This window comes from Oryctolagus cuniculus, chromosome 1 (assembly GCF_051225735.1).
Source record: "Oryctolagus cuniculus isolate XC-2025 breed Fujian yellow rabbit chromosome 1, ASM5122573v1, whole genome shotgun sequence".
Taxonomy (NCBI): Eukaryota; Metazoa; Chordata; class Mammalia; order Lagomorpha; family Leporidae; genus Oryctolagus; species Oryctolagus cuniculus.
In genome coordinates, this window is record NC_142867.1 from 8122124 (window position 1) to 8194212 (window position 72089).

General features: G+C 39.0%; 1 protein-coding gene across 1 annotated transcript; it reads left to right on the forward strand.

The window, feature by feature from the left end:
* The first annotated feature begins 6790 nt into the window (after positions 1 to 6790).
* LOC100345278 (steroid transmembrane transporter SLC22A24-like) lies at positions 6791 to 48358 on the forward strand. Its single transcript, XM_070069363.2, is given in 11 exon segments — positions 6791 to 7288; positions 9286 to 9389; positions 11884 to 12029; positions 12123 to 12276; positions 20014 to 20028; positions 23249 to 23372; positions 25804 to 25919; positions 45132 to 45346; positions 46932 to 47040; positions 47495 to 47698; positions 48298 to 48358. Coding segments are annotated over 11 exon segments (1650 nt in total). The 5' UTR covers positions 6791 to 6886.
* The last annotated feature ends 23731 nt before the right edge of the window (positions 48359 to 72089 follow it).

A 72089-nucleotide genomic window follows, 5' to 3' on the forward strand; every position in this document is an offset into this window, starting at 1 on the left:
TTACAAATTGACACTCCTGTTTATGGCATCAGTAATCTCCCTATGCTCCAGTCATGAATTTCCAAGGCTATGGAAGCCTTTTGAGTTCTCCAACTCTTATCTTGTTTAGACAAGGTCATATTCAAAGTGGAGGTTCTCTCCTCCCTTCAGAGAAAGGTACCTCCTTCTTTGAAGACCTGTTCTTTCCACTGGGATCTCACTCACAGAGATCTTTCATTTAGGTCTTTTTTTTGCCAGAGTGTCTTGGCTTTCCATGAAATACTCTCACTGGCTTTTCAGCCAGATCAAAATGCCTTTAGGGCTGATTCTGAGGCCAGAGTGCTGTTTAGGACATCTGCCATTCTATGAGTCTGCTGAGTATCTCACTTCCCATGTTGGATCACTCTCCCCTTTATTTATTCTATCGGTTAGTATTAGCAGGTACTTGACTTGTTTAAGTGCTCCCTTTGACTCTTAGTCCTTTCATTATGCTCAATTGTGAACTGAAATTGATCACTTGGACTAGTGAGATGGCATTGGTACATGCCACCTTGAAAGGATTGAATTGGAATCCCCTGGTATGTTTCTAACTCTACCATTTGGGGCAAGTCAGCTTGAGCATGTCCCAAATTGTACATCTCTTCCCTCTCTTATTCCTACTCTTATGTTTAAAAGGGATCACAATTCAGTTAAATTTCAACACTTAAGAATAACTGTGTATTAATTACAGAATTAAACCAGTCATATTAAGTAGAACAGACAAAAAAAATACTAGAGGGATAATGTATTAAGTTGTTCATTAACAGTCAGGGCTATGCTGATAAAGTCACCATTTCCCATAGTGTCCATTTCACTTCAATAGGTTTCCATTTTGGTGTTCAGTCAGTTGTCACCGATCAGGGAGAACATATGATATTTGTCCCTTTGGGACTGGCTTATTTCACTCAGCATGATGTTTTCCAGATTCCTCCATTTTGTTGCAAATTTCTCGATTTCGTTGTTTTTGACTGCTGTATAGTATTCTAAAGAGTACATATCCCATAATTTCTTTATCCAGTCTACCGTTGATAGGCATTTAGGTTGGTTCCAGGTCTTGGCTATTGTGAATTGAGCTGCAATAAACATTAAGGTGCAGACAGCTTTTTTGTTTGCCAATTTAAATTCCTTTGGGTAAATTCCAAGGAGTGGGATGGCTGTGTCGAACAGTAGGGTTATCTTGAGGTTTCTGATGAATCTCCAGACTGACTTCCATAGTGGCTTGACCAGTTTGCATTCCCACCAACAGTGGGTTAGTGTCCCTTTTTCCCCACATCCTCGCCAGCATCTGTTGTTGGTAGATTTCTGTATGTGAGCCATTCTAACCGGGGTGAGGTGAAACCTCATTGTGGTTTTGATTTGCATTTCCCTGATTGCTAGTGACCTTGAACATTTTTTCATGTGCCTGTTGTCCATTGGGATTTCCTCTTTTGTAAAATGTCTGTTAAGGTCCTTGGCCCATCTCTTAAGTGGGTTGTTTGTTTTGTTTTTGTGGAGTTTCTTGATCTCTTTGTAGATTCTGGTTATTAACCCTTTATCTGTTGCATAGTTTGCAAATATTTTTTCCCATTCTGTCGGTTGTCTCCTCACTCTCCTGACTGTTTCTTTTGCAGTACAGAAACTTCTGAATTTGATGCAATCCCAATAGTTGATTTTGGCTTTGACTGCCTGTGCCTCCCAGGTCTTTTCCAGACACTCTTTGCCTGTGCCAATATCTTGAAGGGTTTCTCCAATGTTCTCTAATAACTTCATTTCATTAATTTTTCTAATAAACCAACTCTTCATTTCACTGTAGTTTTGTATTTTTTATTTCATTTTTTTTATTTCATCTCTAATATAATTTTTTCTTCCCGTTAATCTATGGATGGGTTTGTTGTTGTTTTTCTATGTCCTTGAGATTCATTGATTGCTCATTTGTATGATGTCTTTCCAGTTTCCTGACATAGGTACTAAATGCTATGAGCTTCCCTTTTTACACTGCTTTTACTATATCCCCTGATTTTTGATGTGTTGAATTGCCAACTTTATTAATTTTCAAGATTTTTTTGACTTCTCTTTTGATTTCTTCTATGACCCATGTTCTTTCTGGAGCACGTTGTTCATTCGCCATGTGTTTGCATATATTCTAGAGATTGTTAGGTTTTTAATTTACAGCTTAATTGCATTGTGGTCAGATAAGACGCATGGTAAGATTTCAATATTTTTTAATTGTCTCTGACTATATTTATGGCCTAATATATAGAAAATCCTAGAGAAAGTTCTATGTACTGATTAAAAAAATGCATCCGGCTGGCGCCATGGCTCAATAAGATAATCCTCCAACTGCGGCGCAGGCACACCGGGTTGTAGTCCCAGCTGGGGTGTGGATTCTGTCCCAGTTGCACCTCTTCCTGTCCAGCTCTCTACTCTGGCCCAGGAGTGCAGTGGAGGATGGCCCAAGTCCTTGGGCCCTGCACCCCCATGGGAGACCAGGAGAAGCACCTGGCTCCGGGCTTTGGATCATTGCAGTGCGCCAGCTGCAGCATGCTAGTCACAGCAGCCATTGAGGGGTGAACCAACAGAAAAGGAAGACCTTTCTCTCTGTCTCTCTCCCTCTCTCACTGTCCACTCTGCCTGTCAAAAAAACGTATTCTACAAATGTGGGACGAAATGTTCTGTACATAGCAGTTAGGTTCATTTGGTCCATAGTTTAGATTAGCTCTGTTGTTTCTTTGTTGATTTTCTGTCTAGGTGATATGTCCATTGATGAAAGTGTGATGTTAAGGTCACTCAGTATTATTATACTGGTTCTATGTCTCCCTTTAGATTCATTAACAATTGTTTAAATAGTCAGGCACCCTGGCTTTGGTGCATATACATTTGTTATAGTCTCATCTTCCTGTTGAATTGATCCCATTAGTCATTCCATAATGCCCTATTTGTCTCTTTTAAAGATTTTTTTGTTAAAGTCTATTTTCTCTGATATTAGAATGCCTACACCTCCTCATGTTTTTCATTATCAATATTTATATTTCTGTATATTCCTTCATTCATAATTATTTTAGAGAGACATTCCTGTTTAATGTGGAGCACACATTTTATATTCATGTCTTCACCTGATTAGTATGATACTTCCTCCCTTCCTCTACTCTAACTCCCTGTGTTTCCTAGGAGAAATGGAGAATGAGGTACCACGATTTTTGCTTTTTCTCTCTCAGGCACCTTGACTCCCTTTACCTTCATTATTCTCAGCAAGAGAACATAAATAATAAAGATACAACATTTCAATTAAACTGTGTAAAGAATTGTGCTTGGAGTTAGAACCACCTTAGCCAATATTGTTTTCCATCAATTGCATACTGTATATCCATTCTGTGACAAGTTAAATAATCTCCCTGCAACAGTATTCTCACTGACAAAATGAAGAAGAAAAGGGTAAGATAAAAGAAAGAAAACGTTAAAAGTGATTATAACACAATTGATGCATAGTGAATAGTCAGTGAATTATCAACATTTCATTGTCATTTTTTATATAATTTACTCATAAATTCTAAATGATTTGCCTTGCTTGAGTTCATTCTCACTGCTTTTACATACTATTAGTCACTTTGGAAAAATAATAATCTGATTGTTTAGCTCCACTATGAGATGCAGTGTGTCTCCCAAAATTCACTTGATGAAATCCAATCCCCCAAAACCTAAAGATATGACAGTATTTGACGAAATGGTAAACTGAGATTGAAGGGAATGGATCCTAATCTATCTCTTATTAACTGAAAATAAGATCTTGTGACACTGACTACATACTATTTCCTTTTCTTTCCACGACACATTGTAATCAAACTCACCACAGTGAACCATAAAGAAAAGATTCTCCAATGTGCAAGAGAGAAACGTCAGATTATTCTCGGAGGTTCTCCAGTTAGACTCACAGCAGACTTCTCATCAGAAACCCTACAGGCTAGGAGGGAATGGTGAGATATCCCCCAAGTACTAAGAGAAAAAAAATGCCAGCCCAGAATATTATATCCTGCAAAGATCTCATTTGTGAATGAAGATGAAATAAAGACCTTTCATAACAATCAGAAATTGAAAGAATTTGTCACTACACTTCCAGCCCTGCAAAAGATGCTTAAAGATGTGTTACACACACAAACACAGAAACACAGCCATCAATACAAAGGAAGGTAAAGGAAGAAAATCTCCCAGTAAAAGACCAAAAAAGTTTAAAGCATATATTAGAAATATCTTGGGGAAAATGGCAGGGCAAAGTCAATACTAATCAGTAGTCATATTGAATGAAAATGGCCTCAGCTCTACAGTTAAAAGACACAGACTGGCTGAATGGATTAATAAATAAATAAATAAATAAATTGATAATTCAATAAGGAAAAGAGCCCATCTATTTGTTGCATACAAGAAACACATCTTTCCAACGAAGATGCATGCAGACTGAAAGTGGAAGGTTGGAAAACGAACAAACAAAAAAAAGCTGGCCAAACCGTCCTAATATCTGACAAAACAGATGTTAGCCAAAAAAGTGTTAAAAGAGAAAAAGAAGGATACTATGTAATGATTAAAAGATCAATTCAACAGGAAGATGTAACAATGATAAATGTATATGCACCTAATTACAGGGAACCTGGCTATTTAAAAGAAATGCGAAGGGATTTAAGGGGAGACTTAGACTCCAATACAATACTATTGGGGGACTTCAATACTCCACTTTCAGCAATGGACAGATCAACCAGACAGAAATTCAACAAGGAAACAGCAGATATAATTGATAGTATAGCCCAAATGGATATAACAGATATCCACAGAACTTTTCATTATACACTTGAAGAATACACAGTCTTCTCAGCAGTGCATGGAACTTTCTCTAGGATTGACAACATACTAGGCCATAAAGCAAGTCTCAGCAAATTAAAAAAAATCGAAATCATAACATGCATCTTCTCAGACCACAAGGAATGAAGCTGAAAATCAGAAACTCAGTAATCCCTAGAGCATATGCAAACACATGGAGACTGAACAACATGCTCCTGAATGAACAGTGGGTCATAGAAGAAATCAAAAGAGAAATCAAAACTTTCTGGAAGTAAATAAGGATAACAACACAACATATCAAAATTTATGGATTAGAGCAAAAGCAGTGTTAAGACAAACGGTTTTAGCAATAGGTGCCTACATCAAGAAATTGGAAAGGCACCAAATGAATAACCTATCAATGCATCTCAAGGATCTAGAAAAACTACAGAAAACCAAACCTAAAACTAATATGAGAAAATAAATAATTAAAATTAGAGAAGAAATCAACAAAATTGAATCCAAAAAATTACAGAATATCAGCAAAAAAAGAAGGCTGGTTTTTTGAAAAAATAAAATATTGACACACTATTGGCCCAACCAACCAACCAAAGGAGAGAGAAGACCCAAATCAGTAAAATTAGAGATGAAAAAGGGAATGTAACAGACAATACAGAAATAAAAGGGGCATCAGAAATTAATACATAGAGTGCATGCCAAGAAACTGGGAAATTTAGCAGAAATGGATAGATTCCTGGACACATACAACCTACCTAACTTGAACCATGAGGACATAGAAAACCTAAACAGACCCATAACCAAGACAGAAATTTAATTAGTAATAAAGGCCCTCCAACAAAGAAAACCCAGGACCGGATGGATTCACTGCTGAATTCTACCAGACATTTAAAGAAGAACTAACTCCCATTCTTCTCAAACTAATTCAGAACAATCGAAAAAGAGGGAATCCTCCCAAATTCTTTCTACAAAGTCAGCATCAGCTTAGTTCCTAACCTGAAAAAGATGAGGCATTGAAAGAGAATTACAGACCAATCTCCCTGATGAACATAGACACAAAAATCCTCAATAAAATTCTGGCCAATACAATGCAACAACCCATCAGATAGATCATCCACCCAGACCAACTGGGATTTGTCCCTGGTATGCAGGGATGGTTCAATGTTCGCAAATCAATCAATGTGATACACCACATTAACAAATTGCAGAACAAAAACCATAGGATTATCTCAATAAACGCAGAGAAAGCATTTGATAATATAGCACATTTTCATGATGAAATCTCTAAGCAAATTTGTGGGTGGGAGGGCAGGTATGAGGTGAGCAACTTCTAATCAAAAATTGTATTTTCAAAATTTATAATTAATGTATAAAAGCTTTCTATTAAAAAACAAAACAATGGCTTGATCATTCCTTGTCCTGACAATCAAGGAACAATTACTATTTTATCCTTTTTAGCAAAAATCTTAGACTCACTGTCACTGGTATGATTTAACTAAAGCAGAATTTCAATTACCAGCAGTTCACATTTCCAGTCAACATTCCACTTTGCTTTCTTTTAACTAAGAGTCTTTTCATTAACCTTGAGTCAGAATCCATTTCAACCAAGAAAAAGCCCTGCCCTGATGCTTGAGAGACACACCATCAGGCACTTCAGTTGTGAGTCCCAACAACCCTTCTCTGAAAATAAGTACAGACATTGATCATGTATACTTTATGTCATATGGAGATTCCATCCAGCTGAATGTCTGCTCCACTCTCACGAAGTTCAGGGGTCAGGATCATTCATGGAGAAGTGTTTTAGCAGGGTCAGGCATCAATAACTGAAGGTCTCTTGGCCAAATAATTACAACTGTGACATTTTTCAACCTGTTGGCTACCTAAAATCAAAGAACTGAGGAAACTCCTGCTCTGCTCTTCTGCAGTGCTGAGACTGGGCCTATTGAGAAAGTGGGGCCAAGATCAACACAGCACTAGAGGACGTGGTGAAAGGAAGCATTCTCTTCCTCTGAACCTATCTCCATAGTCACTGTGCTTCACCTTGGAGACAACCTGCTCAGCCTCAATGGGCTTCGATGTGCTCCTGGATCAAGCTGGAAGTCTGGGGAGATTTCAGATCCTTCAGATTGCCTTCTTATTTGTCACCAGTATGATAACATACCCTCAAGCTCTGTTGGAGAACTTCACTGCAGCCATCCCTGGGCATCGCTGCTGGGTCCCCCTCCTGGACAACCACACCACCTCTGGCAATGACTCTGACATCCTCAGCCAAGACGCCCTCCTGAGAGTCTCCATCCCGCTGGACTCAAACCTGAGGCCAGAGAAGTGCTGTCGCTTCACCCATCCCCAGTGGCAGCTCCTTCATCTGAACAGGACCTTCCCCAATGTAAGTGAGTCAGACACAGAGCCCTGTGTGGATGGCTGGGTGTACGATCAGAGCTCCTTCTCCTCCACCATTGTGACTAAGGTAAGAGTCCTCAGTTAACCTCTTTATAGAGAAGTGATGTGAACTGAAGGTGTTTGGAGTTAACACAAAGAATGGACTGAGAATTCTCTACCAACTTATTTTGTCAAATGAAGAAAGTCTTCATTCCTTCAGCAATTAGCAATTGCTTATCTGTACCACAATATCAAGGGTGCTACTATGGAGGTTAATGAATTGAACAAACTATACCTCAACCTACTACTATATCATTTTATATAGAGAGGATAAAAGTAATTGAAATGCTACTCGCAAAATGTTATGCTAGGTCAGTGCTTCTCAGTATTGATTGCAAAACTGATGCACAGTGCAAGTAAATCACAACCTATATACACAGGATCCAGGCATCATTCCTGTTGGGGCTCTTTAGCTGATTTGATGAGTGTCCAATACAAATGGCCAACAGATATGTGGGAAAAATGCTCAATATTACTAGTTCTTACAGATATGAAAATAAAATCGAAACCACAATGAGATATCACCTACTCCAATAAGAATGGATATTATCAAAAAGACAAAAAGTAACCATAGCTGCCCTGAATGTGGAACAAAGGGAACTCTTACACACTATTGCTGGAATGTAAATTAGTACAATCATTATGGACAACAGTATAAGACTTCCTCAAAACTAGAAAGAGAACTGCCACATGACCTAGCAAACACCACTGGGTATATATCCAAAAGATATGAAATAATTATTTCAATAAGTCATCTCTGTTCTACCACGGTCATTGCTCTTTACAGTAGCCAGGATTTGATATCAACCAGGTTTCCATCATCACATGAATCAATAAAGAAAATATGGGTGCCCACATTGTAGTTGAGTGGGTTAATATGCTACCTGCAAAGCTGGCATCCAATGTAAGCACTGAGTTGATGCCAAACTGCTCCACTTCTCGCTAGTGCTCCTGGGAAAACAAAAGAACTTGTGCCAGGTGCTTAGGCCCCTGAGATGGAGTTCCAGATCCTGGCTTTTGCCCCATCTCAGCCCTGGCTATTACAGTCATTTGTGGAGTGAACCAGTGGACGGGAGTTCTTTCTCTCCGTGTGTGTCTTTCTCTAACTCTCTGTAACTCTGACTTTCAAATATCTACTAAATTAATATTTTCCAAAGGAAATACAATTTATACATAATTGATTCTACTCAATTATTTAAAAAGAATGAAATCCTGTCATTTGCATCAAACTAGATAGAACTGAAAGACATCATGTTAATTGAAATAAGTTAGACACAGGAAGACGAATGTTACATTTTCTTCCTCATATATGGGAGATAAAATAAACCTCAATATAAGCATAGTTGTTAATTACTATAAGCTTTGTGAGATTGAAGGCTCAGAGGAACCTTGGATTTTAAAAACTACAGAAAAATTTGAGAGCGGCTTATGGATAGAGGCAAATATGTATGATGTTAAAATTACTGGAAGCTCTGAATGGGTTGTATGGGAACTCTTCACATAGCTAACATTTTAGGTTTCTTAATTTTAAAGAATATAAATGAAAAGCTTTGAAAGAAAAACCAAATATTTTATAATAATTAAGCATAAACTGTGAAGTAACATGTTGATCACATGATGAAGGAAAAAAACCTGGATTCTCCTATTTTTTAAATTTTGGTAACTTAAGATTCTTAAAATTACATTTTATGTGATTTTAATTTTTGTACCTCACAAATGTGTTGAACAATAATACAGTAAATGGATTTGGTGCTCTAGGAGAAAAATGACTAAAGTTGTGTACACACGTGGTAACAGATTATCAGAATGGTATGAGGTAAAAGAGGCAGTGGCATTTGAAAGGTTGCTATGAGTTTCAGTATTTCTAGAGTGTGGGCAACCAGAGGGAAGTGACTGTAGATGAAATTGGAGAAGGCAGAACCCCACAGCAGGAGCTCGTGTGTATCATATGGAGGAGTTTGTGGTCAGGCTCCACCAAAGGGCTGAAGCTCTCCTAACACTCTGCTGCGCTGCTTCCTCTTCCAGTGGGACCTCGTCTGTGAATCTCAGTCACAAAAATCAGTGGTTCAAACCCTGTTCCTGAGTGGGTCGCTGCTGGGAAGTCTGATATTTGACTATCTCTCAGACAGGTAAGTGTCACCTCACTTTATTTGGGGTTGTTGACCACATGATCCACACATTCATGTATTTTAGAAGACTGATAAGCTCACACTGGGCCCTTTATGCTGGGTTACATACTGACCTAATTGTCTGATTTCAGGGAGCTACAACAATAAGCATATTTGCTACATGACCTGGATATTATAATTTGTTATGACAAATCTATTCATTGTGTGCATAACAGGAGACATAAAGAGACATCTAAATAAGATTCAAGCAAGTTTCATGAGTGAATCTCAGAGCATATTGAAGGGTATGAAATTTATGAGTTGGAGTTAGTTCAATAAAAAGAGAGGTAGAGGATTTGAGCAAGTTAAAACCACCAAATTGTGAACGAATGTTATTGGCCTTGGCAATGATATGAAACACCTGGAACCTGTGAGATCAATGATGATGGACACTTGTAGACTGGCATCATTTTGTGTCTGCAGCATAGATGGACATGTACAGTGGGTCGTCATTGTTGTAAAATCTCTTGTTTTGAAACAACATGGAGCAGATATGGTGGTGAACCTTACAGCAATAACCTGAGAGTTGATCCTTGTGAAATAGGTACAATAGGTAATTTTTGCCACCATAAAATGTAAATAGTCTTAAGAAATTATTTTGTGGCCAGTGCCATGGCTCAATAGGCTAATCCTCCACCTGCGACGCCGGCACACTGGGTCCTAGTCCCAGTCTGGGGGCCGGATTCTGTCCCTGTTGCTCCTCTTCCAGTCCAGCTCTCTGCTGTGGCCCGGAGGTGCAGTGAAGGATGGCCCAGGTCCCTGTGCCCTGCACCCGCATGGGAGACCAGGAAGAGACACCTGGCTCCTGGCTTCGGATCAGCGCAGTGCGCCAGCCACTGCACGCCAGCCACGGCGGCCATTGCGGGGTGAATCAACGGAAAATGGAGGATCTTTCTCTCTGTCTCTCTCTCTCTCTCACTGTCCACTCTGCCTGTCAAAAAAATAAATAAATAAATTATGGTGGCATGGTTTGATATAAGAAATTAGAGATTTTTTTGTGTCTTGAACAGCTTCTCCTGAAGGAGGCAACCATGCCTGTCACTAAGGTGTCTCTTACTAGAACATCCAGTGAACTACAGACGCTCATTGCCATTCACTTGTCTTAGTTAAAACCTATGACTTTGAGCTTACACAGTTACATATTACATGTATAGACTTAACTTGCCCCTTGCTTTCCATTCTGTCTATTCCCTTATTCTGTTGACTTTCCACTACAAACTTTTCTCCAACTCTACCCTGGAATATGGTCCCTCCCCTATTCTTCTGGTATCTTCCTGTGGTCAAAGTCAGCATGTATTTCCCTGTTTAACCATCTGAGATCTCCACCCCTAGTTTTCAAACTCCAAACTCAGTAATACGATTGAAATTGTAGAATGAGTGGGTGACCAGATGCATGAAATGATTTAGATAATATCTGAATAACTTCTCTTCAAACGTATTTTATGTTACAATTTTAAGCAGTGATAATTTTAAAATATGACATATTCATCTGAGTTTATTTGTTAAGTGTGTTTGTTTTCATTACTAAAAGGTTGTTACCAAGTGAGAGAGATCTTCCACTGTTGATTCATACCCAAATACCCAAAACAGCCAAGGTTGTACCAGGGTGAAGTCAGGAGCCCAGAAATCTTTCTGGGTCTCCCGTATGTGCAGCAGTCACCCAAGAACTAGAGCTATCATTGGCTGCCCTCCAAGATGCATTATCAGAAAGCTGCATGAGAAACAGAATGCCTGGGACTCAAAGTAGCAGTCCTACTTGGAGGGCAGGCATCCCAGCTGACAGCTTAATCATTGCACCATAATGCCTGTCTCTCATGTACATTTAGAAAAACAAGCTATCATCACAGGCATCAATATACAGGAAACAATATATATAACAGGATCACATGTTATATTATTCCTATTTTTAAAATAGAAACCAAACATATTAATATATGGTATCTGAAGTTTCAAATTATATATTCTATTGGGAGTAGGGGCTAACAGAATGTGCAAATTGGGATTCATTTCTAGAACAATGTTCTATTTGACTAGGGAATGGTTAAATGGGTACCTTATTTTATAAAAGGCTTTGTGTTGATAGTTCAGAGACAAAGTACAAATCTCTTGATTTCATTCATCACTGGTCTAAACACAAGGCAAATACTCACTATATTCAATGCATACATTTGTTTAACAAACTTTTGGGATAACTTCTCATAATTCACTGTCTTACATATGGCTTCATATGGAAAAAGTCTTCCTGGTGATTGTTGACTGACAGAGAGTTGATAATGGTCTAATATGGACTAGGAGGATTACATCTGTGATTTCTGCTGTTGACAAATATAATTATTCCACTAGCCTCCAAAGCAGTGTTGCAAATGAGAAACATTTATCCTGACTTTGAAGATGTATCATCTTGTGTTAAGTTTTACACACATTATGTTTATTCCTAAATAATCTTATTTCTTAGGTATGGAAGGAAGGGGGTTTACACATGGTGTCTCCTCCAGACGGCCATTATGGACACCTTTGCTCCCACCTTCCTCATCTTCTGCATTCTACGCTTTTTAGCTGGATTTTCTATCATAATTGTTTTGTCAAACTCTTTCATTCTTGGTAAGTTAACAATTTAAGACTTTCATTGTATCTATGCCTTGAATTCACTTGAAATTGCCCTTTGACTGAAATAATTGTGTATATATTTTTCAGTATCAGAGTGGACAGTTCCCAAGTCACAACATATAGGAGTGACACTGATGTTATGTGCCTATGGCGTTGGGCAGATACTCTTGGGAGGATTAGCTTTTGCCATTCGAGACTGACACACACTGCATCTGACTGTGTCTCTACCCTTGTTTGTCCTGTCCTTGCTCTCCAGGTATGTACAACCGTGGGGGTGGGGGTGGGGGTGGGGGCTATTGTGGGAACACACAGGAAAACCTTGACATAACATGTTTGGTGCTGGCCTGACACTGAGCCATGGTCTCTATTCATAACCAGTGAACTACTTGAATGCAAAGGAGGCAAGAGAATGCGAGCTCACCATGTAGCCTGGGACTTGGTAGGCATAATTGCGGTAGAGTAGAGAATTATTATGAAATCATTTTAATAGAAAACAATATGTACGGAGTCATGAGGCAAAGACATTATTTATGTAACTTTGGGAGGCACTCTGTCATGGAGATTGCATGATGTCTCTTGTCCATGCAAGTGATATTACACTAAAGACAATGAGTTTCTCTCTGTAAGTGTTTGACATAAGAAGAGCATGCTTTCTCCAGCATTAAGAATTGGCATGGAGGCAACTTCTAGGAAAATTAAAGAAAAAGATCTACAAAAATTGGGCCCTTAATACAAACAAAGAAACTAAAAAAAAAAAAAAATAGTAAGAATCACCATTTCAGGTCGGCAGTGATTCAGTGAATCATTCAGGAAAAAATCTTGGCTGGCACCACAGCTCACTAGGCTAATCCTCCGCCTAGTGGCGCCAGCACACCGGGTTCTAGTCCCGGTCGGGGCGCCGGATTCTGTCCCGGTTGCCTCTCTTCCAGGCCAGCTCTCTGCTGTGGCCAGGGAGTGCAGTGGAGGATGGCCCAAGTGCTTGGGCCCTGCACCCCATGAGAGACCAGGATAAGTATCTGGCTCCTGCCATTGGATCAGCGCTGTGCGCCGGCTTTAGCGCGCCGGCCGCGCCGGCCATTGGGGGGTGAACCAACGGCAAAAGGAAGACCTTTCTCCCTGTCTCTCTCTCACTAACCACTCTACCTGTCAAAAAATATAATAATCGTATATATATTCTTGGTATTAGCAGAGGAACAGGGTTTGATCTATGTCATAGCCTCTTTCACAATAATATGTCGCTCTTTGACCTGTCTGGTGATTTACCTAAAAACTCATTGCAAAGACTATTTGAGGTGACTTTGACTTGCCCATGATGGAAAAAACCCAGCTAGTTCACTGGAGTGTCTGAGGCAGACTTCTGGAGAGGAGAAGGGAAGTGACAGTGATGTTGCAAGCATGGAGATACACAGGGACTTATAAAAAGGGAAACTAAGCCCACAGCATTCAGAATCCCAACACTCAGGAAACGCTATAGCAGAAGGGACACTGACAGGAAAATGATCAGCAGGACTCCTACTCATGCCACAGAAATCTGAAGCATTTGCCGCTGGAGATGTCTGGAGCCCTCACAGGCCCTGAGGACTTTTGGAGGAGCTTCTAGGTGTATACATGGCTACAGTGCCCCAGAGAAATAGCCCAGCTCATGTGATGCCTTCCTCCACTCTGGCCTTTCATGCACAGTGCCTTCTTGAGTGTCCATCCATTCAGGGTCCTTAAAACAGCCAACAACTGCCCCCAGAAGTTCATCACATCCAGTCCAAAAACCAGCTGAGTTATCACACCTTCATTCTGAGAGTCCCAGGTAGTAACCAAGCAGGTTGCCTGAATGCAAAGCCCACGGATGCCCCTGCAGAGCCATCAGGCAGCACTGTCTACCTTCTTTCAGAGCCAAGGAGCTGCCAAACCACCAGTTCTCCATCCTTGGCTTACTGATACCCCGGCCAGCAGCCACGGCTCACAGAGTGCATGAGCATAGCTCTGGGGCTGACTCCCCCAGTTGCAGGGTGCAGGGGATCTGTCCTTTGCTGTACGCATTGCCCTGACCCTGATTACAGTGTTGGTAGGAGCAGAATAGACGTGTGCTGTGTGGCTTTGCCCTGTTGCATTGGCACTTAGTGCTGGTTCAGGAGGGGCAGAAAGGACAGCAAAGCAGCTACCCTACTCCAACCCTGGCAGCTGCTCACACCACAGTCAGCTCTCCAGCCTGAACTAGGAGTCAGAGGTTGACTGTGGCAATCCCTTCAGTGAAAATTGTGAGTGCTGGGTGCATGCTGATATCTTCCTACCTCAAATTGATAAGATGGGGATTCACAAGCTGGCAACTTGCCACACTGTATGTATTTTTCTTTTTAACTTAGGGGATGAAATCCTACTTATGTTAATTTGAATTCTAGGATATGAGAGAGAGATTTTCCATTCCTTGGTTCATTCCACAAATGGCTGCAATAGTTTGCCCTTGTCCAGGCAGAAGCCAGGAGCCAGGAATTCCATCCAGGTCTCCTATGTGGATATCAGGGAACCAAGCACTTGGTCTATCTTCTGCTGCTTTCCCACACACATTACCAGGGAGGTGGATCTGAAGTTTAGTCCTCAGGCCTGGAACTGGTTCTCTGATGTGGGAAGTCATCATTGCAGGCAGCAGCTAACCCTCTGCTACATAATGCTGGCCTTGCTTTTTAATTTCTAATTCCCATATATTGATTGACAATGATTTCTTACCCTCAGTAACTATTTCTAGTGAAGACTCACAGAAAGAAATTTTGAATTTTAATAAATCAACAACTTATGAAAACATTTTTACTTAAAGTTCCAATGTACTTGATAGATCTTTGAAGCCAATAACACTTGTATTTGGAAACATTTACCAGTTTACTTTTAAAGATTTGTTTATTTATTTGAAAGGCAGAGTTACAGAGAGGCAGAGGCAGAGAGAGAGAGGGAGAGGTCTTCCATCTGCTGGTTCACTCTCCAGATGGCCACAACGGCCGGAGCTGTGCCGATCCAAAGTCAGGAGCTCCTTCTGCATCTCCCACGTGGGTGCAGGAGCCCAGGGACTTGAGACATCTTCTCCTGCTTTCCCAGGCCATAGCAGAGAGCTGGATCAGAAGTAGAGAAGCCGGGACATTGGCACTGCGGGCAGCAGCTTTTACCTGCTACACCATAACACCAACCCTTACCAGTTATACTTAGGTTGCTTGAGAAACTAAAATATTTGACAAACTTATTTATCACTCTTTCCAAAGAACAATCCTCAAAGCATCAATTGCATTAAATGTTTGCCATAATATTTGTTCTTAAGTCAATCGTATAACTTTATGATTTTAAATATCAAACAAACCTAAGTCTAACTTTTGATTGACCAGCAAACGAAAACACAAAATATGCCAATGACTGAAAACATCTTTAGTATCTTTTTATCTACAAATTTAAAATAATCTATCAGAGATTTATTTAAGTCATGTGGACCAAAAAATATTTGGAGGGCATGGCTTGGGACCATAGCCGCCAAGTATACGCACTAGCGCTAGAAAGGGAGGTGAGGCGAAACCTCAGTAGCCCGAGACACTGGCGGGAAAGTGGCAGGAAGAGTGTAGAGAGAATGATGCTTGAAGCTCCGTGGGAAAAAGTTCACCACGCTAACTAGAGGATAGAAGAAAAAATAAAAGGGACCAGTACAGACATGGTTCTCTCTATCCACTTACCTTACAAAGGCTAGCAAGGCAAAGAGCAGGCGCCATTTTGGACATACATAAAAGCTACACCACCCCAGGGCTGCACCCACCCTCAGCCAAGCAGAAAAACCTGAGTCTGGTGGGGAGAAATAACAAGAGGTTAAGGCCTAGTGAATGTGTGGAGCTTCTGAACTGAGACTGTGGAAAAAAAAAAAAAACTGAGGGTGTGTGAGAGAACTCACAAAGTGCCTGAGATGGGCCAGCACTCAGACACTGATTGGCTTCAAGGAGAATAGCTCCTTGAAGCTGTGTAGAATTACTTCCATTCTGAAGAGAGAGAGAGAGAGAGAATTTACCATACCAAACCTAGGTGTGTCATCTTTGGCACACCCTTAACCCTGAAGAATTGAACAGAGCTCTCTGGGCACACCCAGCCCAAGCCTCTGGAGAGCCACCAGAAGCAGACAGCCCACGTAATCTAGAGCCATAGTACAATGAGAAAAGACCACAGCAAGGAACAAAAAAAAAAGAGGAAAACAAAGAATATCTGCACAATCCCAAGCAACAAACACAGAAACAGAGGAAAAAGGAACAAGGAAGACATTACGACACCCACAAATGAACATGACACTCCAATTCAAGATTATGAAGATGATGAGATAGAAGAAATGCAAGATACAAATTTCAAAAAATTTAAGATAAGAACATTTAGAAGTTTTCAAAAAAAAATTCATGAACTACAGAAATCCAAACTGGACAGGACAGAAAATCTGTCTCGTGAAAATGAAATCTTAAGGAGGAATCAAAATGAAATGAAGAATCTAGTAGAACATGAAATTGTGATAGTGAAGAGAAATCATAAATAAATGAAGAATTCAATAAATCAAATGAAAAATACATTTAGAGCATTAAAAACAGAATCAGTGAAACAGAAGAGAGAATATCAGACTTAGAAGACAGAGAACAGGAAAGTATACAGTCAAACCAAAGAAAAGAAGAGGAAATTAGAAACCTAAAAAATATTGTTGGGATTCTACAGGATACTATTAAAAAACCCAACATTCGGGTTCTAGGAGTTCCTGAAGGCATGGAGAGAGAGAAAGGAATAAAAGGCCTTTTTAGTGAGATACTAGCAGAAAACTTCTGAGGTTTGGAGGACAGAGACATCTTAGTACAGGAAGCTCATAGAAGCCCCAATAAACATGACCAAAAGAGATCCTCACCATGACACGTTGTAATCAAACTCACCACAGTGAAACACAAAGAAAAGATTCTCAAATGTGCAAGAGAGAAACATCAGATTACTCTCAGAGGATCCCCAATTAGACTCACAGCTGACTTCTCATCAGAAATCCTACAGGCTCGGAGGGAAAGGCAAGATATAGCCCAGGTACTAAGAGAAGAAAACTGCCAGCCCAGAATATTATATCCTGCAAAGCTCTCATTTGTGAATGAAGGAGAAATAAAGACCTTTCATAGCAAACAGAAATCGAAAGAATTTCTCACCACTAGTCCAGCCCTGCAAAAGATGCTAAAAGATGTGTTACACAGAAACATAGCCATCAATATGAAAGAAGGTAAAGGTTCAATATTGGCAAATCAATAAATGTGATACACCACATTAACAAACTGTCAGGATGTCCCCCTTTGGGAACTGGCCAAGTTACCATGAAGGAAGAGTCGAGGAGACTGAGGAAGGTCAAGCTAAACACACTTTATTGATATTCTAGGCGACTAGGAGGAGAGATTGCTCAAGCCTACTCCTGCCAGCACTAGGCACTATGGACCAGGAGCTTCTCCCCGAGGGCACTAGGCACTAAGGACCGGGGAGAGAGGATGAGCAACCTCTGGTTTACAGCGTCTGAGGGTCCTCTTATATACAGTCTCTAGAGGCTAGCCCCGCCCACATTCCGACATCCCAGGGTCCCATAGTCATGGCAACGACAGTTTGTGGTTAGGCCTTCTAGTTAGGCCCTCAGTTTTCAAATCTTACCAGCTAGGGTGGTTACCTTTCTACTTTTCTTTCAAGCTGTGTTACTGTGCAGTTACTTTCTTTCAAAGGGTGCTACAGTTACTTTGTTTCAAACGGTGCTACAATGACTTTCTCTATGAATGGTTCCCTAACACAAACCCAGAAGAAAAACTATATGATTTTCTCAATAGATGCAGAGAAAGCATTTGATAAAATACAACACTCTTTCATGATGAAAACTCTAAGCAAATTGGGTATAGAAGGAACATTCCTCAATACAATCAAAGCAATTCGTGAATAACCCATAGCCAGCATCCTATTGAATGGGGGAAAAGTTGGAAGCATTTCTACTGAGATCTGGTACCAGACTGATGCCCACTCTCACAACCGCTATTCAATATAGTACTGAAAGTGTTAGCCAGAGCCATTAGGCAAGAAAAAGAAATTAAAGGGATATAAATTGGGAAGGAATAAGTCAAAATATACATCTTTGCTGAAAAAACTTTACGAAAGAAATAGAAGATGATACCAAAAAATGGAAAAATCTTCCATGCTCATGGATTGGAAGAATCAATATCATCAAAATGTCCATTCTCCCAAAAGCAATTTATAGATTCAATGCAATACCAATGAAGATACCGAAGACCTTCTTGTCAGATCTGGAAAAAATGATACTGAAATCCATATGGAGACACAGGAGACCTCAAATAGCTAAAGCAATCTCTTACAACAAAAACAATGCCGGAGGTATCACAATACCAGATTTCAGGACATACTACAGGGCAGTTGTTATCAAAACAGCATGGTACTGGTACAGAAACAGATGCATAGACCAATGGAACAGAATAGAAACACCAGAAATCAACCCAAACATCTACAGCCAACTTGTGTTTGAAAAAGGATCTAAAACCAATTCCTGGAGCAAGGACAGTCTGTTCAACAAATGGTGCTGAGAAGCAAGACCCCTACTTTTTACCTTACACAAAACTCCACTCAACATGGATTAAGAATCTAAATCTATGACCAGATACCATCAAATTATTAGAGAACTTGGAGAAACCCTGCAAGATATAGACACAGGAAAAGACTTCTTGGAAAAGACCTCAGAGGCACAGGCAGTCAGAGCCAAAATCAACTATTGGGATTGCATCAAATTGAGAAGTTTCTGTACCTCAAAAGAAACAGTCAAGAAAGTGAAGAGGCAAGCAACAGTATGGGAAAAAATATTTGCAAACTATGCAACTGATAAAGGGTTAATAACCAGAATCTACAAAGAGATGAAGAAACGCCACAACAACAAAACAAACAACCCACTTAAGAGATGGGCCAAGGACTTCAATAGACATTTTTCAAAAGAGGAAATCTAAATGGCCAACAAACACATGAAAAAATGTTCAAGATCACTAGCAATGAGGGAAATGCAAATCAAAACCACAATGAGGTTTCACCTCACCCTGGTTAGAATGGCTCACATTCAGAAATCTACCAACAACAGATTCTGGAGAGGATGTGGGGGAAAAGGGACACTAACCCACTGTTGGTGGGAATGAAAACTGGTTAAGCCACTAGGGAAGTCAGTTTGGAGATTCCTTGGAAACCTGAATATAGCCATACCATTCAACCCAGCCATCCCACTCCTTAGAATTTACCCAAAGGAAATTAAATTGGCAAACAAAAAGTTGTCTTCAACTTAATGTTTATTGCAGCTCAATTCACAAAAGCTAACACTGGGAATCAACCTAAATGCCCATCAACAGATGACTAGATAAAGAAATCATGGGATATGTACTCTATAGAATAATATACAGCAGTAAAAAAAAATGAAATCCAGTCATTTGCACCAAAATGTAGGAATCTGGCAAACATCATGCTGAGTGAAGTAAGCTACTGCCAAAGGGACAAATATCGTATGTTCTCCCTGATCAGTGACAAATAACTGAGCTCCAAAAAGAAAACCTGTTGAAGTGAAATGGACAACTATGAGAAACAGTGACTTGATCAGCCCTTGTCCTGACTGTCGATGAACAACTTAATACTTTATCCATTTTAGTATTTTTTTGTTCTACCCAAACCATTGGTTGAACTCTTTAATTAACACACAATTATTCTTAGGTGTTTAAATTTAACTGAGGCTAGCACCATGGCTCAATAGTATAATCCTCTGCCATGTGGCGCCAGCACACCAGGTTCTAGTCCCACTCAGGAGCCGGATTCTGTCCCGGTTGCCCCTCTTCCAGGTCAGCTCTCTGCTGTGGCCAGGGAGTGCAGTGGAGGATGGCCCAAGTGCTTGGCTCTGCACCTGCATGCGAGACCAGGGGAAGCCTCAGGCTCCCAGCTTCGGATCAGCGTGGTGCGCTGGCCGCAGCATGCTGGCCGCAGCAGCCATTGGAGGGTGAACCAATGGAAAAGGAAGACCTTTCTCTCTGTCTCTCTCTCTCTCTCACTGTCCACTCTGCCTGTCAAAAAATTAAAAAATAATAATAAAATAAATTTAACTGAAAAATGATCCCTGTTAAATATAAAAGTGGGAATAAGAGAATGAGGAGATGTACGGATTGGGACATGCTCAATCGGACTTGCCCCAGTGGTGGAGTTAGAAAGGTGCCAGGGAATTCCAATTCAATCCCAACAAGGTGGCATGTACCAATGCCATGTCATTAGTCAAAGTGATCAATTTCAGTTCACAATTGATCATACTGATAAGTCTAATATTCAAAGGGATCACATAAACAAGACTAGTGTCTGAAAATACTAACTGAAAGAATTAAAAATTAGAGAATGATCCAACATGGGAAGCAGGATACACAACAGACTCATAGAATGGCAGATGTCCTAAACAGCACTCTGGCCTCAGAATCAGCCCTTAAGGCATTCGGATCTGGCTGAAGAGCTCATGAGACTATTTCAGGCATGGAAATCCAAGACACTTCGACAAAAAAAGAGGACCTAAATGACAGATCTCTGTGAGTGAGATCCCAGTGGAAAGAAGGGGTCATCAAAGAAGGAGGTACCTTTCTCTGAAGGGAGGAGAGAACTCCCACTTTGACTATGACCTTGTCTAAATAAGATCAGAGTTGGAAAACTCAAAAGGCTTCCATAGCCTTGGCAACTCATGACAAGAGCCTAGGGAGATTACTGATGCCATAAACAAGAGTGTCAATTTGTTAAGTCAACAACAGGAGTCACTGTGCACTTACTCCACATGTAGGATCTCTGTCCTTAATGTGTTTTACTATGCGAATTAATGCTATAACCAGCACTGAAACAGTACTTTACACTTTGTGTTTCTGGTAAGGCACAAACTGTTGAAATCTTTTCTTAATATATACCAAATTGAATTCTGTATATGAAGATAATTTAAAATGAATCTTGATGTTAATGGAATGGGAGAGGGAGCAGGAGATGGGAGCATTACGGGTAGGAGGGAAGTTATGGGGGGGCAAAAGCCACTGTAATCCATAATCTGAACTTTGGAAATGTATCATTATTAAATAAATGTTAAAAATTAAATAAATACTATGACCTTGTCTAAACAAGATTAGAGTCGGAGAACTCAAGGGGCTTCCATAGCCTTGGAAACTCATGACTGGTGCATAGGGATATTACTGATGCCATAAATGGGAGTGTCAATTTGTAAAGTCAATAACAGGAGTCACTGTGCACTTACTCCTCATGTAGGATATCTGTCCTTAATGTGCTGTACATTGAGACTTAATGCTATAACGAGTACTCAAACAGTATATTTCACTTTGTGTTTTTATGGGGGTGCAAACTGTTGAAATCTTTACTTAATGTATACTAAACTCATCTTCTGTAAAAAAAAAAAAAAGAAGAAATTATCAATTCCCAACTTGACTCTCACTGGGATTAAACATGACAATAGGTCTGATCTGATTTCATCATCATTTAAAAAATCATCTATTATTTTTCACTTTATGTTTCTCTGTGGGAGCAAACTGTTGAAATCTTTACTTAATGTATGCTAAACTGATCTTCTGTATATAAAGAGAATCGAAAATGAACCCTCATGCGAATGGAAGGGGAGAGGGAGTGGGAAAGGGGAGGGTTGCGGGTGGGAGGGACGTTATGGGGGGGGAAGCCATTGTAATCCATAAATCGTACTTTGGAAATTTATATTCATTAAATAAACGTTTAAAAAATTAAATAAATAAATAAATACATAAATCTTTTTAAAAAAAATCAAGTAAATGCACACATATATTGAAAGTAAAGAAAAAGGTGTTCCATAGAAACACAAACCAAAATAAGTAGGAGTAGCTATGCTTGTAGAAGACAAAATAAACGTTAAGACAGAAATTGTAAAATGAGAAAAAGAAAGTCACTACATAACAATGAAGAGAACCAGCCAACAAGATGTGATCATAGTTGTTAATGCAAATATGCCAGTGGACTTATTTTTATGGAAAAAAATGTTATCATATCTAAAGGGAGACATAAGCTCCAATGCAATAATATTGTGGGACTATAACACCACACTCTGATCAATGGACAGATCATCCAGACAAAAATAAAACATCAAAGAATTCATAGAACTTGTAGAAACTATTGATCAAATTGACCTAATAATATTTACAGAACATTCCATTCTATAACTGCGGAATCCACATTCTTTACATCAGCACATGGAACACTCCTTGAATAGACTATGGAGCACAAAATGAGTATCAAGAATTTTTAACAAATCATACACATATCATGTGTATTTTCTGACTGAAAAGCACTAGAACTCTAAATTAAAACAAAATAAGCTACAGAAATTATACAACTGCATGGAATATAAACAGCATGAAAGAACAGTGGGTTACTGAACGAATGAATAGTGAACTTAAATATTTCTTGAAAATTTATAAAATAAAACATATCCCAGCGCCGCGGCTCACTAGGCTAATCCTCCACCTAGTGGCGCCGGCACACTGGGTTCTAGTCCAGGTTGGGGCGCCGGATTCTGTCCCGGTTGCCCCTCTTCCAGGCCAGCTCTCTGCTGTGGCCCGGGAATGCAGTGGAGGATGGCCCAAATACTTGGGCCCTGCACCCGCATGGAAGACCAGGAGAAGCACCTGGCTTCGGATCAGCGCGCTGCTAGCCACAACGCGCCGGCCGCGGTGGCCATTGGAGGGTGAACCAACGGCAAAATGAAAACCTTTCTCTCTGTCTCTCTCTCTCACTGTCCACTCTGTCTGTCAAAGATAAAAATAAAATAAAACATATCATATACATTGAAAAGTTGATTCTGTTGCCAGCATTGTTGTGCAGTGGGATAAACCACTCCCTGCAAAGCCAAAACATTAACATGGTCATCGGCTCAAGTCCCAGGCACTCCACTTCCTGTCCAACTCCCTGCTCTTGCACTAGGCAAGCAGCAGAAGATGTTCCAAGTCTTTGGGCCCCAACTTTTGGAAGGCCAGTATATTGAAGGAGGTACATTGAAAAGTTATACTGCTAGAATTTATGTTAACATTATAAGGAAGGGAGAAGGAATTTCCACTTAAGGTTGAGTGACAATTAAGCAATTGAGTGCTAACTGATCTTTTGCTGTGCTCTTTCAACAGGAGGCTGGTGGAGTCTGCTCGGTGGCTGATTACCACCAATCAGCTAGTTGAAGGCACCAAGGCACTTAGAAGTGTTGCACACATCAATGGAAAAGAGAGTTCTGGAAAGATCCTGACCCTTGAGGTGATCTGGAAAGGGGAGCTAGTTACTGGGATAAAATGCCATGAACTCACAATCACCCTCAACTGGGTTCCTGAGGGAATGCAGGCTAAAAATAGAATTCTGTGAGTGGGGTAGCACATCTCTGAATTGATTCCCTATGGATTCATAATTTTAGAAAGGGTCACTGAAAAAAAGTTTACTTTTCCTGATGCCAAGAATTTGAACATAGATATTGCAGTTCATTGGCATATGTGCACATAGAATTGTAACATAGATATTGCAATTCCTTGGCATAAGTGCACGTAGTAGTTTGAATCAATAGCTAAATATCCTTAGCCTAGACATGTAGGGGCAAATATTGGAAGTAATTTCATTTCCCACATTTTCACTATCTTTTTAAATTTTTTTCTATATATTTGAAAAACAGAGTTACAGAGAGAAGTAGAGAGAGAGAAATAGTTCTTCCATCTGCTGGTTTACTCCCCAGATGGCCACAATGGCTGGAGCTGTGCCGATCCAAAGCCAGGAGCCTGGAGCTTCTTCTGGGTCTCCCACATGGGTACAGGGGCCCAAGGACTTGGGCCATCTTCCACTGCTATCCCAGGCCATAGAAGAGAGCGAGATTTGAAGAGTAGCAGCTGGGACTAGAACCAGCACCCATATGGGATGCTGGCACTTAAGGACAGGGGTTCAACCCGCTGCACCTCAGCTCCAGCCCTCTTTCACTATCTTTAAGTTCCCTTTGGGGTAATCAGAAAGCCTATAAAAGAAAAGTTTGTTGTCCATGTAGAGGATAACATTAAAAGCATAATTTTGACATTCATGCATTTATTCAGTAATTCATTGAAAATTTCTTATGCACTACATATAAGATGTGCTTATCTACATAATGTGGATATGGTGGTAGGTGGGTAATGCTATCTATATCCTCCTCTTTGTGTGGCAAAAATTGTGACATGATTTCCTTTTTTTTCAAAGTTTCCTTCCTCGTGTTTGGAAGCCATATCCTGATGTGACTCACCCACGTACTTCTCACTTAATCATATTAAATCATTTATGTACATACAGGGCACAAGCAGGGTAATAGATACTAGTATGTGCATAATTCAGAGTCACTGACTTCAAGATACTCCCATTGTACAATTGGATACAAGATTAAGAATTCATTGTGTACAACAGGTGTTAAGACAAGATTATATTGGCCGGCGCCATGGCTCAATAGGCTAATCCTCCACATGCGGCATCTGCACACCGGGTTCTAACCCCGGTTGGGGCACCAGATTCTGTCCCTGTTGCCCCTCTTCCAGTCCAGCTCTCTGCTGTGGCCAGGGAGTGCAGTGGAGGATGGCCCAAGTCCTTGAGCCCTGCACCTGCATGGGAGACCAGGAGAAATACCTGGCTCCTGGCTTCAGATCAGCGTGGTGCGCCAGCCGCAGTGGCCATTGGAGGGTGAACAAATGAAAAAGGAAGACCTTTCTCTCTGTCTCTAACTATCCACTCTGCCTGTCAAATAAATAAATAAATAAATAAATAAATAAAAGACAAGATTATATGCAGAATTTTTGGGGGGAGGACACAAGGTAGTATTCACTCTAGCTTAATTGGCTAGGAAAGGGTTGTGAGTTGGCTATTAAAATGAAAAAGAAAGGCATTGGAACATCACAGAAACTGATTGGTAGCTGTATAACTGAAAAATGCCCCCATTCAACCATGAACAAAAGCAATGCCTTGCAGAATAAGATGTTGATCAAACGAAACACAAAGTTTCTGGCCTCTGATCCAATGACTCCATTTCCCTGACATAATAAATAAATTGCTACTTGGCCATTGCCCAGGAAAAACTAATTTCTTTATTGCTTATATTCAAAGTCTATAATCTTAATCTTACCATTTAATTGATGCCTCAATGTGGATGAGACCACTTATGTGCAGTTCTCTAACTACAGCACTTTTGTATTTCGACTTCTGTTTTCTTTAACCTGCTTATCACTTTCTATTGGCCTTCAGAAGGAGATTGCTCAATATGCAGATTTCTGCTACAATCAATCAGGGTAATAGAATGGTCTTCAAAAAGTTCATGGAAATGCCCATTATACAAAAACTAGGCAGAAATTTCAATCCTGTTGCACTAACATGAATTTATTAACTCCATTTTCCACCTACTTTTTGAAGTTCCCTCCTATATGTTTTCTTATAATCCTGAAATTCCTCCTAGCATTCATCCACTGCCAAATTACAATTTTATCTCAAATTTTTAGCTATTTTTAACAGCTGTTAAACACCTTTTGGAACTCTACACACAAGAGATTGAACACTGAATGCTCACACCCCCCTCCCCTCCAGATAGAAGAGTTGTGAGTACAGTGAACTCTGGGTCTATCTCATCTTCCAGGACTCACCACTACACTCATTGACATCTCATAAACGCTTGTTGTTGTTTTTGTTGTCAAAGTTTGTGCGGTCCACCATTCAGGAGGAGATGGACAAAGCCTCAACCAAACCATCCGTGGTCGAGGTGTTCCAGGCACCCAAACTGCGCATGAGGATTCTCTACCTGAGCTTCCTGAGGTGAGTTACACTGGGTGATGGTCATGAAGAATTCCTTATGTTGTCTTACTTTGTCCTTTTTCAAGGTTGTCAATTTTTTGGTTCTTTTAAAAAATATATTCCTAATGTAATATTTAAAAATATATTCTGAATGTCTTGCCTCAGTGTGGAAATAAAGAATGTGTTTTGAGTAACTAATTTTTTCATCTTTTTATCTTTTTATATTTAATGTAAAGAGAACAGATTTCATATATTTTATAGGTATAGTTCAAGAAGACAACCCTCCTCAACTCCCTCCTTCAATCCTTTTCCTCTTCCTATTTTTTCTTAATTATTGCAAAAAAAAAAACAACATAATTTCAACCCACTCAATAACCATAGGCTTCATTCACCACTAATCATAATATTCAATAAGGAAAATGTAGGAAGACCACAGTTCCACAGGAGTGAAAACAAGGGCTAAAAACAACAATCATACCACAAGATGCCTTTTCATGCCTATACATTGCTTGCATTCTATGTTAACTGCCACGTATCAGAGACAATATGTGATGTTTGTCTTTTGGGGACTTGATCATTTCACTAAGTATAATGGTTTCCAATTGCATCCATTTTATAGCAAAAGACAGGTTGTCATTCGTTTTTTTTTTTTTGTGGCTGAGTAATATTCCAAAGGGTAGTATATCACATTTTTTTCAGCAGTCATCACTTGATGGACACCTACATTGATTCCATATCTAATTAATTGTAAATTGAGTTGCAACACTCACAGGGGTACAGATAACTCTTCAAATGGTAGATCTGTTTTCAGACTTTCCATAATGTTTGTACTAGATTACATTACTACCAACAGTGTATTTGGGTACCTTTTTCCCTCACCCTCATCCACATTTCTTATTTTTTTTGATTTGGGGAAGATAACCACCCTAATTGGGGTGGGGTGAAGCTTCATTTTGGTTTGGATTTGCATTTCCTTGATGCTTAGAGATCCTGACCATCTTTCAGCCACTTGAATGTCATCATTTGAAAAATTTTTTTTATTTTCTTTTCCATTTCTTACCTGAATTGTTTGTCTTATTGTTGAGCTCTCATAGATCTTGGAGATTCATCCTTTATTAGCTGTGTAGTTTGCAGATGTTTTCTCCTGTTCTATCAGATTACTCTTGACTTTTCTGAGTGTTTCCTTTGCAGGGCAGAACCTTCTTAGCTTAATGTAATCCCATTTGTCTACTTCTGTTTTTATTTCCTGTGATTCTGGGGTCCTTTCCAAGAAGTCTTTGCCTATGCCAATGGCTTTCAGAGTTTTCCTGATGTTTACCTCTAGTAATTTGATGGTTTGAGGTCATAGATTTAGATCCTTGATCAATTTCAAGTTGATGTTTGTATAAGGTGTAAGGAAAGCATCTGGTTTTGTACTTTCGCATGCAAAGATCCAATTTTCCCAGCACCATTTGTTGGATTTCCTTTCCTTAGGGATTTATTTTAGCTCCTTTGTTAATGAATAATTGATTGTAGAGATCTGTATTAACTTCTGGGTTTTCTGTTCTGTTCTATAGATAGAATGTCCATCTTTGTGAAAGTACCCATGTGTTTTGACTATAACTACCCTGTACAATGCCTTGAAATCTGGTAGTGAAAACCCTATGGCTTTGTTTTTGTTATTTTTCCTTTAGATATTTGAGATCTCTTATGATTCAAGCATTTTAGCATTTTTTTCCTACAGCTGAGGATCTAATTAATTTATTTGACAGATAGATTGAGACAGTGAGAGAGACAGAGAAAGGTCTTCCCTCCACTGGTTCACCCGCAAAATGGCTGCTATAGCCGGAGCTACACCAATCTGAAGCCAGGAGCCAGGTGCAGGGGCCCAAAAACTTGGGCCATCATCCACTTCCTTCCTGGGCCACAACAGAGAGCTGGACTGGAAGAGGAGCAACTGGGACTAGAACCCAGTGCCCATATGGGATGACGGCACTGCAGTCAGAGGATTAAACAAGTGAGGCATGGCACTGGACCCTGAATGTCCTTTTTAAAGGATTTATTTACTTATCTGAGATAGAGAGACACAGAATGAGACAGGGAGACACAGAGGTCTTCCATCCGCTGGTTAACTCCCAAAAAAGAACCACAACAGCTAGAGCTGGACTGATCTGAAGCCAGGAGCCAGGAGCCAGGAGCTTCCTCTTGGTCTCCCATGAGGGTGGATGGTCTAAGCACTATGGCCATCCTCCTCTGCCCTTTCACACCATTAGCAGGAGCTATATTAGAGGAAGAGCAGTCAAACACAAATAGGGTATCATATGGAATACTGGCACCATTTGCAGAGGCTTAGCATAATCCACCACAGTGCTATCCCTGTCTTTTGTATTTTTATTGGGATCACCATAAATGTGTAAATTGCCTTGGGTTGTACAAGCATTTTGTTGATATTATTTTTTTCCAAACCATGAACCTGGAAGATGCTTTGTGTTTTTTTGTATGGTCTTTTATTTCTTTCTTTATTTTTTTAAATTTACATCATAAAGATACTTTACCTTCTTTGTTAAATTTATTTCAAGGTATTTATATATTTTTGTAGCTGTTGTGAATAGTACTGATCTTACAAGTGCTTGCTCAACCAAGAAATCTTTTCTGTTGAAAAAGGCTATTGATTTTTGTGTACTGATTATATATCTTGAAATTTAACCAAACTCTTACAAGTCCCAGTAGCCTCAGAGTGGAGAGTTTGCTATCCATATATTTAGAATCATGTCATAGTGTAAACAGGGATATTTACTTCCTCCTATCAATTTGTTTCATATTGGTTTCTTTTTTGCCTAATGGAACTGACTAAAACATCCAGAACTGTATTGAATAGTAGTGGTGAAAGTGGGCATCCCAATTCAATCCCATCAAGGTGGCATGTACCAATGTCATCTCACTAGTCAAAGTGATCAGTTTCAGTTCATAATTGATCATAATGATAGGACTAAGTGCAAAGGGATCACATAAACAAAACTAGTGTCTGCAAATACTAACTGATAGAATCAAAAAGGGAGAGAATGATCCAACATGGGAAGTAGGATACACAGCAGACCCATAGAATGTCAGATGTCCTAAATAGAACTCTGGCCTCAGAATCAGCCCTTAAGGCATTCGGATCCAGCTGAAAAGCTCATGAGACTATTTCAGGCATGGAAAGCCAAGACACTCTGGCAAAAAAAAAAAATGAAATGACCTAAATGAAAGATCTCTGTGAGTGAGATCCCAGTGGAAAGAACAGGTCATCAAAGAAGGAGGTACCTTTCTCTGAAGGGAGGAGAGAACTTCCACTTTGACTATGACCTTGTCTAAATATGATCCAAGTTGGCGAACTCAAAAGGCCTCCATAGCCTTGGCAACTCATGACAAGAGCCTAGGGTGATTACTGAGGCCATAAACAAGGGTGTCAAATTGTTAAGGCAACAACAGGAGTCACTGTGCACTTACTCCTCATATAGGATCTCTGTCCTTAATGTGCTGTACATCATGATTTAATGCTATAACTAGTACTCAAACAGTATTTTTCACTTTGTGTTTCTGTGTGGGTGAAAACTGTTGAAAGCTTTACTTATATATGCTAAATTGATCTTCTGTATATAAAGATAATTAAAAATGAATCTTGATGTGAATGGGATGGGAGAGGAAATGGGATATGGGATGATTGTGGGTGGGAGGAAGGATATGGGGGGAAAGCTGCTATAATCCGAAAGTTGTACTTTGGAAATTTATATTTAATAAATAAAAATTTATAAAAAAGAAAGTGGGCATCCCTGTCTGGTTCTGGCTCTTAGTGGAAATGCTTCCATGTTTATCCTATTAAAAAGATGACTGTGGATTTGTCATATTTTGGCTTGATTGTGCTGAAGACTGGTATATCTATACACAATTTGCTTAATGTTTGTATCATGAAAAATTGTTACATTTTATCAAATGTTTTCTCTGCATCTAATGAGATAATCATATAGCTTTTACTCTGAAATTTATTAATGTGATGTATCACATTTATTGATTTGCACATATTGAACCATCTCTGCATACTATGGATAAATCCCATTTGTTCTGGGTTAAAGATTTTTCTGATATTATATTGGATTTGATTAGCTAATATTTTTTAGGATTTTTGCATCTAATTTCATCAGAGATATTGGGCTGTAATTCTCTTTCTAGGTTGTACCTTTATTTGGCTTTGGATTAACATTTGTAGTTAGAGAAAAATTAGAATTTATTCTTCTTGGGCAGAGCCAAGATGGCGTAATAGTGAGGATGTGCACTGATAGTACGGGAAAAGATAGTTTAATAAAAGTGGAGTTACTGTAGTTTCAGGAAAAGGCTCAGGAAAAATTGCAGAGAAAACTATTCCGGATCTAGTTAATGTGACACGGAGGACCCACGGGGAGAGCAAGGACACCCACAGCTCAGGAGCCCAACCACGGAGTCTATGCACCAGCGCTGGAAGTGGAGGTGAGGTCAGTAGCCTGAGACATTGACAGGGAAATGGCAGAAAGAGCACAGAGGGAACGAGGCCTGAAGCCCCACTGGGGAAAGTTCACCAGGCTAAGTAGAAGAGAGAAATAAATAAATAAATAATAAAGGGACCAACACGGAAATGAGACTCTCTCTCTCCACTCACCTTACAAAGGCAAGCAAGACAAAGAGCAGGCACCATTTTGGACATACATAAAGTGGCACACGCCATCAACCAAGCAGAAAAACCTGACTCTGGTGGGGAGAAATAACAGGAGGTTAGGACCTACTGAAGGTGTGGAACTAATGAACTGAGACTGAAAATCTGAGGGTATGAGAGAGAACTCATGGAGTACAGACACTCGGTAACCTTGGCAACCTGGTGGAAGAACAGGAAAATTTGAGATCACAAGGAGGACTGCATAGACACATTGTGTGGTCCTTGGGGCAGAGCAAACAAATATTATACCCACAGGGGCCAGATTTATACATTGACTACCCTCAATTCTGCTCAGCTGTGTGGAATTTTTTTAACTTTTATTTAATGAATATAAATTTCCAAAGTACGACTTATGGATTACAATGGCTTCCCCCCATACCGTCCCTCCCACCCGCAACCTTCCCCTTTCCCAAACCCTCTCCCCTTCCATTCACATCAAGATTCATTTTCGATTCTCTTAATATACAGAAGATCAGTTTAGCATACATTAAGTAAAGATTTCAACAGTTTGCTCCCACAAGCTGTGTGGAATTACTTCCCTTCTGAGTTAAAAAAAAAAGAGAGAGAGAGAGCGCAAGAGTGAGAGAGAGAACAAAATGGGAGGGTCTAGAATGGCAGATGTCCTAAACAGCACTCTGGCCTCAGAATCAGCCCTTAAGGCATGTGGATCTAGCTGAAGAGCCCATGAGAGTATTTTAGGCATGGAAAGCAAAGACACTCTGGCCAAAAAAAAAAAAAAGAGGACCTAAATGAAAGATCTCTGTGAGTGATATCGCAGTAGAAAGAATAGGGCCATCAAAGAAGGAGGTAGCTTTCTCTGAAGGGAGGAGAGAACTTCCACTTTGACTATGACCCTGTCTAAATAAGATTGAAGTCAGCGAACTCAAAATGCTTCCATAGCCTTAGCAACTCATGACTAGAGCCTAGGGAGAATTCTGAGGCCATAAACAAGAGTGTCAAATTGTTAAGTCAACAACAGGAGTCACTGTATATTTACTCCTCATGTGGGATCTCTGTCCTTAATGTGTTGTCCAATGTGAAGTAATGCTATAACTAGTACTCAAACAGTATTTTGCACTTTATGTTATGTGTGGGTGCAAACTGATGAAATATTTGCTTAATATATACTAAATTGATCTTCTGTATATAAAGATAATTGAAAATGAATATTGATGTGAATGGAATGGGAGAGGGACAGGAGATGGGAGGGTTGTAGGTGGGAGGGAAGTTATGGGAGGGGAAGCCATTGTAATCCATAAACTGTACTTTGGAAATTATATTTACTAAATAAAAGTTTTAAAAAAAACAACATGGGTAATTCACCTTTGGCACACCCTTAACCCTGAAGAACCAAACAGAGCTTTCTGGCCACACCCATCACATGCCTCTAAGGATACATCAAAAGCAGACAGTTCACTTAATATAGAGTCATAGTATAATGAGAAGAAACACCACAGTGAAGAAACCAAAGAATATCTCCACAATGCCAAGCAAGAAACGCAGAAACCAAGGATAAAAGAGCAAGGAAGACACTATGATGCCCCCGAATGAACAAGACATCCAAGCCAAGATTATGAAGATGATGAGATAGAAAAAAATGCAAGAAATTGATCTCAAAAAATTGATAAGAACATTAAGAAGTTCTCAAAAACAAATTCTTGAACTACAGAAATTCTTACTGGACAGGATAATATATATCTCTCGTGAAAATGAAATCTTAAGGAGGAATCAAATGAAATGAAGCAACTAGTAGAACATGAAACTGTGTTAGTGAAGAGAAATCATGAGGAAATGAAGAATTCAATAGATCAAATGACAAACACATTAGAGAGCCTTAAAAACAAAATCAGTGAAGCAGAAGACAGAATATCGGACGTAGAAGACAGAGAACAGGAAAGTAGTCAAACCAAAGAAAAGAAGAGGTAATCAGAAATCTAAAAACTATTGTTGGTAATCTATAGGATACTATCAAAAAAACCCAACATTCAGGTTCTAGGAGTTCCTGAAGGCGTGGAGAGAGAGAAAGGATTAGAAGGCCTTTTTTAGTGAGATACTAGCAGAAAACTCACTGGATTTGGAGAAGCACAGAGACATCCTAGTACAGGAAGCTCACAGAACCCCTAATAAACACGACCAAAAGAGATCCTCACCATGACACGTTGTAATTAAACTCACCACAGTGAAACATAAAGAAAAGATCCTAAAATGTGCGAGAGAAACATCAGATTACTCTCAGAGGATCTCCAATTAGACTCACAGCTGAATTCTCATCTGAAACCCTACAGGCTAGGAGGGAATGGCAAGATATACTCCATGTCCATATAAAAAAACTTCCAGCCCAGAATATTATATCCTGTAAAGCTCTCATTTGTGAATGAAGGTGAAATAAAGACCTTTCATAACAATCAGAAATTGAAAGAATTTGTTGCCACTTGTCCAGCCCTACAAAAAATGCTTAAAGATGTGTTACACACAGAAACACAGAAACACAGCCATCAATATGAAAGAAGGTAAAGGAAGAAAACCTCACAGTAAAAAACCACAGGAAGCTCAAAGTATATACTAGAAAATATCTTTGGGAAAATGGCAGGGCAAAGTTACTACTTATCAATAGTCACGTTGAATGTTAATGGACTCAACACTCCAGTAAAAGACACCGATTGGCTGATTGGGTTAAGGAACAAAACTCATCTATGTGCTGCTTACAAGAAATACATCTTTCCAACAAAGATGCATGCAGACTGAAAGTGAAAGGTTGGAAAAAGATATACCATGCCAACAGAAATGAAAAAAGAGTGGGTGTAGCCATCTCAATATCAGACAAAATAAACTTTAACACAAAAACTGTTAAGAGAGACAAAGAGAGGCACTATATAATGATTAAGGGATCAATTCAACAGGAAGATGTAACTATTATAAATGTGTATGCACATAATTACAGGGCACCAGATTATTTAAAAGATATGTTAAGGGACTTAAAGGGAGACTTAGATTCCAATACAATAGTACTGGGGGACACCAATACTCCACTCTCAGAAATAGATCAATTAGACAGAAGATCAACAAGGAAACAGCAGATTTAATTGACACTATTGCCCAAATGGATCTAACAGATACCTACAGAACTTTCAATCCTACACAGAAAGCATTTAAATTCTTCTCAGCAGTGCATGGAACCTTCTCTAGGATTGACCACATACTAGGCCATAAAGCAAGTCTCAGCAAACTCAAAAGAATTAGAATCATACCATGCACCTTCTCAGATCACAGTGCAATGAAGTTGGAAATTAGCAACTCAGGAATCTTGATGTGAATGGAAGGGGAGAAGGAATGGGAGATAGAGGGTTGTGGGTGGGATGGAAGTTATGGGGAAGAAAAAGCCATTGTAATCCATAAGCTGTATTTTGGAAATTTATATTCATTAAATAAAAGTTTAAAAAGAATTTATTCTTCTTTAAATTCTTGTATTGTAATCTCCATTCATTTCTATCAACTTTTAAAAATTATTTTAAGTATAAAAATTTCATGTATACAACTTTAGGAAAATAGTTATTCTTCCCACCAAAACCACCCTCCCACTCACACTCCCATACCACCTCCTCCTCCTCCTCCCTCTCCCCTTCACAGACTCATTCTCCATTAAGATTCATTTTCAATTACTTTCTAACAAGTTTTTGATTTCTTTTTTTTTTTTGACAGGCAGAGTTGGACAGTAAGAGTGAGAGAGACAGAGAGAGAGAGAGAAAGGTCTTGCTTTTCCATTGCTTCACCCCCCAGTGGCCGCTGCAGCCAGTGCGCTGCAGCCAACACACCATGCTGATCTGAAGCCAGGAGCCAGGTGCTTCTCCTGGTCTCCCATGTGGGTGCAGGGTCCAAAGACCTGGGCCATCCTTCACTGCCCTCTTGGGCCACAGCAGAGAGCTGGACTGGAAGAGGAGCAACCGGGACAGAATCCAGGACTAGAACCTGGGGTGCTGGTGCCACAGGCAGAGGATTAGCCAAGTAAGCCGTGGCGCCAGCAAGTTTTTGATTTCTTCTGTAATCCTCAGTTCAATGAGAGCATGTTTTCAGTCTCTATTTCTATGTGTTTGCATAATTTCTAGAGTTTCTTTCCAGCATCATAAAACTGTGGTCAGAAAAGATGCTTGGTATGATTTCAATTTTTTTGTAAATTTGCCAAAATTTGTTTTATGGTTTAGCATTTGATCTATACAAGAGAAAGATACATGCACTGATGAAAAGGATGTGTATTCTGTTGTGGTATGAAATGTGCCATAAATATCAACTAGGTCCGTTTGTTTCATATTGAAGATTATCTATGTTGTTTTTTTGTTGATTTTGGTCCTGTTTTTGGTGCATGGGCTCAAGTGTAGTGTTGATAGGTCTAAGAGTCCAAGGGATCACACAAACAAGACTAGTGTCTGCTAATACTAACTGATAGAATCAAAAAGGGAGAGAATGATCCAACATGGGAAGCAGGATACACAGCAGACTCATAGAATGGCAGATGTCCTAAACTGAACTCTAGCCTCAGAAACACCCTTAAGGCATGTGGATCTAGCTGAAGAGCCCATGAGAGTATTTTAGGCATGGAAAGCAAAAACACTCTGGAAAAAAAAAAGAAGACCTAAATGAAAGATCTCTGTGAGTGAGATCCCAGTGGAAAGAACGGGGCCATCAAAGAAGGAGGTAGCTTTCTCTGAAGGGAGGAGAGAACTTCCACTTTGACTATGACCCTGTCTAAATAAGATTGAAGTCAGCGAACTCAAACAGTTTCCACAGCCTTGGTAACTCATGACTAGAGCCGAGGGAGATTACTGACACCATAAACAAGAGTGTCAAATTGTTAAGTCAACAACAGGAGTCACTGTGTACTTCCTTCTCATGTGGGATATGTCTTTAATGTGTTGTCCAATATGAAGTAATGCTATAACTAGTACTGAAACAGAATTTTACACTTTGTGTTTCTTTGTGGGTGCAAACTGATGAAATCTTTACTTAATATATACTGAATCGATCTTCTGTATATAAAGATAATTAAAAATGAATCTTGATGTGAACAGAATCGGAGAGGGAGCAGGAGATGGGAGGGGTGCAAGTGGGAGGGAAATTTTGGTGGGGGAAGCCATTGTAATCCATAAACTGTACTTTGGAAATTTATATTTACTAAATAAAAAAAGAAAAGAAAAATATAAAAAATAAAGTATAGTGTTGAAGTCTCCTATTATTTTATTCAAGAATATGTCTCCCTGTAGAGCCATTAATATATGTTTATTTGTTTTAAATGGCCAGGAACCCTGGTATTGGGTGCATATATATTTATTACAGTCACAACACCCTGTTGAATCATTAATTAATGCCTTTCTTTGTCTCTTTTAACATATTTTCTGTTAAAGTCTATGTCGTGTGATATTAAGATGACACTCCTGCTGTGTTTACTTTTTGTTAGCATGTAATATCTTTTTCTATCTATTCACTTTCATCTGAGTGTATTTTTGTTTGGGAGCTGTATTCCATTTAAGCAGCTAGTAGGGTGGTCTTATTTTTTGAAATCTTCAAGCAAGAATGTATTTAATTGTAGAATTAAGCCATTTACATTAAAAGTTTATCATTCACAATTAATGAATGGTCCTGCCATTTTTTCTGAGCTATTCATATCCTTGGCTTTAGATTTCCTTTATTTTTTAATAGCACCTTTTTCTGTATTCACAATCTTTCATAATGATGAATATTGTTCACTATTTCTGTGTGCAGCACATCCTTAATTATCATTTGTAAGTCTGTACAAGTTGTGAAAATTCTTTCAATTTCTGTTTGTTTTGGAAGACCTTTATTTCTCCTTCATTTATAAATCAGAGCTTTGCTGTGTACAGTATTCTGCACTGACAGATTTTTATTCTTTTAGGATTTGGACTATGTCTCTCCATTCTCTCCTAGCATATAGAGTTTCTTTTTTTATTTTTTAACTTTTATTTAATGAATATAAATTTCCAAAGTACAGCTTATGGATTACAATGGCTTCCCCCCCATAACATTCCTCCCACCCGCAACCCTCCCCTTTCACACTCCCTCTCCCCTTCCATTCACATCAAGATTCATTTTCGATTCTCTTTATATACAGAAGATCAGTTTAGCATACATTAAGTAAAGATTTCAACAATTTGCTCACACACAGAAACATAAAGTGAAAAATACTCTTTGAGTACTAGTTATAGCATTAAATCTCAATGTGCAGCACACTAAGGCCAAAGATCCTACATGAGGAGTAAGTGCACAGTGACTCCTATTGTTGACTTAACAAATTGACACTCTTGTTTATGGCCTCAGTAATCACCCTAGGCCCTTGTCATGAGCTGCCAAGGCTATGGAATCCCCCTGAGTTCACTGACTCTGATCATATTTAGACAAGGCCATGGTCAAAGTGGAAGTTCTCTCCTCCCTTCAGAGAAAGGTATCTCCTTCTTTGATGACCCGTTCTTTCCACTGGGATCCCACTCGCGGAGATCTTCCATTTATGTTATCTTCTTTCCCCCAGAGTGTCTTGGCTTTCCATGCCTGAAATACTCTCATGGGCTTTTCAGCCGGATCCGCATGCCTTTCCAAATTCCTAACAGGGATCACTTTTCAGTTAAAATTTAAACAACTAAGAATAATTGTGTGTTAATTACAGAGTTCAACCAATGGCACTAGAATGAAAAAAATACTAAAATGGATACAGTATTACATTGTACTTCAACCGTCAGGACAAGAGCTGATCAGGTCACTGTTTCTCATAGTGTCCATTTCACTTCAACAGGTTCCCCTTTGGTGCTCAGTTAGTTGTCGCCGATCAGAGAGAACATAGGATATTTGTCCCTTTGGGACTGGCTTATTTCACTCAGCATGATGTTTTCCAAATTCCTCCATCTTGTTGCAAATGACCGGGTTTCGTTGTTTTTGACTGCTGTATAGTATTCTATAGAGTGCATGTCCCATAATTTCTTTATCCAGTCTACTCTTGATGGGCATTTGGGTTGGTTCCAGGTCTTAGCTATTGTGAATTGAGCTGCAATATACATTAAGGTGCAGACAGCTAGTTTGTTTGCCAATTTCATTTCCTTTGGGTAAATTCCAAGGAATGGGATGGCTGGGTTGAATGGTAGGGTTATATTCAGGTTTCTGAGGACTCTCCAGACTGACTTCCATAGTGGCTTTACAAGTCTACCTTCCCACCAACAGTGGGTTAGTGTCCCTTTTTCCCCACATGCTCTCCAGCATCTACTGTTGGTAGATTTCTGAATGTGAGCCATTCTAACTGGGGTGAGGTGAAACCTCATTGTGCTTTTGATTTGCATTTCCCTGATTGCTAGTGATCCTGAACATTTTTTCATGTGCCTGTTGACCATTTGGATTTCCTCTTTTGAAAAATGTCTATTGAGTTCCTTGGCCCATCTCTTAAGTGTGATGTTTGTTTTGATGTTGTGGAGATTCTTGATTTTTCTAGATTCTTGTTATCAACCCTTTATCAGTTGCATACTTTGCATATATATTTTCCCATTCTGTTGGTTGCCTCTTCACTTTCCTGACTGTGTTTTGCAGTACAGAAACTTCTCAATTTGATGCATTCCCAAATGATAATTTTGGCTTTGACTGCCGGTGCTTCTGGGGTGTTTTCCAAGAAGTCATTACCTGTGCCAATATCTTGCAGGGTTTTTCCAATGTTCTCTAATAATTTGATGGTGTCAGGTCGTAGATTTCAGTCTTTAATCCATGTGAGTGAATTTTTGTGTAAGGTGAAAGGTAGGGGTCTTGCTTCATGATTCTGCACGTGGAAATCCAATTTTCCCAGCACCATTTATTGAATAGACTGTCCTTACTCCAGGGATTGGTTTTGGATCCTTGATCAAATATGAGTTGGCTGTAGATGATTAGATTGATTTCTGGTGTTTCAATTCAGTTCCATTGGTCAATCCATCTGTTTCTGTACCAGTACCATGCTGTTTTCATTACAACTGCCCTGTAGTATGTCCTGAAATCTGGTATTGTGATGCCTCCAGCTTTGTTTTTGTTGTACAAGATTGCTTTAGCTATTCGAGATCTCCTGTGTCTCCATATGAATTTCAGCATCATTTTTCCAGATCGGAGAAGAAGGTCTTTGGTATCTTGATTGGTATTGCATTGAATCTATAAATTGCTTTTGGGAGAATGGACATTTTGATGATATTGATTCTTCCAATCCATGAGCATGGAAGATTTTTGCATTTCTTGGTATCCTCTTCTATTTCTTCCTTTAAGGTTTTGTAATTTTCATCGTAGAGATCCTTAAAGTCCTTGGTTAAGTTTATTCCAAGGCTTTTGATTGTTTTTGTAGCTATTGTGAATGGGATTGATCTTAGAAGTTCTTTCTCAGCCGTGGCATTGCCTGTGTATATAAAGGCTGTTGATTTTTGTGCATTGATTTTATACCCTGCTACTTTGCCAAAATCTTCTATGAGTTCCAATAATCACTCACTAGAGTTCTTTGGGTCCCCTAAATAAAGAATCATATCATCTGCAAAGAGGGATAGTTTGAGTTCTTCCTTCCCAATTTGTATCCCTTTAATTTCTTTTTCTTGCCTAATAGCTCTGGCTAGAACTTCCAGAACTATATTGAATAGCAGTGGTGAGAGTGGGCATCCCTGTCTGGTACCAGATCTCAGTGGAAATGCTTCCAACTTTTCCCCATTCAATAGGATATTGGCTGTGGGTTTTTCATAAATTGCTTTGATTGTATTGAGGAATGTTCCTTCCAAACCCAGTTTGCTTAGAGTTTTCATCATGAACGGGTGTTGTATTTTATCAAATGCTTTCTCGGCGTCTATTTAGATAATCATATGGTTTTTCTTCTGCAGTCTGTTAATGTGGTGTATCACATTGATGGTCTTGCGCACATTATACCATCCCTGCATACCAGGGTTAAATCCCACTTGGTCTGGGTGGATGATCTTTCTGATGTGTTGTTGCATTCTATTGGCCAGAATTTTATTGAGGATTTTTGCATCTATGTTCATCAGGGATATTGGTCTGTAGTTCTCTTTCAATGCTGCATCTTTTTCCGGTTTAGGAATTAAGTTGATGCTGGATTCATAGAAAGAATTCCGGAGGACTCCATCTTTTTTGATTGTTCTGAATAGTTTGAGAAGAATTGGAGTCAGTTCTTCTTTAAATGTCTGGTAGAATTCAGCAGTGAATCCATCTGGTCCTGGGCTTTTCTTTGTTGGGAGGGCCTTTATTATTGTTTCAATGTCTGTCTCAGTTATGGGTCTGTTTAGGTTTTTAATGTCTTCCTGGTTCAATGTAGGTAGTTCCAGGAATGTATCCATTTCTGATAGGTTTCCCTGTTTGCTGGCATACAAGTCCTTGTAGTAATTTCTGATGATTCTTTTTATTTCTGTGGTGTCTGTTGTTACGTTTACTTTTTCATCTCTGATTTTATTGATTTGGGTCTTTTCTCTTCTTTTCTTAGTTAGTTGGGCCAATGGGGTGTCAATTTTGTTTGTTTCTTTTTTTTTTTTTTTTTTCAAAAAACCAGCTTCTCGCTTGGCTGATTTTTTGTAATGTTTTTTTGGATTCAATCCTGTTGATTTCTTCTCTGATTTTATTTATTTCTCCTCTGCTACTAGATTTGGGTCTGGTTTGCTGTAGGTTTTCTAGATCCTTGAGGTGAATTGAAAGCTCATCTATTTGGTGCCTTTCCAATTTCTTGATGTAGGCACCTATTGATATAAACTTTCCTCTTAGCACTGCTTTTGCTGCGTCCCATAAGTTTTGGTATGTTGTGTTGTTATCCTCATTTACTTCCAGAAAATTGTTGATTTCTCTTTTAATTTCTTCTCTGACCCATTGTTCATTCAGGAGCATGTTGTTCAATCTCCTTGTGTTTGCGTATGCTCTAGGGATTCCTGAGTTGCTAATTTCCAACTTCATTCCTTTATGGTCTGAGAAGCTGCATGGTATGATTCTAATTCTTTTGAATTTGCTAAGACTTGCTTTATGGCCTAGTATGTGGTCATTCCTAGAGAAGGTTCCATGTACTGCTGAGAAGAATGTAAAATCTTTAGCTGTAGAATTGAAAGTTCTGTAGATATCTGTTAGATCCATTTGGGCTATAGTGTCATTTAAATCTACTGTATCCTTGTTGATCTTCTGTCCAGTTGATCTGTCTATTTCTGAGAGTGGAGTATTGAAGTCCCCCAGTACTATTGTATTGGGGTCTAAGTCTCCCTTTAAGTCCCTTAACAAATCTTTTAGATAAACCAGTGCCCTGTAGTTAGGTGCATATACATTGATAATTGTTATATCTTCCTGTTGAATTGATCCCTTAATCATGATATAGTGTCCCTCTTTGTCTCTCTTAACAGTTTTTGTGGTAAAGTTTATGTTGTCCGATATTAAGATGGCTACGCCCGCTCTTTTTTCATTTCTGTTGGCATGGTATATCTTTTTCCAGCCTTTCACTTTCAGTCTGTATGGATCTATGTTGGAAAGATGTGTTTCTTGTAAGCAGCAAATAGATCGGTTTTGTTCCTTAACCCAATCAGCCAATCGGTGTCTTTTAACTGGACAGTTCAGGCCATTCACGTTCAATGTGACTAATGATAAGTGGTAACTTTGCCCTGCCATTTGCCAAAGATAAGTTCTAATATATGCTTTGAATTCCCTGTGATCTTTTGCTGTGAGCTTTCCTTCCTTTACCTTCTTTCATATTGATGACCGTGTTTCTGTGTTTCTGTGTGTAACACATCTTTAAGCATCTTTTGCAGGGCTGGACAAGTGCCAACAAATTCTTTCAATTTCTGTTTGCTATGAAAAGTCTTTATTTCACTTTCATTCACAAATGATAGCTTTACAGGATATAATATTCTGGGCTGGCAGTTGTTCTCTCTTAGTACCTGGGCTATATCTCACCATTCCCTCCTAGCTTGTAGAGTTTCTGATGAGAAGTCAGCTGTGAGTCTGATTGGAGATCCTCTGAGAGTAATCTGACGTTTCTCTCACACATTTTAGGATCTTTTCTTTATGTTTCACTGTGGTGAGTTTAATTACAACGTGTCATGGTGAGGATCTCTTTTGGTCATGTTTACTAGGGGTCTATGAGCTTCCTGTACTAGGATGTCTCTGTGCTTCTCCAAACCCAGAGAGTGAGTTCTCTGCTAGTATCTCACTAAAAAGGCCTTCTAATCCTTTCTCTCCGTGCCTTCAGGAACTCCTAGAACCTGAATGTTGGTTTTTTTGATAGTATCCTATAGATTACCAACAATATTTTTTAGGTTTCTGATTACCTCTTCTTTTCTTTGGTTTGACTGACTACTTTCCTGTTCTCTGTCTTCTACATCCAATATTCTGTCTTCCGCTTCACTGATTCTGTTTTTAAGGCTCTCTAATGTGTTTGTCATTTGATCTATTTAATTCTTCATTTCTTTTTTATTTCTCTTCGATATCACAGTTTCATGTTCTACTAGATTCTTCATTTCATTTGATTTCTCCTTAAGATTTCATTTTCATGAGAGATATTTTCTATCCTGTCCATTAAGTATTTCTGTAGTTCAAGAATTTGTTTTTTGAGAACTTCTAGATGTTCTTATCATAATTTTTTTGAAATCTGTATCTTGCCTTTTTTTCTATCTCATCATCTTCATAATCTTGGCTTGGGTGTCTTGTTCATTTTGGGGTGTCATAATGTCTTCCTTGTTCTTGTTTCCTTGGTTTCTGCATTTCTTGCTTAGCATTGTTGAGATATTTGGTTTCTTCTCCTTTTTTTTCCCTCACTGTGGTGTTTTGTCTCATTATACTATGACTCTATATTAAGTGAACTGTCTGCTTTTGATGGATCCTTAGAGGCTTGTGATGGGTGTGGCCAGCGAGCTCTGTTTGGTTCTTCAGGGTTAAGGGTGTGACAAAGGTGACACACCCAGATTAGGCATGGTAAATCTTCTCTCTCTCTTTATCTCTCTCTCACTCTCTATTTTTTTTTCTTTATTCAGAAGGGAAGTAATTCCGCATAGCTGAGTGGAGTTGAAGGCAGTAGTGTCTGAGCTCTGACCCATTCGGGTATAATATTCATCTGCTCTGTCCCAAGGACCACACAAAGGATCTGTGCAGACCTCAGTGGAAGCTCAAATTCCCCTGCAATCTCCCACCAGGTTTCCAAAGTTACCAATTTTGTAGCATCTCCCGAGAGCACTCATGTCTCAGGTACTCCGTGAGTTCTCTCACACACCCTCAGTCCTTCTTTTTTCATAGTCTCAGTCACAACCTCCACACATTCACTGGGTCCCAACATCCTGTTATTTCTCCCCACTAGAGCCAGGTTTTCCTGCTTGGCTGATAGCGGAGCAGCCCTGAGGTGGTGCAGCTTTACATATGTCCAAAATCGTGCCTGCTCTTTGTCTTGCTCGCCTTTGTAAGGTGAGTGGAGAGAGAATGGTTTCCGTACCCGTCCCTTTTATTTATTTTTTTATTTTTTATTTTTCTCTCTCCTCTAGTTAGCCTGGTGAACTTTCTCCCACAGGGCTTCAAGCCTTGTTCCCTCTAGGCTCTTCTTGCTTCTTTCCCACCAGTGCCTCAGGCTATTGAGGTTTCACCTCACCTCCCTTTCCAGCACTGGTGCGTAGATTTGGCAGCTGGGGTCCCGAGCCATGGGTGCCCGTTCCCTCCACGTAGGTCCACCATGTCCCACTAGTTCTGGCAGAGATTCCTATACAGTTTTTTCCCTGAACCTGCGGTATCTCCACTTTTATTAAACTGTCTTTCCCGGACTATCAGTGTGCTCCCTCCCTCTCCTGCCATCTTGGAACTCCTCTCTATATAATCTTCCTCATTTTTTCTTTATACAGTCTTCTGTTGATGGGCATTTAGGTTGATTCCATGTCTTAACTATTGTGAATTGAGCTGCAATAAACATTGAGGTGCACACAACTCTTTTCTTTCCCAATTTAATTTCCTTTGGGTAAATTACAAGTAGTGGGATGGCTGGGTTATAAGGCAGGATTATATTCAGGTTTCTGAAGAATCTCCAAACTGACTTCCATAGTGGCTTTACCAGTTTGCATTCCCACCAACAGTGGGTTAGTGTCCCTTTTTCCTAACATCCTTGCCAGCATCTGTTGTTAGTGGATTTCTGTATGTGAGCCATTAACACCGGGGTGAGGTGAAAACTCATTGTGGTTTTGATTTAAAGTTTTATATAAATGTTGTGATTTATTTCCAAATATCTAAGAACAATCTGGTTGTTGTTCATTTTTTTAGATCTATTACTCTATACTTGACTCTGGGTTATTGTCCTTCAATTTAATAACCCAAAATATATTCTATTTTGACAAATACAAACATTTTAAAATACATATTTTCTACAGTTACTTTTGTAGTGTTCTATATAATACAATTCATTCAAGTGGACAAAGATGTTGTATAAGACACTGCTCTATGTCATCATGTTGGGATTTCTTTCCACACCTCTGGTCTGTGGTCCAGGTTTCTACATTCTACATACTCATTCAGGTAAAAGGGAAGAGCTAATGGGAAACAAATAACTGACTGGTGTTAAATAAAGGATCTCAGGTATAGTAGGTGATCAAAGCAGATTCCTACCCTGGACACTTTTATATAGATTCTTTGGAGGCCTCAAAATGCCTTTTAGCCTCTCTCTGCATTTCCTGTGATATAGGAAATGTATTTTCCTCTGACTGCTGCAAATACCTATCTCTCTAGGCCCTGTGAATTTGGCAGGGTGTTATGTACATTAGTTGGCCCACCCTAACCCTTTTTTCTTCTTCCTTCTTCGCACACAGGAATTCAAATGACTCCCAGTCAGTTCTCTTCCAGAGCCCTTACTGATCTATGAGTAAATCCATATATCCTTGAAATATATTACTAAAAATATACTAAGCTGCCACACTCCTTGTCTCAATTCTGTTGCTTAAGGTTCATAGTTCATCATTTATAGCTCTTAGATTGCTTAAAACTGTCAGGTCTCTATATGCTTCAATCAGAAAACACATGGAAAGTTCTTACCTGTAAGAGTTCTTGCAGCCTCACACATAAGGATTAAGGTGAAGAAGGGGTCCATATTGGGAAGCAGAGAAGAGAATCTCACAGAATGTCAAACCTTGGCAGAAATAAATAAATAAATACTCCCTAGTTTCCAACATATAACTGTACATCAGGTGAATTCTTTGTAATGTCCAGTTAGTGATGAACTCGGATTTCATATTACTTTTTCTGTATGAGGGTTTTAATATCTTCTACTGAAGTATGTGTACATTTGTACACCCACCTGTGCCCTTAGAAAATCTGCAATAAACATCGCATTCTCCAAAATAATTTAATATTTAAATCATTGCCTTAAGAAGAAATATGCTATGAAGCAGGACAAAATTTCATCTGTAACATTGACTTCAGCTACCTGGACAATATTTTCATCAATTATAGGACTTGCCTTCAAAATTGTAAATGACAGTTTTTAGACTCTAAGCCTATTAAATTTGTCTTTATTCCTTTATTCACTTCAGGCTTGGAGGCACTGTGCCCTTTTACGGCTTGATACTCAACCTACAGGAACTGGGGAGCAGTATCTTCATGTTCCAGATCCTCTTTGGAGCTGTCACATTCATATCAAGATGTATTATCCTTTTGATAATGAAATACATGGATCGTCGGATCAGTCAGTCGTTGTTTTCCTTACTGGCAGGACTTTGCATTCTGGTCAACACCTTTTTGTTCAAAGGTGAGAGATGCAGGAGTTTGGGGGAAGGAATTAGCTTCCCTCAGTCCTCAGGAATTATGTGGGTTTATATGGGTCTTTAGTTTAGTATGCCAAAGAATGCCATTGGCTTTGAGAACTGAAGGTTTGCCTGAAGTTATTAAGATGGTTTGAAACTTATCCTGGTAACTAGTTGTTGGCATGTCTTAGGCTCCAATGTGTCTGCAAGAGGTGACTCAGATACACAGGTGTCTTTATGACAAGCAGGATGAACCTGGACACCAGTACCGACTACACAGAACACCTCTCTACCAGTTATAGCACAGACTGTTGGCTAATCATGCTTTTTTTTTGACAGGCAGAGTGGACAGTGAGAGAGAGAAAGACAGAGAGAAAGGTCTTCCTTTTGCCATTGGTTCACCCTTCAATGGCCGCCGCGGCTGGCGCACTGCACTGATCCAAAGGCAGGAGCCAGGTGCTTCTCCTGGTCTCCCATGGGGTGCAAGGCCCAACCACTTGGGCCATCTTCCACTGCACTCCCGGGCCACAGCAGAGAGCTGGCCTGGAAGAGGGGCAACTGGGACAGAATCCGGAGCCCCAACCAGGACTAGAACCTGGTGTGCTGGCGCCACAGGCAGAGGATTAGCCTAGTGAGCTGCGGCACCAGCTAATCATGCTTTAATACAAATGGAAGTGATAGGCCTTGCCGTTGAATACCCAAACACGCACACAGTGCTCTCATCACGTATGTCTGGGACTCTTTCCAGTGTTAAGGCCTTCCTGCCTTGGCATCTCACTCATCTTTTCATATTCACTTTTTTAAAAAAAGTCTGCCATCTGAGTCAACCTAAATGCAAAAGAATTTTAAGAGAAACTCTTTGACTACAGTAAAATAACTGCAGTTATTCAAGAGACTTCTCCAATGTTTAAGGTCCTATTTGATAATTTTCATTGAATTTTATAAGTTTTAATAGTTCCTTTTTGAAAATTTTAGTGTTAATGTTTCCCAGGATGACATTGCATCTTGGGAATATGAGTCCTACTCTTTCCTGAAATATTATTCTAGATCTTGTGTCTCTTCACACTATCCACTCTAAATAAGCACAATCTGTTTGTTACTGCTTGGTAGAATCCCTTCCTACATCAAAAATGGTTGCCCACACTCTTAAGTGTAAACTGTTCAATACTTGATTATTTCCAATTACATGTGATATATGTATATACAGTAAGTACATATGAAATTACCAATGTTATATATAACACATAATAATAAATGGCCTATAATAAGCATACATGCATTTATTCTCTGTAAATACATATATGTCTTACAAAGTGCACAGGAACACTGGAAAAGTAACAATTACTCAAATTTGCAGAAAGACTTTAAGCTATTGATTGAAAAATTTTCACTCTTGTTTAAGCCATGACATTCTGCAGTCTACATTCATCCATGTATGAACCATTCCATAACATCTGGGATGTGCGCTTTGTATGCATTAGATCATATACCAGAACCCCCCACCAACCTTCCAGCAGTATTGTTCCACAGTTATTTGTAGGATTTCTCCATCCAAGGTTTTCTAACTCTCGCTGGTCTTCCTTTCTCCAGAAATGCAGACTCTATGTGTGATTTTAGCCACTTTGGGAATCGGTGCTGTTTCTGCTGCCCTTGCTATTTTCTCAGTCCAGTCTGTAGAACTCATCCCTACTATATGCAGGTACAAGAACCAAGAGGCCATATGTTTGCTTTCCAAGCAGAACTTTTCTGGAACACTTGACAATTATTTTAGTAATAAAATTGAAACTGTTTAGATGTCAGAGGAATAAATGGTGATGCAAATGAAGGCAACAACCAATAATCACAATTATTAAAGCTAACTTTATACCTGAAAATGGACCATGTCCAAAAATGCACCATTTCATTTACCTTAAGAACCACTCTACACAATCATGCTACGTTGATCGCTATTCAATAATGATGAAATTGAGGTTTCAAGCAATTGCCAACATTGTAAAATCAAACAGGGACAAAAAGCAGTAAATCACACTATTAAGGGTTTGCTGTGTTTAATAACTGTTTCAGTATACCCCAAACTGAAAGCAAGATGATAAATAAGATGTTGCATGTGTATATCTACAAAATTTTCTCTGTATTGTTATTTGCACACAAAGGTCAACATTTTCAGGAATCAATAATTTGTTCTCAAGAATTGGAACAGTGCTGGCTCCCCTCTTTATGGCCGTAGTGGTGTATTCTCCCCACCTGCCCTGGATCATGTATGGAGTCTTCCCCATCCTTTGTGGCCTGATTGTCTTCTGCCTTCCGGAAACCAGGAATCAGCCTCTTCCTAACACCATTCAGGATGTGGAAAAGGAGTGAGTAAATCCTGTAGCTGTCAACAGAGTGGGTTGTAGCTGTGTCAATATCACCGTCATGAGGAAAGGAATGACCCTTTAGGGTTTTGTCCACGTGGGCTCAGACCAGGGCTCTTTGTCTCCATGTCCTTGAGTTCAGTGGCAACCTTGCCCCATCCATAGAAACGTCAGATTCTTTGAGAGGTTCTCTAGGTCACAGAGACCGTTCTAGACCAGTAGGGACAGTGATGAAAAGGCCAAAAGTAGTCTCATTATGAATGGTTCACGCTCTCTACCCTTACAAGGATGACACAGTCTTAAGGTTTTCTCATAAATCTACTAAAATTGTAATGCTTCACTCTTATCATGCCGGTTTTATCATCCATCAGCCCAATGAGTGCTTAATAAATGTGGGAAATAAACTGAGTTTGCATAATGGGCATAAACCTGTTTATTGCTGCAGTTAGGTAGAATTATGGGACTAAGTATGGAACAAGCTTCCTTGCAGAGCCACTATGTCTACAGGAAGTTGGTCTGTTGGTATATTTGTGAGACATGCACAGTTATTCTACATATTCTTTGTTTCTTGACTTTGTTTTTGTTGCATTTCTTTTTCCCAGCACAAAATATTCTAGGAGAGTAAAGAATGAAGATACTTTCCTGAAAATAACACAATTTTAAGGCATGCCAAGAATTGATCTGAAGAAGAGCTAAATAAAGAGAAAAAAATAAAGCTTGTTCCTATGTATCTATAAAACCAGTGAAATATGTAATGTGCAAATGGGTGCGTTTTACATTTGTGGACACTAATATATCAATTTTCTCAAAATCATTTATGAGTTTAAGTTATTCCACCAACCAACTGTTTACATGGGGGAGTAGTTTAAAACTAATTCCAACTTCATCCACAACTTATTAACAACCAAGATGATTTATAAAAAGCAGCATTATTCATGTGATCTCGCTATCCCAGTATTGGATATTTGCAAAGGAAATGTAATCACTATGTCAAAGAGATATCTGCAGTCCCATATTTATTGTAACACTATTCATTATAGCTAAGATGTGGAACCAATGTAAATGTCCAATAGATGAATAGATACAGAACAAGTGATATAGATACTGAATATTATTCAGCTGTTAAGAAAAAAGAAAATCCCATCATTTGCAACAAAAGGATGGACCTGGAGGACATTATAATAAGTGAAAAATGCCAAGCATGAAGACAAATGCTGCATGATCTCACTCATAAGTAGAATCTGAAATAAATTGATCTCACAGAAATAGAGCCTAGATAGTGGTTACCAGCGGCTGAGGCAGTGGGATGAGGGATGCAGGTGGGGATGTGAAATTACAGTTATGTAGAAAGAGTAAGTTCCAGAGATCTGTTGTACAACCACGTTATAACAGTTAATAACAATATGTTGTATTCTTAAAGTGATGAGAGTGGACAGTGTTATAACTACAACAATGATAATAACTGTGTGATGTAATGATATGTTGAATAGCCAGATTTAACTATTCGGTTATGCAAATACACATCAAAAATGCATGTTCTGTATAATAAATACATTTTCTCAATGAATTCAAAAGCAAATAAGAAAATTTGAAGACAGGAAAAGGCACATCACTGGGTAAATATGGGTGTGTGTGGTAAAGCATATGATGAATGTTTTAAACTACAGTCATCAGAACAGCAATAGTCATCAGAACAGCAAGGAGAAGTGACCAGCAGTCATGACAATTCCATAAAAATGGCCAGATGTACAAAGAATTTGTGAAATTTTGGCACCAAAAATTACATGTAAGTTGAAAGATTATGAAATGGATACTAGTAATTACTTTTTCAAAATGACTTCACAAACATGATTGCAGTGTCTTCTTTTTGGTGGAAATATTTTTTCCTTTGCATTCCTTCTGGCCCCATATTTTATACAAATGTGAATCATTTTAATTATTATCAATATTGTCAAATATTAAAACACAAATGGTTCAGTAAATTGCTTCAAAATATATGCATGTGCATGTATTTAATTTATTTTTTTGTTTTTTTTAACTTTTATTTAATGAATATAAATTTCCAAAGTACATAATATTGATTACAATGGCTTCCCCCCCATAACATTCCTCCCACCCGCAACCCTCCCCTTATCCACTCCCTCTCCCCTTCCATTCACATCAAGATTCATTTTCGATTCTCTTTATATACAGAAGATCAGCTTAGCATACATTAAGTAAAGATTTCAATGGTTTGCTCCCACACAGAAACATAAAGTGAAAAATACTCTTTGAGTACAGGTTATAGCATTAGATCTCAATGTACAGCACACTAAGGACAAAGATCCTACATGAGGAGTAAGTGCACAGTGACTCCTGTTGTTGATTTAACAAATTGACACTCTTGTTTATGGCATCAGTAATCACCCTAGGCTCTTGTCATGAGTTGCCAAGGCTACGGAAGCCCCCTGAGTTCACTGACTCTGATCATTTTTAGACAAGACTATAGTCAAAGTGGAAGTTCTCTCCTCCCTTCAGAGAAAGGCACCTCCTTCTTTGATGACCCGTTCTTTCCACTGGGATCTCACTCACAGAGGTCTTTCATTTAGGTTTTTTTTTCCCCCAGAGTGTCTTGGCTTTCCATGCCTGAAATACTCTCATGGGCATTTCAGGCGGATCCGCATGCCTTAAGGGCTGATTATGAGGCCAGAGTGCTATTAGGACATCTGCCATTCTATGGGTCTGCTGTGTATCTCACTTCCCATGTTGCATCATTCTCTTCCTTTTTGATTCTATCAGCTAGTATTTGCAGACACTATTCTTGTTTATGTGATCACTTTGGTTCTTAGTCCTATCATTAGATCAATTGTGAACAGAAATTGATCACTGGGACTAGTGAGATGGCATTGGTACATGCCACCTCGATGGGATTGAATTCGAATATCCCCTGGTATGTTTCTAACTCTACCGTTTGAGGTAAGTCAGCTTGAGCATGTCCCGAATTGCACATCTCTTCCCTCTCTTATTCCCACTCTTATATTTAACAGTGATCACTTTTCAGTTAAGTTTCAGCACTTAAGAAGAATTGTGTATTGATTACAGTATTCAACCAAAAGTATTAAGTAGAACAAACAAAAGAAATACTAAGAGGGATAACATATTAAGCTGCTCATCAACAGTCAGGGTGAGGGCTGATCAAGTTACCGTTTCTCATAATATTCATTTCACTTTAACAGGTTTCCTTTTTGGTGCTCAGTTAGTTGTCACCTATCAAGGAGAACAAGTGGTATTTGTCCCTTTGGGATTGGCTTATTTCACTCAACATAATGTTTTCCAAATTCCTAACAGGGATCACTTTTCAGTTAAAATTTAAACACCTAAGAATAATTGTGTGTTAATTACAGAGTTCAACCAATGGTACTAGAACAAAAAAAATACTAAAATGGATAAAGTATTACATTGTACATCAACCGTCAGGACTAACTGTGCACCAAAGGGGAAACTTGTTGAAGTGAAATGGACACTATGAGAAACAGTGACTTGATCAGCTCATGTATTTAATTTATATCATAAATAAAATTATACTTCTGTACAAAATCTGAAAAGATTGACAATTTTTTGAGTAACACCACAGGAATAATAAAACACCACATGAGTAATAAATTATTAAAAAATTAAAAATTTAGTTGTGATGAAAGAATAATGAAATACCAACTTTCATTTCCCAAAGCAACAATGATTTTTAAAGGAAGCATTCATTCTTGGGATGGATAAGATGCAACGAAACTGAAAGTCAAGTGATACTGAGTGAGGTACAAAATAAAATAGATTTTGAAGCTGCTTAAAAAAATAATACTTTAACTTTAAAAAAGCTTCAACACAGTGTTTAAATTTTGTAAAGTTCTTGTGAATGGCCCTGATCTTGCAAATTTTTCTCAGCCATGGCATTGTTGGTGTACACAAAGGCTACTGATTTTTGAGTTTTGATTTTATGTTCTGCAACTTTATTAATGTCTTCAGGAATCTGTTGGTTCTAATAGTCTCTTAGTGGAGTCTTTTGGTGCCTCTATATCTAGGATTGTGCCATCTGCAAACAGGGATAATTGGTCTTCCACCTTTCCAATTTTTATTGCTTTGATTTTTTGTCTTGACTAATAGCTATGCCTAAAATTTTCAGAAGTATATTGAATAGCAAAACTGAAAGTGCACATTTTTGTCTGGTTCCAGATCTTAGTGGAAATGCTTCCAAACTTGTAAGATCAATGCCATTCATAGTAGCTACAAAACAAAATTTAAATAACTTGGAATAAACTTAACTAAAAATATAAAAGATCTCTACAATGAAAATTATAAAGTATTAAAGAAAGAAATAGAAGAAGACACAAAGAAATGGCAAAATCATCAACGTTTGTGGATTAGAATTAATATCATCAAAATATCCATATTACCAAAAGCAATTTACAGATTCCTCATGATTAAATCAAAATATCGAGGACATTCTTCTCATATCTGGAAAAGTGATACCAAAAATTTATGGGGAAATACAAGAGGCCCTGAAGAGCTAAGGCAATCTTAAACAACAAAATAATGCCTGAGACATCACGATACCAGATTTCAAGACATACTACAGTGCAGTTATCATCAAACATGACAAGGAATTCTGTTGGGAGGTAGATATTAAAAAAATCAAATGAAATATTAGAAATGAAGAATTCAATATGTCAAAAAGTACAGAGGAGACCCTTAACAACAGATTTAGTGAGGCAGGAGAAAGAATATCCATGCTAGAAAACAAATCTTTGAAAATAGAAAAAAAAGGATTAGAAAAACAAATCACGATCAGAGTCAGTGAACTGAGGGGGCTTCCATAGCCTTGGCAGCTCATGACAAGAGCCTAGGCTGATTACTGAGGCCATAAACAAGAGTGTCAATTTGTTAAGTCAACAACAGGAGTCACTGTGCACTTACTCCTCATGTAGGATCTTTGTCCTTAGTGTGCTGTACATTGAGATCTAATGCTATAACTAGTACTCAAACAGTATTTTTCACTTTATGTTTCTGTGTGGGAGCAAACCGTTGAAATCTTTACTTAATGTATGCTAAGCTGATCTTCTGTATATAAAGAGAAACGAAAATGAATCTTGATGTGAATGGAAGGGGAGAGGGAGTGGGAAAGGGGAGGGTTGCGGGTGGGAGGGACGTTATGGGGGGAAGCCATTGTAATCCATAAGCTGTACTTTGGAAATTTATATTCATTAAATAAAAGTTTGAAAGCAAAAAAAAAAATCATGGCATTTGAGAGTTTTGGGATACCATCAAATGACCAAATATACATGAGTTAGGACTTTCTGAAGGCAGGGATGTACAGAATGATTTGAAGACTTACTCAGTGAAGTAATGCCAGAAAATTTTCCTAATTTGGAGAAATATGTGGACATCCAATTACAGGAAGCACATAGAACCACAAGTAAGAATGATCAGAAAAGGTCTTTACCTCAACCCATTACAGTCAAACTTTCATAGGTAAAACACAAAGAAAAGATCCTAAAATGTTCAAGAAAAATTATTTTCAAAGTGTCTTCAACTAGATTGACAGCTGAGTTCTGATCAGAAACCTCATCTGCTACAAGAGAATGAAGAAACTTAGTCCAACTCCTAAAGGAAAGAAACTGTCACACCAGAATACTGTATGCAGTGAAACTCTCATTTGTAAATTAAGGAGAAATAAAGAACTTCCAAAATAAGCAAAAGTTGAAAGAATTTTTCCCCACACTGCCAGCATTACAAATGACACTAAAGGATGTGCTGCAAACATAAACAGAGAAACATTCTCATCATAATGAAAGAACATGAAGTGAGAAAATCTAGTAGAAATACTGTGGAAATCCAACACATACAATAAGAATATTTATGTAGAAATGGCAGGACCAAGCCATTGCTTATCAATAATGATCTGTTATGTGAATGGCCTCAATTTTCCAATTAAAAGACACAGACTGGCTGAATGGACTTAAAAAACAAGACCCTGCTGTATGCTGCTTACAAGAAACACACCTCACCAACAAAGATAGTCACAGACTGAAAGTGAAAGCATGCAAAAAGATATTCCATGCAAACAAAAATCACCAAATGGGCAAGAGTAACCACCTTAATATCAGACAAAATAGATTTTAACACAAAACTCTTCAAAAGATAAAGAACATTACATAATCATCAAGAGAGTAATTCAATGGGAAGGTGGGACTATACTAAATGCATATGCATGGAACACCAGGGTGCCTGATATTTAAACCAAATGTTAGAGGATTTAAAGGGAGACATAGGCCCTAACAGAATAATAGTGGGGGACTTTGGCACCATTTTCATCAGTGGATACATCAACTTTCAGAAAATCAACACACAACAGAGGTAATCTACCAGATGCTAGATCTACTTGATACCTGCAGAACACTTCATCCTGGGGCCAGATGGAGGATGGAAGGTGGGTAGAGCTGCCATGGAGTAGTGAGTAAAGCTGCCATCTGCAATGCCAGGATCCCTTTAGATAGTGGTTCAAGTCCTGGCTGCTCCACTTCTGCTCCAGCTCTCTGATGATATGCCTGGGAAAGCAGTGGAAGGTAGCCCAAGTATCTGAGCACCTACACCCACGTGGGAGACATGGAAGAACCTCCTCCTGGCTTCCAATCAGACCAGCTACAGCTCTTGCATCCATTTGGGAAGTGAACCATTGGATGAAAGATTTCTCTATGTATCACTTCCTCTCTCTATAACTCTGCCTTTCAATTAAATAAAGTAAATATTTCTTTTAAAAAAGAACATTTAACAACACAGCTACAGAATACACTTTATTTTCAATAGTGCATAGAATTTTCTCTAAAGTGGACCATTTTATTTGCCATAAAACATGTCAATAAATTCAAAAAATTAAATCATACCATGTATATTTGCTGGCCACAATGAAATGCAGCTGGAAATTAACAACCTCACAATCTCTAGAAAATATGCAACCACTGGACAATGAACCACATGCTACTTGAATGAGCAGTAGGTCATAGAAGAAAACTAAACAAAATTTAAAATCCTAGAAATAAAGGAAGATGACACCTCAATAAATCAAAAACTGGGATGCAGCAAAAGCAGAGTTCAGATCAAAGTTTATAGCAATTAGTGCCAATTTCAAGAAATTGGAAAGCAATCAAATAGGTCTAACAATGCATCTCAAGGACCCAGAAAAACAGGGACAAATCAAACCCAAAATCAGTAGAATGAAAGAAATAATAATAAGTAAGAATAAATAAAAAAATAAATTAAAATATGAGGGATCTGCAAGAACTGGATATGCCAATTTCAATTACTCTTGGATAGGAAAAGAACAAAGGAAGGACATTTGTAGCGGTCAGGATGATGGAATGTTTGATGAAGAAGTGAAGAAACAAGGAAGACTCTGGGACAAGAGGAAAGAAGACAGAGACGCTGCTGCAGCCAGCCACACAGCACAGCCATTGGCAAGCTGTCAGCTGATCTGGCCAGATCAAGGTAGGAGAAACACTTCTGCAACTACCTGCTCAGTTTTAGCTGAGAGGGACTTCCACAGACCCCCATTGAATTGACTATTTTAGCCTGTGGAGGTTATTGGCTTCTGAGCATCTGCCAGACTTGGAACAGGAATGCCACATTACTTCTCTCCCCTCCCCTATCCCTGAATACCTAAGACCCATCAAGATTAATTCAAGAAAATACATATAGTCTAAAAAGGCCCACAAGAACAATGAGATTGAAGCAGAAATCAAAAGTCTCTGATCATAAAAATTCTGGAACCTGATGGCTTTACTACTAAATTCTATAAGACATTCAAAGAGGAAATAATTCCAATACTCTTCAAACTGTTGCAGAATGCTAAACAAGATGGAATTCTGCCACTCTTTTTTTAACTTTTATTTAATGAATATAAATTTCCAAAGTACAGCTTATGGATTACAATGGCTTCCCCCCCTCCATAACTTCCCTCCCACCAAAATCCTATTAGAACTGATACACAAATACAATAAAGTTATAGGACATAAAATTAACATAAATCAACAGCAATTTTACAAAGCTGATGTAAAAAAATCATAAAAGAAGTCCAATTCAGTAATACTATGAAAAGTATCCTGAAAGAAATTTAACCAAGGATTTGAAAGATTTTTCACATTGAATATGATGAAACACTGATAAAAGAAATTGAAGAAGACAAATTAAGTGGGACTTCTCATATTCATGGACGTGAAGAATTAATACTCCTGTTATCAAAATATCCATAATGGCCGGCACCGCAACTCACTAGGCTAATCCTCTGCCTGCAGTGCCGGTACTCCGGGTTCTAGTCCCAGTTGGGATGTCGGTTCTGTCCCAGTTGCTCCTCTTCCAGTCCAGCTCTCTGCTGTGGAGGATGGCCCAGGTGCTTGGGCCCTGCACCTGCATGGGAGACCAGGAGGAAGCACACAGCTCCTGGCTTCAGAACGGTGCAGTGTGCCGGCCATAGTGGCCATTTGGGGAGTGAACCAATGGAAGGAAAACCTTTCTCTCTGTCTCTCTCTCTCACTGCCTAACTCTGCCTATCAAAAATAAATCCATAATACCTAATGTGATTACAGATTTAAAACAATTCCCACCAAAATTCCATGGTGTTCTCTGGAGAACAACAACAACAATGCTAGAGTTCATATGGAAGCAGAAAAGTTCTGGAATAGCCAAGCAATTTCGAGAAACAAGGAACAAAGCTTAAGGCATCACAATTTCTGATTTCATGAGATAATACAAAGCTAAAGTAAAATGGCATAAGATGGACTTATAGGCCAAGATCACGATTATGAATTCATGCATTAATAGCAAGTTGATTCTGCAAAATGCACAAAAAGCAACGCAATAAGTGGCCTTTTTCTGAAAACTATATCCTCTTCATCATTTGGTTCCAAGAAATACTTGTCTAAGAATGATAGACAGGAAGCCTCCCATCATGAATGGAAGGCAGAGTTAAAGGCAGAGAAAAGCAAGCGAAATGTTGATACACTGTGAACTGGGCTTAAGCATGGCAAACTTTATGAATGCCAAAAGGCTTCAAAAATCGGCTTAGAATTTATCCCTGAACTTACAATGTGACTTACTATGTCAGAAAAAGTGGGTCCACTGGCACTAAATTAAACTTACATAGGAGAAATAAGTTTTGTTGTTCTGTTGTACAGTTGGGATTATCGATAACGATAATACATTACATAAAGGTGCTTCAAACAGCTTGTGGAAAAAGTAAAGGTAAATTATTTGATGCAAAAACATTTGGAAATCCATGCATAGTTTTTTTCACAATACACATTTTTCTATGAGCTTTTTGAAGACCTTTGATATGAATGAATTTGAAATATTTTGTACTCAAATAACCTTATTTAAATTCCATTTTCCATCAAATTTTGGAAGTTCCCTCATGTATTCCCCCAAAAAAGATAAAGGCAGAGGTGAAGAATTTTTATGTCCATATTACAAATTAATGATAAAAATTTGAGGAAATAGATAAGCTCATGGTGATTTCAGCAATATATAATGTATAATGTATTTAAACTTCTTATGGTACCGCAATGATATGTGCGGTTATGCATAAGGTTAAAAAATGAAATTAGCACTTCTATTGCATGCATGCGGTTGTCTAAAATTTAACCAAAGAATCATATGCCATCATGAAAGGTATATAAAATCAGAAGAATGCAATTATTGTCTTGTAAAATGATACTAGATTATAGGTACCACAATGAGAATTTAGAGCTAGATTGTTCAATGAATATTCCAAATCTGGTGCTCACTGGAGTATGCTATTGTGATTCAACTATTAAAAATTTCACTATGATGAACAGGATGGATTAGTGGTGCAGCAGATATACTGGCATATGTATGATCTAGGATTTTTGAAAATTTCAAGAAAAATAATAACTAATAGGACGTTAGCACTGGATGGCTATAGCAAGGGACCATCAATGCAAAAGAGTAGACTCTGATAACAAGGTTGGAATAGATGTTTACAGTAATGGTTAAGATGCCTGTGTCCCACATCAGTGTACCTGGGTATGATTCCTAGCACTGGATCATTCTCCTGTATTCAGCTTTCTGTTAATGCAGATCCCAGAGGGTCAGTGTTGATTGATAAAGTAATTGGGTTCCTGAAGCACACTTAGTAGACCTGGATTGCTTTGTGGACTCCTAGTTTCATGGTCATCCCAGCCCAGGCTGTTGCAGGCATTTGGAGAACGTAAAAACAGATAAAAGCTCTCCGTGGGCTATTTCTGGCTCGCTCGCTCTCGCTCACTCACTCGCTCTCTCTCTCGAAAAATATCACAAGGTTTACATAATATAAAATCAGACAGGGAGATTTTCTATCATGTGAAAATGGGGTGGGCAGCTTTGAATCACCACTTCTATACTACTTTCTGGTATTTATACTTCTGTGTAATCCTCTCTTTTCAAGAGACGTTTGCTTCTAATAAACAGAATAGAGCAAGAATCATGGTCTGCTACATCTATGGGTAGATTATAAAAGACTGTGACTTCTGCCATACTGGGTTCCCTCTCCAGCTACATATTTTATCTAAGCACTGTCATATTGGAGGGATCCATATGACCATAAAGGAGTCCTCAGTTCAACCATCTGAGAGGAACTTCACCCTTCCAACAACCATGTGAGTAAGCTAGCAAGTAGATCCTTCCCCAGTGAAGACTTGGATTATATCATAGCTGCAACAGCTGTCTTGATTGCAAACTGTGAGAGACTGTTAATAATGGGCCAAGGTAATCCCTTCCTAGATTCTTTAAAAACCCTATATTTTGAGGTCATTTAATTCATGCAATAGAGTACTCTATCTAGTGTTGGCACAAGGAGTGCAGTACAGCTATTAGAAATAGCTAAAAATTTGCAAATGGATTTGGAATTAGAAAATACGTGAAGGCTAGGAGGATTTTTCTGGATTATGATAGAGAATTCATTTAGGAAGTAACTTCAAAACGTAAGTGGAAAATGCAATTGGCTAGCGCCGTGGCTCAATAGGCTAATCCTCTGCCTTGCGGCACCGGCACACTGGGTTCTAGTCCCGGTCGGGGCTCCGGATTCTGTCCCGGTTGCCCCTCTTCCAGGACAGCTCTCTGCTGTGGCCCAGGAAGGCAGTGGAGGATGGCCCAAGTCCGTGGGCCCTGCACCCACATGGGAGACCAGGAGAAGCACCTGGCTCCCGCCTTCGGATCAGCGTGGTGTGCCGGCCGCGGCAGCCATTGGAGGGTGAACCAATGGCAAACGAAGACCTTTATCTCTGTCTGTCTATCTCTCATTGCCCACTCTGCCTGTCAAAAAAATGCAATTAATAAATTTGTCGGTGCAAGAAGTTTGAAATCTATGCTTAGTTTTTTTATAGTAGGCATATCTATGAACTTTTTGAAGACCATTCTATTGCCTTGAATGATTCTAGCAGAAATTTGTGTATTGAGCAAGCTCCTTCTGAAGGTATAGAGTAAGTGATAAACATGTAAGAGAAAACACAAATAAAAATACAAAAATTCTGTAGTTACACAACTACACACTTAGGTAGTCTCATCCACATTTGGGCATCATTTAAATGTTATAATTATAGACTTTGAAAATAAGCTATAAGGATATTAGTTTTTCTTGGACATTTGGCAAGTAGCAATTTATTTATCATATAAGGGAAATGGAGTCATAGACTCAGAGGCCAGAAACATTGTGTTTTCTTTGATCAATATTTTATTCTATGAGACATTGTTTTCCTTTGTGGTTGAATGGGGTTTTATCAGTTGCACAGCTACCAATCAGTTCCTGTGATGTTTGCAATGCCTTTCTTTATCATTTCTAACAGCTAACTCATAACCTTTCCTAGCCCATTAAGCTATAGTGAGTGCTTTTGTGTCCTCCCAAAAATACAACCCAGATGAGGGTGATTGTGAGTTCAGGGCATTTTATCCCAGTAACTAGCTCCCCTTTCCAGACCACCTCAAGGGTCAGGATCTCTCCAGCACTCTTTTTTCCATTGATGTGTGCAACCCTTCTAAGTGCCTTGGTGCCCTCAACTAGTTGATTGGTGGTAATCAGCCACCGAGCAGTCTCCACCAACCTCCTGTTGAAAGAATACAGCAAAGAATCAGTTAGCACTCAATTGCTTAATTGTCACTTAACATCAACTTGAGGTTCCTTTTCCTTTCCATAAAGTACTAACATAAATTCTAGCAGTGTAACTTAATCAATGTGCCTCCTCCACTGCACTGGTCTTCATAAGGATAGTGGCCCAAGCACTGGGACATGTTCTGCTACTTGCCCAGTGCATTAGCAGGGAGTTGGATTGGAAGTGGAGTACCTGGACTTGAACTGATAATCATGTGGATTTCTGGCTTTGCAGGCAGTGGCTTATCCCACTGCAGAACAATGCTGACAACAGAATCAACTTTTCAACATATGATATGTATTATTTTCATTAATTTCAAGGAAATGTTTAAGTTTCCTATTCCTTTCTCCAGTAAACATTGTTCGTGGCTAATTCATGCCATTTCTATTCCATTTAGTTGAATAATTTCTTCAGCTTCTTTTTTTAACTTTTATTTAATGAATATAAATTTCCAAAGTACAGCTTATGGATTACAATGGCTTCCCCCCCATAACGTCCCTCCCACCCACAACCCTCCCCTTTCCCACTCCCTCTCCCCTTCCATTCACATCAAGATTCATTTTCGTTTCTCTTTATATACAGAAGATCAGCTTAGCATACATTAAGCATTAAGTAAAGATTTCAATAGTTTGCTCCCACACAGAAACATAAAGTGAAAAATACTCTTTGAGTACTAGTTATAGCATTAAATCTCAATGTACAGCACATTAAGGACAGAGATCCTACATGAGGAGTAAGTGCACAATGACTCCTGTTGTTGACTTAACAAATTGACACTCTTGTTTATGGCATCAGTAATCACCCTAGGCTCTTGTCATGAGCTGCCAAGGCTATGGAAGCCCCCTGAGTTCACTGACTCTGATCATATTTAGACAAGGCCATGGTCAAAGAGGAAGTTCTCTCCTCCCTTCAGAGAAAGGTACCTCCTTCTTTGATGACCCGTTCTTTCCACTGGGATCTCACTCGCAGAGATCTTTCATTTAGCTTTTTTTTCCCGCAGAGTGTCTTGGCTTTCCATGCCTGAAATACTCTCATGGGCTTTTCAGCTGGATCCACATGCCTTAAGGGCTGATTCTGAGGCCAGAGTGCTGTTTAGGACATCTGCCATTCTATGGGTCTGCTGTGTATCTCACTTCCCATGTTGGATCATTCTCTCCCTTTTTGATTCTATCAGCTAGTATTTGCAGACACTATTCTTGTTTATATGATCCCTTTGGTTCTTAGTCCTATCATTATGATCAATTGTGAACAGAAATTGATGACTGGGACTAGTGAGATGGCATTGGTACATGCCACCTCCATGGGATTGAATTGAAATCCCCTGGTATGTTTCTAACTCTACCATTTGAGGTAAGTCCAGCTTCTTTTTTTTAACTTTTATTTAATAAATACAAATTTCCAAAGTACAACTTTTGAATCGTAGTGGCTTTTCCTCCCATAACCTCCCTCCCACCAGCAACCATCCCATCTCCCACTCCCTCTCCCATCCCATTCTTCATCAATATTCATTTTCAATTATCTTTATATACAGAAGATCAATTTAGTATATACTAAATAAAGATTCCAACAGACTTCACCCACACAGGCACACAAAGTATGCAGTACTGTTTGAGTAGTAGTTTTACCGTTAATTTGCATAGTACAACACATTAAGGACAGAGGTCCTACACGGGGAGCAGGTGCACAGTGACTTCCGTTGTCGATTTAACAATTGACACTCTTATTTATGGCTTCAATAATCACCCGAGGCTCTTCTCATGAGCTACCAAGGCTATGGAAGCCTCTTGAGTTCACAAACTCCGATCTTATTTAGACAGAGCCATAGTCAAATTTGAAGTTCTCTGCTCCCTTCAGAGAAAGGTACCTCCTTCTTTGATGGCCCATTCTTTCTGCTGGGATCACTCACAGAGATCTTTCATTTAGGTCATTTTCCTTTTGCCACAGTGTCTTTGCTTTCCATGCCTGCAAAACTCTCATGGGCTTTTTAGTCAGAGCCAAATGCCTTAGGGTCTGATTCTGAGGCCCTAGTGTCTTCAGCTTCTTTTGTGTTGATTTACAATTCTAGTGGTTATCAGTCAGAAAATATACATGATATGATTTTGATTTGTTAAAAATTCTTGAGAGTCATTTTGTAGTCCATAGTCTATTCAAGGAGTGTTGCACAAGCTGATGAAAAGAATGTGGGTTCTGCAGTTGTAGAATAGAATATTCTTTAAATATTATTAGGTCAATTTGGTCAATAGTTTGTGTAAGTTCTGTGGTTTCTGTGTTGATTTTTTGTCTGGATGATCTGTCCATTGATCAAAGTGTGGTGTTACAGTCCAACAATATCAATGTATTAGAGCTTACATCTCCCTTTAGTAACAATAACATTTGTTCTATTAAACTAAAGTGCTCTGGCATAGTTGCATTTACATTTGCATTTACAATAACAACATCTTGTTGGCTTGTTCCCTTGATCATCATATAGTGACCTTCTTTTTCTCATTTACAGTTTCTGTTTTAAAGTTTATTTTGCCTCATACAAACATAGCTACTCCTACTTCTTTTGGTTTGTGTTTGCATGGAACATCTTTTTCTTTACTTTCAGTGTATGTGTGCATTTACTTGTAAAGAGACTTTCTTGGGGGAGGTTTGTTGTTAAGTCATTCAAAAATTCATTCAGAGAACCTGTATATTTTAATTGAAGATTTAGTTCTTTACATTTAAGGATATTATTGATAAGTAAGGATTTTTTCTGGCCCTATTCCTTTAAAGTTTCTTTTGTTTGCTTCAAATATTCTTAGATCTTTTTCTGGTAGGTTTTATAGTATCCAACACTGTCAGGACAGATGTAACCTTTCTTTATTCTGTATGTAATTTATCCTTAATTATTATTTTTAAGGCTGGACAGTTAGTCATGAATTTCTTCAGTGTTGATTTGTCTTAGAAATATTTTAACTATCCTTTATTTATTAAAGATTACTTTGCTGAATAAAGTATTATAGATTGGGAAGTTTCTCTTCCGGTCTTGTACTGTGTCTCTCCTTGCCTGTAAGATTACTGATGAATAATAAGCAACCTAATGGAAGTTCATTTAAAAGTGGCATGGAGATTTTCTTTTTCATATTTTGGAGTTCTCTCTTTCTTAAAAAATTATTGATATGAAGAAAATAAATTTCAGGGGCCAGCACTGTGGAGCAGTGGGTTAACACCCTGTCCTGAAGCGCCGGCATCCCATATGGGCTCCAGTTCGAGACCTGGCTGCTCCTCTTCTGATCCAGCTGTATGCTATGGCCTGGGATAGCAGTAGAAGGTGCCCAAGTCCTTGGGACCCTTACATGCATAGGAGACCCGGAGGAAACTCCTGGCTCCTGGCTTCAGATTGGTGCAGCTCTGACCGTTGCAGTCACATGGGGAGTGAACCAGCTGATGGAAGACTTCTCTCTCTGTCTCTATCTCTCTCTGTAACTCTGTCTTTCAAATAAATAAAATTTTAAAAACATTTCATGGACAAAATCCTTTTTTTAACTTTTGTATAATAAATATAAATTTCCAAAGTACAACTTTTGGATTATAGCAGCTCCACCACCCATATCCTCCCTCCTACCTGTAACCATCCCATCTCCCACACCCTCTCCCATCCCATTCTTCATCAAGATTTATTTTCAATTATCTTCATATACAGAAGATCAATTTAGTATATACTAAGTAAAGATTTCAACAGTTTGCACCCACACAGAAACAGAAAGTATAAAGTACTGTTTGAGTACTAGTTATACTGTTAATCCACATAGTAAAACACATTAAGGACAGAGATCCTAGATGGGGAGTAAGTGCACAGTGACTCCTGTTGTTGATTTCACAATTGACACTCTTGTTTATGACGTCAGTACTCTCCCTAGGCTCTAGTCATGAGCTGCCAAGGCTATCAAAGCCTCTTGAGCTCACCAACTCCGATCTTATTTAGACAAGGCCATAGTCAAAGCGGAAGTTCTCTCCTTGTGGGGAGCAACTCGGACTAGACTGTTACTGGAATTAAGACTTATTCTATGCATCTGCTCTCCCACAATATGGCGCTGGGAGAGGAGGAAACAGCTTCTACACAGCTGCCTCCAGTTCAACCAATAAACAGCAGGACCTGCTCCTGATTGGAGGAGAGCAGCATACTCGGCGTGTGGGTAGCAGAGTTGGGATTGGTGGAAGAGGACTATAAAGGAGGAAAGAGACAACATGCACGAGGAACATCTATCTGAAGGAACACCTGTGCAGCCCCCGAGAGAGCCGGCCGGTGGTGTGCCGCTCCCCCGCGGAAGTGGGGAAAGTGGCAGGGGGAACCGCCCTTCCACGGAGGTGGAAGGGACGGTAGCCAACCCGGGAAGAACCAGCAGCAAACCCAGGGAGGGCCGAGCAGAGAAAAGAACAGCGCAGGGTCCTGTGTTGTTCCTCCGCAAGAGGGGGAGCGACACTCCTCCCTTCAGAGAAAGGTACCTTCTTTTTTGATGGCCCATTCATAGACAAAATTCTAAGAAGGTCACCATACTTCCCTCCCTTCCTCACTTCCCGTCCTTCCTTCTTTTTTTTTTTTTAATTTTTGCAATAACATAATTTTAATTTACTTCATGATCCCAGACTTAAGTCAAAACCAACCACAAATTTCAACAAGTAAAAAGTAGGAATATAGACAGGGAATATATACAATAATGAAATAATCAGATGTCAGCTTCATTCTTATACTTTTTTGGTTGTATATGTTGCACTTTTGGGAATTTGACTATAAAGTATAACGGTGAGATTCTTTTTGGATCATGTATGTTTGGTGTCCTATTTGCTTCCTGAAATGGGAAATCTTAAGCTTTTATAGAAAATGCTTTATTTTCAATAACAAGTTTACTATTTTGAAGAGAAAACATTTCAAGTAGTTCCTAGTTGCAATTCTAAGAATATACTGATACTTCCCTCTTTCCCCATCTCCCACCCCCTTCTTTTCTCTTTTTCCCCACTTTTTAATTTTGTGATAACATTTTTTTAATTTACTTTATAATCACAGGCTCAATGTACCCACTAAATAAAGGTCACTGGGGATGGCACTGTGGCATAGCAGGCAAAGCCATTGCCTGCAGTTCCAGCACCCTGTATGGGACCTACTTCATATCCTGGCTGCTCCATTTTCGATCCAGCTCTCTGCTATAGCCTGGGAAAGCAGTGAAAGATGACCCAAGTCCTTGGGCTTCTACACCTCTGTGGGAAACATAGAAGAAGATCATGGTTTCTGGTTTCAGACTGGTGAAGCTCTGGCCATTGCAGTCCTCTGGGGAGTGAACCAGCAGATAGAAAAACTCTCTCTCTCTCTCTGTCTGCCTCTGCCTCTCTGTAAATTTTCCCTTCAAATAAAAAAAAAGAAATCTTATAAAAGAGTTCATCAAATTAAAAGTTGAAAGTCCACTGTTTAACAGAAATATATACAATGGTTATAAACACTAATTAATCTCTATGGTAATCTCACTCATAGATATTAAGGTGTTTTTGTACTTTATATATTAGCAATCCCAAATAAGACAAAATGTGATATTTGTCTTTTTGGACTGGCTTATTTCAGTAAGCATAATGGTCTCCTGTTAAATAATCTTGCTTGCAAAAGACAGAATTTCATTCTTTGTTACAGCTGAGTAGTATTCCATCATGCAAGTGTATCACATTTTCTTTACCCAGTCACCAGTTGGTGGACATCTGGGTTGATGTCTCAGATACTGTGAATTGTGCTGCTGTAAACATGTGAGTACATATAACTTTCTCAGTGATGATTTCATTTGGGTACATTCCCGGAAGTGGGATGGTTGAGTCATATGGTAGATCTATTTTCAGATTTCTTTTTCTACAAAGAAATCTTTTATTTAATGAGTATAAATTTTGTAAGTACAACTTTAGGAATGTAGTGCTTCTTCCCAATGTACCCACCCTACCAAAATGACTCCCACCCCACCACCTCCTCCCTCTCTCATTCCTAGTCCCATTCTCCATTAAGATTCATTTTCAATTAACTTTGTACACAGAAGATCAATCTATACTAAGATTTTAATAATTTGCACATACAAACACAATAAAAACCTGTTTTAGAACAAGGTTTATAGTTAATTCTCATAATACAACTCGTTGGGGAAAGAAGTCCTGCATGGGAAGTGAACAGACACTCCTGTTTTCATTTTAACAATTAACTCTTATGTATAATGGCAGTGAGACCCAAGTCTCTACACATGAGCCGCCTAGCTATAGAAGCCTTTTGAATCCACAATCTCTGTCAGTATTTAGACAAGGCCATAAGAAAAGTGGAAGTTCTCTCTTCCTTTCAGAGAAAAGTACATCCTTCTTTGATGGCACCTTCTTTCCACTGGGGACTCTCTCATAGAGATTTCTCATGTAGGACATATTTTTCCCACATTGTCTTGGCTTTCAATGCCTGATATGCTCCCATGGGTTTTTCAACCAGACCAGAATGCCTTAAGGGCTGTTTCTGAGGTCAGAGTGCTATTTAAAGCAATGGTCATTCTATGACTCTTATGTGTGGACTGCTTCCCATGTTGGAATATCCTCTGCTTTTAAATTCTTTCTATTATTACCAGACACGTAAAATCTTATTTATGTGATCCCTTTAACATTTAATATCTATAGATCACTTTAACACTTAATATGGTTACTTTGACACTTAAGATGGCATTTTTATCATGCAGCATAATGCGATTTGGGTCCCATGGCAAGTTTTTGAACTGTACACTAAGTAGTAAGTCTATAGAAATGGATGCAGATCTGTACAGCTTTTAGGTTATAAACTTCTTCCTCCCTCTCTTATTCCCACTCTTATTTTTTTTGTGGAGATCTATTTTCAATTGACTATTTTTTTGACAGGCAGAGTGGACAGTGAGAGAGACAGAGAGAAAGGTCTTCCTTTTCTGTTGGTTCACCCCCCAGTGGCCGCTGAAACTGGCACGCTGCAGCCGGCGCACCGCGCTGATCTGAAGCCAGGAGCCAGGTGCCTCTCCTGGTCTCCCACACGGGTGCAGGGCCCAAGGACTTGGGCAATCCTCTACTGCATTCCCGGGCCACAGAAGAGAGCTGGACAGGAAGAGGAGCAACTGGGACAGAATCCGGCGCCCTAACTGGGACTAGAACTGGGGTGCTGGCACCGTAGGCGAAGGATTAGCCTAATGAGCCACATCACCGGCCTTCAATTGACTTTATACACATATGTTAAGTAAAGAGTTCAACAAATAGTGAAGAAGAAGAAGAAAAAAAACGTGTTCCTCGAAAGTCAAGACAAGGGCTATTTAAGTCATGGCTGCTCAAAGCATCAACTTCATTTCTATGGATTTCCTTTCAGGTGCTCTATTAGTTGTCACAGATCAGGTAGAACATATGGTATTGTCCCTTTGGGACTGGCTTATTTCACTAAGTATGATGTTTTCCAGATTCATCCCTTTTGTTGCAAATGACAAGAATTCATTATTGTTTTACCACTGTGTAGTATCCTATAGAGTACATATCCCATAATTTATTTAAACCAGTCTTCAGTTGATGGGCATGTAGGTTGATTCCATGTCTTACCTATTGTGAACTGAGCTTCCATAAACATGGGTGTGCAGATAACTTTTTATTTGCCTTTTTCATTTCACTTAGGTAAATTCCCAGAAGTGGGATGGTTGAGTCATATCAAAGGTCTATATTCAGATTTCTGAGGTATCTCCAAACTATCTTCCAAAGGGGTTTTACCACCAACCCACCAACAGTGGATTAGGATACCACATCCTCACCAGCACTTGTTTGTTGATTTACTCATGAAAGCCATTCTAACTGAGATGAAGTGAAACCTCATTGTGGTTTTGATTTGCATTTTCCTAACAGCTAGTGATCTTGAACATTTTCATGTGTCTTTTGGCCATTTGGATTTCCTCTTTTGAAAAATGTCTGTTAAAATCCTTTGCCCATTTCTTTCTATTTTTTAAAGATTCATTTATTTATTTGAAAACTAGAGTTACAGAAAGGCAGAGGCAGAGAGAGAGAGACAGATGAAGAGAGAGAGAGAAGGAGAGGGAGAGGGAGAGGGAGAGGGAGAGGGAGAGGGAGAGGGAGAGGGAGAGGGAGAGGGAGAGGGAGAGGGAGAGGGAGAGGGAGAGGGAGAGGGAGAGGGAGAGGGAGAGGGAGAGGGAGAGGGAGAGGGAGAGGGAGAGGGAGAGAGATGTCCTCCAAGCAATGGTTCACTCAAAAGGGCTGTAGGGGCTGGTACTCCTGAGCATTTTTTCTTGTGTCTGTGTGCCATTTGGATATCCTCTTTTGAAAAATGTATGTCTGTTTCCCATTTTGGGTTGTTTGCTTTGTTACTGTAGAGTTTCTTGATCTCTTTATATATTCTGGTTATTAATCTTTTATCAGGTGAATAGTTTGCAAATAATTTCTCCCATTCTTTCCGTTTCCTCTTCACTTTTCTGAGCATTTCTTTTCCAGTGCAGAAGCTTCAAAATTTAATGTAATCCCATTTGCCAATGTTGGCTTTGATTTCTTGTGCCTCATGGGTCTTTTCCAAGAACTCTTATTGCCTGTGCCAATATCTGGCATGATTTCTCCAATGTTCTCTAATAATTTGATGGTATCAGGTCATAGATTTAGATCTTTAATCCATGTGAGTGGATATTTGTGTAAGGTGGGAGTCCTGCTTCATACTTCTGCATGTGGAAATCATTTTTCCAGCACCATTTGTTGAATGGACTCTTCTTGCTCCAGGAATTGGTTTTAGCTCCTTGGTCAAATGTAAGTTGTTTCTAGATCTTGGATTGATTTCTGGATTTCTATTCTGTTCCATTGGTCTGTCCATCTGTTTTTGAGCAAGATTCAGGCTGTTTTCATTATAACTGTCTTATAGTAGTCTTGAAATCTGATATTGTGATGCCTCCAGCTTTGTTGTTGTTGTCCAAGATTGCTTTAGCTATTTAAGGTCTCCTGTGCCTCCATATGAATTCAGCATCATTTTTGCTAGATCTGAGAAGAAGTACTATGGTATTTTGATTGGTATCACATTGAATCTATAAATTGCTTTGGGGAGAATGAAAATTTTGATGCTATTGATTCTTCCAATCCTGAACATGAAAGATTTTTCCATTATTTTGTATCTTCCCCTATTTCTTTCTTTAATGTTTTATAATTTTCATCATAGAGGTTTTTCACAACCTTGATTAAATTTATTCCATGCTATTTGATTTTTTTATAGTTATTGTGAATAGGATTGATCTTGATAGTTCTTTCTCAATTGTGGCATTGTCTGTGTATACAAAGTCTGCTGATTTTTGTGTGTTGATTTTTTTTAACTTTTATTTAATGAATATAAATTTCCAAAGTACGGCTTATGGATTACAATGGCTTCCCCCCAATACCGTCCCTCCCACCTGCAACCCTCCCCTTTCCCACTCCCTCTCCCCTTCCATTCACATCAAGATTCATTTTCGATTCTCTTTATATACAGAAGATCAGTTTAGCATACATTAAGTAAAGATATCAACAGTTGCTCCCACACAGAAACATAAAGTGAAAAATAATAGATGATTTTTTAAATGATGATGAAATCAGATCAGACCTATTGTCATGTTTAATCCCAGTGAGAGTCAAGTTGGGAATTGATAATTTCTTTCTTTCTTTTTTTTTTACAGAAGATCAGTTTAGTATACATTAAGTAAAGATTTCAACAGTTTGCACCCCCCATAGAAACACAAAGTGAAATATACTGTTTGAGTACTCGTTATAGCATTAAATCTCAATATACAGCACATTAAGGACAGAGATCCTACATGAGGAGTAAGTGCACAGTGACTCCTGTTGTTGACTTTACAAATTGACACTCCTGTTTACGGCATCGGTAATCTCCCTATGCTCCAGTCATGAGTTTCCAAGGCTATGGAGTTCTCCGACTCTTATCTTGTTTAGACAAGGTCATAGTCGAAGTGGAGGTTCTCTCCTCCCTTCAGAGAAAGGGAGAAAGGTACCTCCTTCTTTGAAGACCTGTTCTTTCCACTGGGATCTCACTCACAGAGATCTTTCATTTAGCTTTGTTTTTTTTTTTTGTTTGTGTGTTTGTTTGTTTTGCCAGAGTGTCTTGGCTTTCCATGTCTGAAATACTCTCATGGGCTTTTCAGCCAGATCGGAATGCCTTTAGGGCTGATTCTGAGGCCAGAGTGCTGTTTAGGACATCTGCCATTCTATAAGTCTACTGTGTATCTTGTTTCCCGTGTTGGATCACTCTCCCCTTTATTTATTCTATCGGTTAGTATTAGCAGATACTAGACTTGTTTATGTGCTCCCTTTGACTCTTAGTCCTTTCATTATGATCAATTGTGAACAGAAATTGATCACTTGGACTAGTGAGATGGCATTGGCACATGCCACCTTGATGGGATTGAATTGGAGTCCCCTGGTATGTTTCTAACTCTACCATTTGGGGCAAGTCAGCTAGAGCATGTCCCAAATTGTACATCTCTTCCCTCTCTTATTCCCACTCTTATGTTTAACAGGGATCACATTTCAGTTAAATTTCAACACTTAAGAGTAACTGTGTATTAATTACAGAATTAAATCAGTCATATTAAGTAGAAAAGAAAAAAAACTACTAAGAGGGATAATGTATTAAGTTGTTCATTAACAGTCAGGGCTATGCTGATCAAGTCACCATTTCTTATAGTGTCCATTTCACTTCAGGAGGTTTCCTTTTTGGTGTTCAGTCAGTTGTCACCGATCAGGGAGAACATATGGTATTTCTCCCTTTGGGACTGGCTTATTTCACTCAGCATGATGTGTTCCAGATTCCTCCATTTTGTTGCAAATGACTGGATTTCGTTGTTTTTGACTGCTATATAGTATTAGATAGAGTACATATCCCATAATTTCTTTATCCAGTCTACCGTTGATGGGCATTTAAGTTGGTTCCAGGTCGTGGCTATTGTGAATTGAGCTGCAATAAACATTAGGCTGCAGACCGCTTTTTTGTTTGCCAATTTAAATTCCTTTGGGTAAATTCCAAGGAGTGGGATGGCTGGGTCGAACGGTAGGGTTATCTTCAGGTTTCTGAGGAATCTCCAGACTGACTTCCATAGTGGCTTTACAAGTCTACCTTCCCACCAACAGTGGGTTAGTGTCCCTTTTTCCCCACATCCTCGCCAGCATCTGTTGTTGGTAGATTTCTGCATGTGAGCCATTCTAACCGGGGTGAGGTGAAACCTCATTGTGGTTTTGATTTGCATTTCCCTGATTGCTAGTGACCTTGAACATTTTTGCATGTGCCTGTTGGCCATTCAGATTTCCTCTTTTGAAAAATGTCTATTGAGGTCCTTGGGCCATCTCTTAAGTGGGTTGTTTGTTTTGTTTTGTGGAGTTTCTTGATCTCTTTGTAGATTCTGGTTATTAACCCTTCATCTGTTGCATAGTTTGCAAATAGTTTTTCCCATTCTGTCGGTTGTCTCTTCACTTTCCTGACTGTTTCTTTTGCAGTAGAGAAACTTCTCAATTTGATGCAATCCCAATAGTTGATTTTGGCTTTGACTGCCTGTGCCTCCCAGGTCTTTTCCAGAAACTCTTTGCCTGTGCCAATATCTTGAAGGGTTTCTCCAACGTTCTCTAATAACTTGATCGTGTCAGGTCGTAGATTTAGGTCTTTAATACATGTTGAGTGGATTTTTGTGTAAGGTGCAAGGTAGGGGTCTTGCTTCATGCTTCTGCACGTGGAAATCCAGTTTTCCCAGCACCATTTGTTGAATAGACTGTCCTTGCTCCAGGAATTGGTTTTAGATCCTTGATCAAAATAAGTTGGCTGTAGATGTTTGGGTTGATTTCTGGTGTTTCAATTCTGTTCCATTGGTCTATCCATCAGTTTCTGGACCAGAACCATGCTGTTTTGATTACAACTGCCCTGTAGTATGTCCTGAAATCTTGTATTGTTTTACCTCCGGCTTTGTTGTACCCCAATGGGGTATCAATTTTGTTTATTTTTTCAAAAAACCAGCTTCTCGCTTGACTGATTTTTTCAAATGTTTTTATTTTGGATTCAATCCTGTTAATTTCTTCTCTGATTTTAATTATTTGTCTTCTCCTACTAGATTTGGGTTTGGTTTGCTGCAGTTTTTCTAGGTCCTGGAGATGCGCTGAAAGCTCATTTATTTGGTGCCTTTCCAATTTCTTGATATAGGACCTATTGCTATAAACTTGCCTCTCAGTAC